Source organism: Gobio gobio (assembly GCF_949357685.1).
Source record: "Gobio gobio genome assembly, chromosome: 3".
Lineage (NCBI taxonomy): Eukaryota > Metazoa > Chordata > Actinopteri > Cypriniformes > Gobionidae > Gobio > Gobio gobio.
In genome coordinates, this window is record NC_137099.1 from 66998282 (window position 1) to 67067737 (window position 69456).

Here is a 69456-nt window from a genome sequence, read left to right on the forward strand (position 1 = left end):
ACATAAATTCCTTCTTGTGTATAACTGGCCTCTATGAGCCCAGTTTGCATGGGGATATATCAAGATGTGTCAATAACTCTTGTTTGGGGCCCTTTAAGTTAGTGCTCCAGCGTGAGGGAGTACATATCGTTGCGCTTATCATAGCACGGCAGGATTGTATAAGTTCCCCTAGCGTCTTCGACGCAGTATGACTGACCGTTCGAACGGGAACGTACTCGGTTACCATTGTAACCTCGGTTCCCTGAGATAAGGGAAGGAGTACTGTGTAGAAGGCCGTGCTATGATGCTAACGTCTGGCGATCGTCGCTTCAGTCGATTAAACTGAATTATATGGCAGATCGTGCATCTTTTAAAGGCAGATGCCTTCGCTGGTTCATGCAGTTCCCACTGGCCAGCCAATAGCGTGCGAGAGTGCTCTACATTGTTATGGCTGTGCAGTAGCACTGCGTGATTTGAATGAAAGGCTTCAGTATCTTGAGAAAAAGGAGTTTTCCAACATAGTACTTGTTCCCTTATCTCAGGGAAACAAGGTTACATTGGTAACCGAGTACGTTTTCCAATGTGGAATAACACAAAATAGGTATTATTTCAAAGCTTAGAAACTCTGCTTTTCATGCATCTAACCATTTTGATCAACTCTTAAGGAGTGCTTAGTAGTCCCTATAAACCGGAGTGTGCCAGCGCCACCTAGCAACGAAAACATTAATAATCATATTTTTCCAAACTACTGCCTTGAATAGGTGTCATTTGAAAGCTTTGAGTCTGAACTTTACAATGCATGTAGCCAATTCGATTAACCCCTCCAGATGCGATTAACTCCTTTGATCCAGATGCAGCTCACATGTTGGAGAACTTCATCAAAAAATAATTTTCCTCCTATCTTATTGTCTTCCTGAATTAGTGCATGTCAAATAAGAAAAATATGTAAAATTATAATAGAAAATGTAATATATTTGTTTGTTTTTTATCAGCAGTTTCTCAGGATGAGAACTTCCAATTGTAATATAATTTATATTTAATTTTTTTTTAAAGTGTACTATCAAAAGATACATACCTTTTGACTCTCCTTGCTATAGTTTTGGAGTTATGAGATTTTACTTTTGTGTGTGTCACTCCGGAAAAAAATGCCTTCAGGTCTTTAAAGGAGATTTTCTCAATATTTAAATTTTTTGCACCGCAGATTCTAGATTTTTCATATGGTTATATCTCAGCAAAAATGTATGTTATTGCTGAACGATTCACTGTATTTAAATACATTTTAAAGTAAAACTAATTTATTTCCATTTTGTTCCTTTCAGGTGAGAATAGTGATCCCTCTTCTGATGGAGATGGAGAAACGACCCTAACATCAAAAGATCAGCCGACGGATAAGAGATTTTCCTGCATCACCTGCGGGAACATATTGAGCTCACAGGGTCATTTAATGATACAAGAGCGAAAACACACAGAACAGGAGGATTTTTTCTCCCCTCCTTCTAATATGAGCGTTCACATGAAGACACACACAGGCGAAAAGTCTTTCCACTGCGGCGAATGTGACAAGTATTTCAGCACCAAAGGGAATCTTGTTGCTCATAAGCGAATCCACACGGGTGAAAGGCCGTTCAAGTGCCCTCACTGCGAGAGAACATTCAGGTACAGATCCGATCTGAAGAAACATGTGCGTGTTCACACCAATGAGAGGCCGTACCAGTGCAGCGAATGTGAGAAAACCTTTACAAACTCAAGTGCTCTAAAGTCACATCAAATAATACACTCTGAGGAGAAACCATATCAGTGCAAACACTGTGATAAACGATTCCGTCAAAAATGTAATTGGGCTAGTCATGAGAGGACACACACTGGAGAGAAACCGTACCTTTGCTCCATCTGCGGGAAGAGCTTTTATAATCCGACTCGATTTGGACTTCATCAGAGAGTTCACACTGGAGAAAGACCGTATCACTGTAGCGTTTGTGGGAAGAGTTTCAAGCAACACACTAAATTGGCCATGCACCAGAGGATTCATACAGGAGAAAGACCATACAAGTGTTCTCAGTGTGACAAGACATTTGTTCGATCAGACGGTCTGAAGATCCATGTGCGAGTTCATACAGGAGAGAAACCTTACCGCTGCTCCATCTGCGGCGAGAGATTCGCTTATTTTGGTAGTTTTCAGACCCACAAGAAGAAACACGCTAAAGAACAAACTGCTCCAGAATCATCATAATGTGTTTTCATCAGTAAATCTTGATAAAGGAATCATTGAGCTCATCCTGAAACTGTACATTGAGCTTGTAGTAAAGTTAGTTTGGGAAGAAGGAGGCGGGAACCGGCGAACGTTCAACAGGCTTTACTCAAATAATACACACAAAATGAAAGTAAAAGCGGCAGCCCCTCATGGACGACTGCCGCGCACACACATAACGAAAGTAAACAAAACACAATTTAAAATCCAGGTCTGGTCCTCTCTCGTCCTTCACTGTCGTCGCTCCTCCTTTATACTCCCGTCACTCCTCCGCTCTCACGGTCCCTCAGCCTCGCTGCTCGCCACAGCGCTCTTAACCGTAATTAAAGGGTTAGTTCACCCAAAAATGAAAATTCTGTCATTAATTCCTCACCCTCATGTCGTTGGACACCCGTAAGACCTCCGTTCATATTCGGAACACAAATGAAGATATTTTAGTTGAAAGCTGATGGCTGAGAAAGGCTTCACACAGGCCTCCATTGGCATTCAGTACATTGACACTTCCAAGATCCATGAAAGGCACTTAAAACGTCGTTACAAAGTCCATCTCACCACAGTGACTCTACAATAATTTTACGATGCGACGACAATAGTTTTTGTGCGCAAAAAAAAATCAAAATAACACCTTTAACCAACTTGTTCTCGACTTCCGTGTGTGCCTCCACGACGCATGCGTGAGAATATGACGTAGATAAATAAGATTTAATAAGAAAGTGTGGTTTTCCTTTCACTGTTTTTAATTTGACATGTCATCTGTGTTCTTCCAGAGCGCCATGATACACTGTAAAAACTAATTAGTTCAGTTTACTTAATTAAATTGTGCAAACTTGTTGCCTTAATTCAATTAAGTAAGCATTACTTAATTGCATTAAGTTGTTCTTACTTAAACCGTTTAAGTTTTGTCAACTGAATTCTATCTGGGATCTGAGGAAGTGTACTCCCAGAGTGCATTGTGGCATGAATAAATTAATTGCTTCGTTTTACTATTTTTGCCTTTATTTTACTATTTGTCTTTTGTCAGTATAACCCCAATAATGACAGCAAGTAAAATAGTAAAGGTTGTATTAATAATAAATAAAATAAATAAATAAATAAAAAATCCTTGTTACCATTGTTGTGTTTTGCATGCTGAATGTTGAAGTGTGTGTGTGACACACTCGAGCATGGTCAAATGATATTGTGACAAACATAGAGGGATTATATCAACTCAATAAAAGGTTATGCCATAAATATTGGCAAAAAAAATGTTAAAAGGTCATTATTTGACATGAAAAATAGTTATGTTCTATATCATTAATGGACAAATATTACACACACACATATATATATATATATATATATATATATACACATTTTAATAGACATACACATAGTTAATTACTATAATATGAATGAAGTTCCAAGTGTCCAACCAAAGGGAACACTAATCACAATTATGGTGAGAAGAAGTGGAGGAAATGAGTGATAAGTCTAGAAAAAATTGCCCCGCCTCAAAAACACTTTGCCCGTCCGCCCGTCCACCCGCTTGTTTTTTTTGCTTTGGCAAAATGGTACTCAAACCAGTCAAGTAATGTTTACTTGAGTTTTCTAAGTAACGAAGGCATAGCATGCAAATAGTTCAGATTACTTACTTGTTTTAAGTAAGGTCAACAAATTATTGGACATTAAGTAAAGTTTACTAAAAAAGTCTTAGTAAGAACAACTGTTGGATTTTACAGTGTAGGTAAGATATGGGTAGAAATGAATACTCTGGGTGGAAAAGTGTTAACTACTTTACCTTCACTGCATATTTACAGATGATTGAAGTCTGTGTTTATTTATTGATCTCACGTGAACACAAAACTCACAGCTTCTTTTACCAGTAACTGAAAAACTGTGGCAGTACGACATCATCAGGACAATAAATGACCGTTATTTCCCTCAGTTCACTGTTACTAGACCTGAACTGATTCAGACACAGAAATACAATGTACAACATGTATGGCAATGTTACAAAGGAGGTCAAGTATTTCCATCGCCATCATAATTTGATTGAATTAACATTCTATTGTACCCTACTATAGAAAAAAAACAACTTAAGATAAAAAAAAATAATAATATCGGGTGTGCAAGCAGACGTCTTAGCTGTATTTTCATGATTGACCCTTTTCACATCGACAACAGTGTTTTCACAACTTTCAAAAAGATAAGAAAAAAATAAAGAGAGATTGTGGCAGATGTGGATGTAACTGTGTCGCTCCCTCCTTACAGCAACGTTAACTATATTTTTGTAATTCGATGCAAAGGTAATTACTAATATAATACAACGTAGCCTACAATGTTATAAATGTAACAACATAAAAAAAAATGAAAATGTAAAAAAAAACTGCATGATTTACGATGCTGATGACAGTTAATACACGTCACCACGCAGTCTGAAAAGTGTTCGCGCCACTGGAATTCAAACGCATTTTTGGCGGAGAAAGTTTGCCGTGTAAATACGATTTCTGAACAGCGGGTGTTAACGGGAACCCGTAGGAGACGCTGTGACGCTCAGTCCGCCGGTAAAACCACTGAAGAAAGAGCGAATCCTGGCGCACTGAGACTCAGGTATAACTGTTTGTGTGATTTGTTGGTTTTCTGTGTTTTAACGTGTTAACGTGTTTTAATCACGACAGTTGTAGTAAACACGATATTACATTTTCAATGCTGGTCACTTTCAAAGGACGCTTAGAAATGAGTGCAAATATCACAATATCCTTATTAAAATCAGAAATGTACGTTTTTTTAATCCAACAGCTTAATAAAAGTGTTGGATGATAATATATTTGATATTCAACTAAACAAATGCTCCTAACGTACACACGTGCGTGTATTGCGTGTATCAATTCTGTGTAGTTCTGCTCATTCATCATCAATTTAATTCTCGTTCATTTGTATAGCTATCATCATGTATTCATGTAGGCAGAAACAATGATCTCATTAAAGTAATTATTATTAAGTTGGGGTCATAATAAATAGAAAACTTGCCATTGATGTATGTTGATTCAGAGTTGTAGTCGTCTCTTTACAGGTTGCTCTTCTGAAATCTTCTTAGAGGCTGGATCCAAAACGAGCTGACGGACTCTCTAAAAACCTCTGGATGGGCATCTTGAGGTAGTGACAGGAAAACAAACGGATAATATTAGCGTAGCTGCTGTACTTAACATTTCAAACAAAAGGTATAACTTGGGTGGACCTTTAGTGGACTTCGATTTTTTACCTTAAAGGGGTCATGAGAAATCAAATTTTCCTTGCTCTCTTGGTGTATAAGTTCTTTGTATCATTAATACATCTTGCAAATTGTCCTCTCCATCAAAAAACAACAACAACTAAACATTATAAGTAGCATGGTTTGGATACGAGGTGGTATGTGACGTCACATCGAACAGCCTACTTTTACATCATCGCATAGTTGTCCCTGCCAACTGGTATTCAGCCAATGAGAAGCGAGTGAATCTAAAATAGTTCTTTACGATAATAACAAGATCGCGATGCCACGCAGACGTTGTGCTGTTCCTGGCAGTGGAAAAACTGCCAAAAAACTTTTGCTCTGAGATCAGGTGGTGCCAACTGTTCTGGACCCAGCAAGGACCCCGCAATCTGTAAGTAACGCTGTAATTCCTAATAACTAATCCTAGTATTTTTACTTGGTTGACTTGGATATTGTTTTGCAGAGTCCACCGTGTTCAGGAACCGTGTTAAGAGATGTAGGCTGTTAAACTGACCGTCCCACTCGGATGTCCATGGGCACACAGCTGTCATTTTACACCATGAGGCCTAATTACCGTAGTAAAGGTATTTTATTTTCCAATCATATCTTGTTTCGTCAACACATAATCATAACTATACAGGTGCATTCATTAGAAGCTTTAAAGCTTCAAAGCTTAAAACGTCCTCAGATAAAAAAAGAGCATTTATGTATAGTCCATATTTGTTGAATTGTAATATGATTTTGAAAAACACTTAATAAATAACATTTTAAAATTGAGTGTTCATCGGAGCGGTCCAAGACCTTAGGACTTTTGTGGCACTTGAACCATGAATACACAAAATATTGACTGGATTCGAGGAGTTTATGTGGTTGTAATAAAAAAAAGTAGCAAATACTTTCCCTCGCAGGTCAATTTGACCCCCCTAAGGAATGAATGGAATGCTTCAGTATACATAGAAAATGTAACAAATGCTCAAACTAAAAATGCCAACAAAAAAAATAATGTATAGATGTGTATATGAAAGCATTCTGAAGCACAAAAGAACTGACTCTAGGACTCAGCGGAATAGAGCTATAAGGCCATCTAGAGTCATGAAATATCATTTTAGATTATTTTGTTTCTACAAGTGGTCGGCAGAGACACCCAAATTGACCCAATGTGAGATATTTTGAGCTGATTTGATTTTTGGTATCAGTTATTTTGAATTTAAGTTGAAATAATGTGCTTAAATTATATTATTTATTGAGAAAATCAAGTGATTTCAAGGTAAATAAAATGAAAACAACAATCTCTAAAAAACATTCAATTAAAAAATGTATGATAGCCTTCTGGACCCAAAAAAAGTATAATTTTAGGGCTTCGGGTCATTTTAACTCCTCAGGGAAGGATTTGTTACAGTTTGTGAAGGAAGTCCCGTTTGATGCAGGAGATTTTGTGAGATGTCCCATGTTCACAGGCGGGATTGTGTTGTTTGTGAATGAATCTGTAAGTGTGTGGTTAGTCTCAGCCTCAGAAGTCTACGAGACAAATGACTCGTAAAGGCGGTTCAGAGTCAATTTTTTTGGGAGACAATAACTTTATTTATCATGCACTTTCAACTTTACAACTTTGCTGAACATTTACATTCACAAACATCTTTATTACACACTGTAGAAAAGGAATATAAAAAAAAACTTTAAAGAATTAAATTTTCAATTTGGAGATATTACACCACAAAGCAGTACTTTCAGTTTAATGTATTAAGCTAATAATAATCCTGATGTAAATATTTGAACACAGCGTAATGAGGTTGGTGGTAGCTGCCATATGGAGAAGGAGGGATTGAAAAGAAGCCTGGAATGGTTGGAGGCTCATGGTGTAAGGCTGGACTGCATCGTAACCGACCGCCCTCCACAGATTAAAACATTCCTGACCGGACAAAACATCACACAGTACTATGATGTCTGCCGTTTGGAGAGAGGTAAGTTTGAGCTTTCTGGTGTTTGTAAACATGCACAGTGCAATTATCATGTTTTTTTTTTCATTATTTACTCAAATTGCTAATTTTTTAAAAATGATTAGGGTTGTCCAATTAGTAAGAGCAAATCGTCAGAGACAAGGACTGTCGGATAGTGAAAAAGTGGCATCACAGCATCAGAAATCATCTCTACTGGACTGCAGCATCCTCTACATCAGCTCAAGAGACGGCAGCAAAGTGGAAGTCCCTCATCAAGCACATCCATGATGACCAAGCATTCCCAGAAATGTCTAAGGACAACAGCAAATGGTTCAAACCTGTGGTGAGTGCATAATATTTTAGAGTATCGTAGGGATGGAACTAGGGCTGTAATCTCCCAGTCGATTAGTCGATTATTAGTCGATACGTTCTGGCTCGACCAAAATTCTGATTGGTCGATTTTTTGCCGCGTTCATTTCATTAGTTTTGCTGCGTTCATTTAATCAGTTATGCCGCGCCGCGTTCATTTCATCAGGTGGAAAGCACTAATTGCTAATGGGGGTGTTTTGAGAGCACCCCTGTTTCACAGGTAACAGTCTGCCTTCAGAACACCCCCTTGTTTTCACTTCTTTTGGATTAGCCCAACCCATTGCCGAAGAGAAGTCTCTCGCGGGTCCTTTGTTCATTCCCGCTGGCTCAAACGCACACCCATAGCAGTAAACTTTAGGAACGCCCATCAACACACACATGAGGGGAAGCGTCACAACACCGCACTAAGTGGATCTGTACTGTCAGTTTTGCCGCGTTCATTTAATCAGTTTTGCAGAGCCACGTTCATTTCATTAGTTTTGCTGCGTTCATTTCATCAGTTTTGCCGCGCCGCGTTCATTTCATCAGGTGGAAAGCACTAATTGCTAATGGGGGTGTTTTCAGAGCACCCGCATTGTTTCCACTTCTTTTGGATTAGCCCAACCCACTGGAGAAGAGAGACAGATTGAAGAAGGCTAGTTTTCTTGTATATTATTTATTTAATTGTGAGCGTTTTTTCTGCTCTTGATCTGGCTTGTTTAATAAATATTCCTTTTTTATTAAAGTGGACGTGCCTTTTGTGTTTAAGAGTAAAAGCTTTAAGTTAATAGTCTATTCGTGTCTCAGCCGCGAAGCTGAGCTGATCCTATGTTCACAGAGCGGCTGAAATGATACTGTCTGTCAGTTATTATAATACATATGACAAAAACAATTGTCTAAATTATGTTGCATATTCCTCAAAAGTTCTTGTGATGATATCTAGTTGACAACACATAGTACTATATTCTCGGAAATCATAGGCTATGATATTGCGCAGGTGCACGTGATGCAACGCTGTCAGAGGCGACAGACTTGTGTGTCAGACTCATTTCAGTGCAAAATAATCAGCTCAAAAACGATTTAATATTCTGCAAATAGCCTACTAGTTTATGTTTATTTATAATTAATTTAGGCAGACAACTAGGCTACCAAGTACTGCGCACAGTGCGCAGCTTATTCATTTAACGTTTTTTTTTTTCCTAACGTCAGTTTAGTCGATTTTTTGTCGAAAATTTCAGGACTTCAGTCGACCAAGATTTTCTTTGGTTGATTACAGCCCTAGATGGAACGATTACCGGTTTCATGATAAACCACGATAATATGTACTGACGGTTAGTAATATCGTTTAAAATGTAATTTTCATTAAAACCGCGTGTGATTATCACGATTTTGAAAACTCGTGTCCAGTCAGCGTCAGTCTGGTTCAACGCTGTTTTTTGAATGGGAATAAATGGCAGAAAGCAGTGACAGCACTCGGGGGATTGTTCAGCATCTAAAAGGACCAAATCTGAGGTGTGGTCATATTTTGGCTTTTACAAAAGTCCTGAGGGAAACTTAATCAAAGACGGTCACCCTGTCTGCAGAAAGTCGCTGTAATAGCGGAAACACTTCAAAACTACGAACGCAAGGCAAGTGGACTTTGACCTCAATACCAAAACCATTAAAACTATGATGTCTGGGAAAGCCAAAGACGAGTGAAAAAGTTCAGACAAGACTAGGGTGACATTTAAGGGATAATAATCAGGGCTTGACATCTGCGGGTGTATTTCGGCTGTGGCGTGTAACACAGTCACTCACACTAGCCCTTTTGGCGGTTGAACTTATTATAGTCTTCTCAAAAGCCATCTGTTATAATCCTGTTGCGCATTATAACCAATCACACGTGTTTCTAAAGAGTTTAGGAAGGCAATGTCTAATAATAATCAGAGGTGTTCAGTTTAGCCAGAGTTATGTTCAGAGCGGCTCTCACTCACTGAAATCTGCACTCAAAGCGGAGATGTGTGTGTGATGTTCGCAGGAGATTCATTCATCATACAGTGGTTGACTGTTTTTGTTCTGTTTCAGCAGCGAAAATAGTTTCAAACAAACACAGCAGAACCACAGCGCATCTGATATGACTGGCATAAAGTTGGCTTGACGTTCAAGATTCGCGAATTTAGGGACTGTCTCTTAAGATACAACATTGATATACACGTTTCTAACTTCAATAGCATTTGAAGAGAATCACGTGGTACCGCTGTTGGTGCTTTGGGCGGGGTCAGGGGTCAGCATGGGCACCCTGACCGGTCAGCGGCTATGCCGCCCCATACTCCACAAACTGAGATGCTCTGTGTATTCTGACACCTTTCTATCAGAACCAGCATTAACTTCTTGAGCAGTTTGAGCTCCAGTAGCTCGCCTGTTTGATCGGACCACACGGACCAGCCTTCGCTCCCCACGTGCATCAATGAGCCTTGGCCGCCCATGACCCTTTCGCCGGATCACCACTATTCCTTCATTGGAGCACTTTTGATAGAGACTGACCACTGCATACCGGGAACACCCCACAAGAGCTGCAGTTTTGGAGATGCTCTGACCCAGTCGTCTAGCGTCACAATTTGGCCCTTGTCAAACTCGCTCAAATCCTTACGCTTGCCCATTTTTCCTGCTTCTAACACATCAACTTTGAGGACAAAATGTTCACTTGCTGCCTAATATATCTAACAGTATATAACTAACAGTTGCCGTGATTGAAGAGATAATCAGTGTTATTCTCTTCATCTGTCATAATGTTATGCCTGATCGGTGTATATTGAAAATAACAGAGGGCCTAACACAGAGTCTTGCGGCACTCCATAATTTACTGATGTTATCTTCAGAGGTGGACAGTTGCTAAGTATATTTACTTGAGTTCTGTACTTAAGTACACTTCACTTGTATCTGTACTTTATTTAAGTATTGTTTTTTTAGGGAAACTTGGACTTTAATTTCACTACATTTTAAAGACAAATATCGTACTTTTTACTCCACTACATTTCTATCAAGGTCCTCAAAGTCGAAAGTAATTTCTTAAGCAGTTTTGAAAGTTAGTGAATGATTTTATTCTTCTTTAAAAGTTTTTTGTTGTTGTTTTTTCAGACAGCCTATCAGTAATCACTCTTGTATACGGTCATGTGAAGTTTCCCAACATTTTTTGAACACTGATCAGTTTATAGCGAAATGGAAGAAGGTGGTTCCTCTGCGCAGTGTGCACCCATGGCCATACTTAAAAAGTATGTTTCAGTTTTCTGAAAAGATTAAAGATTAGTTTAGTTGGCATACAATAGATCAAAAAAGTTAACGTTTGGGAGAAAGAGAAAAGTAAACAGTTGGGAGAACATCGGATGTGTATCAATGTATTGGATCCGTGCATTTGCCCGGAAAAGTTACAGCAGCTTTGTGAAGATCTGTGTAACTTTTATACAAGTATTGAAATGAGTTTAAGGTAGTCATATGTTAGCATGTCGGATGGAGCATCACTGACTGGCTTAAACCACCATGGTGGCTATACAACAATGCAACAATAATAAAATAATGCATTGACATAAAAAATTTAATTTACTTTTGATACTTAAGTACTTTTAAATACAAATACTTCTGTACTTTTACTCAAGTAATAGTTGTGTACTTTGTCCACCTCTGGTTATCTTGGATAATTCCAAGGTATTTTATGATCTATAGTATTGAGATAGAAGCAAAACAATTTTTTATTTTAATGCGCACAGTTTCAGTGCTATGTTAGGGCCTGAATCCTGACTAAAATTTTCATAATATTGTTTTTTTGCAGGAAGGAGCACAATTTTTTCTAGTATTTTAGACATTCGAAGATTTGAAATGGGTCTGTAATTTGCTAATTCATTTGGATCTAGTCGTGGGTGGTTTCTTAATGAGAGGGTTAATAACTGCCAGCTTCAATGGTGTTGGGACATGACCTAGAGATAAAGAGTTTAGTGGGTATTGGATCTAATAAACATGTTGTTGGTTTAGATGTAATGATAAGTTTATTTACCTCTTCATGTCCTATAGTTGTAAAGCACTGCAATTGTTTTTGAGGATTGATATTTGAGGCTGAATCATTAAACGCTGTCAAAGGTTTTACGTTTAGTTCAGGTGACATCAGTTTTTTTGTTAATCTAGCCACTGTACTCAATAAAAACCTAGAATTGTTTTGGTTATTGTTATGCTCAGCCCTGCCTGCTTTTAGAGGCTTTTCATAATGGGATTCTAGAGACTTTAAATGAGTTTGTTTCCATTTGCGCTCTAGATTACAAGTTTCTCTCTTAATCATCATGTGAAAAGAATCATTTTGAGTTTGATCAGTCCTTTAAAATTTGTCTTTATAGTAATGATGATGTGTTTGTCTTCAGATGTTGACCATGAAAGCGCAGATGGATGTGATCTGCTGTAAATCAGTAGGAACTGATCTGTCCATGCTGGATATTGAGGATTTCATCAGTGAAATCTGTCAGCTGAAGAAAGAGGTGGCGTCACTGGAGGCAAAGCTGAGAGAAAGAGGAGACAAACCCAACAGAGAGGTTTGTATATGATTCCTTGGAATCATCTGTCGGTTTGTCCAATGAAATGGGGCGTCTTTTTAACTAATTACGTTTCCAAGTAAAATTCATGAGCCCAATGTCAGAGTCAGAGTCATATCTTGTGTTTTGCATTGTCAGGATTCGGACTGGAGTGTCAGAGATCAGAGATCCAGAGACACACAGGACTCAGAGCTCAGCCTCACTTTACTCTGTTATAACGCTCAGGATCATGGATCCGCTGATCAAACCTCTGACTGTAACGCTGGAGAACAGCAGATGCCACTGAAGCTGTGCTCTGTCAAACTGGAGGACTGCAGGAACCTGATAGACGAAACCACAGCAGACGAACAACAGCAGAGCAATAAGGAGGTGGAGGATGATTGGATTAATGACGATTGGAACAATAGGATGGAAGCTCAGGATCATGGATCCGCTGATCAAACCTCTGACTGTAACGCTGGAGAACAGCAGATGCTGCAGACGCCACTGAAGATGTGTTTCGTCAAACTGGAGGACTGCAGAGGAGACGAAACCACAGCAGACGAACAACAGCAGAGCCTTAAGGAGGTGGAGGATGATTGGATTTATGACAATTGGAACAATAGGATGGAAGCTCAGGATCATGGATCCGCTGATCAAACCTTTGACTGTAATGCTGGAGAACATCAGATGCTGCAGATGCCGCTGAAGATGCGTTTCGTCAAACTGGAGGACTGCAGGAACCTGATAGAGAGCAGAGGACACGAAACCACAGCAGACGAACAACAACAGAGCTTTAAGGAGGAGGAGGATGGGAATGGGAATGATGAGGTCTTCATTCCTGTAGGTGTGTTTCTCTCATGATGTTTTGTTGTTTCTCATGACTCTTGAACGTCATTCATTGGCCATTCAGCAGAGACTCTATAGGATCAGGTTCATATTGGCTGTTGGTCTCTGATGCTCCTGATCAGGTTCAACATCAGATCATCTGAGATATTTGGGAATATCCCACATAGGAGGGGACGTTCTCGCGATGTTCCCTAAAAGTTCTCTAAAGGTGACGAAAATCCTTTACAGAACATTAGGGACGTTCCTAAAACGTCCTTATGAAAGTGCTACAGTCGAAGGTTCCTTGACTTTAGGGGGACGTTCCATATTGGACGTTCCACATTTAGTCATTTAGCAGACGCTTTTATCCAAAGCGACTTACAAATGAGGGCAATAGAAGCAGCTAGAGCAGTCAAGGGCAACAATATCAACAATATGCAAGTGCTGTAACAAGTCTCAGTTAATCTAGCACCGAACTGAGTTTTTTTTTATTTAAATAAATTAGACAGACAGACAGTGAATAGAATGATAAGTGCTATTGTAACAAACTAAACTCACATAGTAACAAAGAGAACATTACAAAGAGGACATTTGGGACATTAACAGAATGTTCCCATAACGTGCCCTGTTAGTCAATTGGGGACGTTTCATTCGGGACTGCACTGCAACATATATTCCTGACCCCAGGAGCCATATCACCCTGTACCCCAAGACCCACTGAAGCTAAGCAGGGTTGAGCCTGGTCAGTACCTGGATGGGAGACCTCTGAAAAACTAGGTAGCTGCTGGTTGTTAGTGTTCACACCCTGTGGTCTGTGTAGGTCCTAACACCCCTGTGTAGTGATGGGGACACTATACTGTCAATAAGTACCGTCCTTCGGATGAGATGTTAAACCAAGGTCCAGACTCTCTGTGGTCATTAAAAATCCCAGGATGTCCTTCGGAAAAAGAGTAGGGGTGTAACCCCGGCATCCTGGCTAGGGCTGGGCGAAATGGCTGAAAACTGTATCACGATATAAGTGTTTCATATTGGTCGATATCGATAATTATTGATATTTTTATGACCTATTTAAAATAAGGACCAGGAGAAAAATATATTACATTTAAACATTTTTATTTTAAACTTAACCTTCCTCTGATTATAATCCCCTCAGTTATAAAGGCAGAAATGTCAACACAACCATGGAAAACACTCAAATAATTAAAATGTAAACTTGACGCGTCCGCGCGTGACACAAATTACATCAACACTGTGTTGTGGGTGGTCATGCCCCCTAAAACCTCATTCTCTATTCCCTACGTTAGTCCACTAATACAGTTCCCTTGAAAGAGTGAATGAAAACGAGTGCGTGAAGTCGGACAGCCGTTGAGTGCACATTGGCTGTACACATTGTGGTGCAACGTGTGCAATGTGGGATTGAATGAGTGCACTCAATAACGACCACTATGGTTTCAAACACCACTACAAATGGCCGTCTCCTCAAATAATGCCCTATTTGAGGGTATAGGGGACGATTTCGGATTCAGCCCCCATTTCGCTTGGTGGTGAACTTTCCGTGCGGCTCCGCAACCGAAGATACACGAGTTTGAGGCGAATCTGGCCAACATGACATCTCATCACACCGGCACCTAGTTTGGGCGTCTAAATCAGTTGCTTATATTTACAAAATTAGCCAACAATAGCGCTTTTAATGAAAATAAAGATCCATGTTTAACAAAAATGTTTAAGAGATGGTTAATTTAGTTGTATACATGTTCTCCCATCCATATATTCTGTTCTAATGTCACAAGTAATACTGGGTTTACTGGGTTTTACACAATTCTTTCGTAGTGTGGTTTTGGTAAAGTTTACTAAAGTAAACATTGTCACGTGTGTACCTTACTTCTTCTCACCGCTGTTTCCTAATGGTTTATAGAACAATTACTCCTCTGACGTTTCAAAGAATATTACAACGGCAAGCGCGGCGAGTATAAACACCTCCCCAAACTGAGTGCACAGTCAGTGGAGGCTCGCGCTGCGGAGCCAGACGAAAGTATAAACAAGGCTTAAAACAATTTTGTGGTATTACCTCTTGGTGGGGACAACGGTCTTGCATAATTTGCAGACGACATTGGTCTGACTACATCCAAAAACCTGCCATACTGGTGAGCTGACTTGTTTTCCTGTTTTATCAACAATTTCCTCGCTCGCTTCTGTCACAGGGTGACTATTTTCGTACAGGGAGGAACTAGAAACGGAGCTCGAGTTTCCGTGGGGAGTGTTTTCGGTGAGGAACTGAGGAAGCATCCGGTTCCGGGTGTATGGATGAATGACGGGACTGATGACAGGAATTGCAATTAGGTGTGTGAGCAGGAAGAACAGAGCGGTGATTGGGGCGTGTGTTGCAGTAAGAGAGTACAAAAGGGCCTTGTGATTGAGTTTAAAACAGGAGGCAGATGGAAGGAGAAGATGGAGGGGGGAGAGGGAGAACAAAAAGGAGTGGAGGAGAAGGAGGAGGAAGGAGAAGAGATGTTTGGACCCGGGCAAGGAAAAAGGACCGACTGAAGGAGGAAGTGAGGAACTGGAGTGAGGATGATAGGAATCTGTTGTGGAGGACTGTAACTGCATCGAGTGGTTTGCGCTTCACAGCCGTTGTCTATATCATGACCATGCCTGCGCTTTCTCTGTGAGTTGTGAGATTTGCAGTGCTTTATGTATACATGTGCATGTGTGATTACTTGTGTGGGTTGCGGTGAAACACGAGTGTGGGATTGAATTACGGAAGTCATCGGTGGTTCCTGTGAAAGCCCGTGAATGTAATTGCAAATACTCATCTCTCTCTTCGTTGAATCCAGCTGTGGGAAAAATGCTAAAAGCTGTGAAAGCCCGTTGATTTGGTCGAAAATACCCCCCTCTCTCCCTGTTTTGCATCAAGTTGCAGGAAGTGTTAAGCGCTGTGAAAGCCCGTTGATGTGGTTGAAAATACTCATCTTCTCTCTGTTTGAACCCAGTTGCAGGACATACTAAAAGCTGTAAAAGCCCGTTGGTGTGGTTGAAAATGCTCACCTCTCTCCCTGTTGAGTCCAGTGGCAGGAAATGCTAAAAGCCGTGAAGTATTCGTATCTTCTTCCTGTCTGAGTCCAGTGAAGGGCCTGCTACAAGCTGTGAGTGAAGAGCCTGCTAAAGGCAGCGAAGTGTGCGTGCCTTCCTTTCTGTCGGAGTTCAGTGAGGGGCCTGCTACAAGCTGTGAGTAAAGAGCCTGCTAAAAGCTGTGAAGTATAGACACCTCTTTCTGCTTGAGTCCAGTGATGAACCGTTAAAGCCGTGAACGAGTCCAGTGAAGAGCCTGCTAAAAGCTGTGAAGTATACGTGTCTTCTCTCTGCCTGAGTCCAGTGAAGAGCCTGCTAAAGTTTGAAGAGCCTGCTAAAGCTGTGAGTAAAGAACCGCTAAAGCCGTGAAGTATCCATGTTCCTCCTCTCTGCCCGAGTCCAGTGAAGAGCCTGCTAAAGCTTGAAGAGCCTGCTAAAGCTGTGAGTAAAGAACCGCTAAAGCCGTGAAGTATCCATGTTCCTCCTCTCTGCCCGAGTCCAGTGAAGAGCCTGCTAAAGCTTGAAGAGCCTGCTAAAGCTGTGAGTAAAGAACCGCTAAAGCCGTGAAGTATCCATGTTCCTCCTCTCTACCCGAGTCCAGTGAAGAGCCTGCTAAAGCTGTGAGTAAAGAGCTGGTCAAGCCGTTAAGTATCCATACCTTTTTCACTGTCTGAGTCTAGTAGAGAGCCTGCTAAAGCTGTGAAGTAAACGTCTTTCTCTGCCTGAGTCTAGTAAAGAACCTGTCAACGCTGTGAAATAAACGTCTCTCCTTGCCCGAGCCCAGCGACAAGCCTGCTAAAGCTGTGAACCGAAAGCTGGCCAAAGCCGTGAAGTATACGTACTCTGATCCCTGTCTGAGTCCAGTGAAGAGCCGGTAACGACACCCCAGAAGTTTTCTTAAAGAGACGTTTTTAAGTGTTGGGGTATCTAAATAAAGAATTTGTATCACTTGCCCTCGTTGTCTCGACCATTTGTGTCCTACGGTGCAGCTCCTCACAGTGGTGTGCAAGGCGAGAGTTGGGGGGGGTGACGGCCGGGGGTCATGCGAGGGCCCGCCCCGACCCCCCCGTGACACTTCCTTCCTCAATCCCTCCATGCCGGTTCTGTTACTGAAGAATCCAACACGAGACAACGATATGGCGTGTCACTCCCTACGTTGCTTGGTTACCAGAGAGTGAGGTCCTTTGTTCATGCAAACAAACTTGCTCAACAAACTCGTTTCTTCAGACGAAGAAAATATTTTTTTCGGATGTTTTATCGAACGCATTTTTATTGATATTGTGTACGTGTCTATCGCGATACATATCGTTATCGTTTTATCGCCCAGCCCTAATCCTGGCCAAATTTGCGCATTGGCCTCTGTCCATCATGGCCTCCTAATCATCCCCATAACCATATACTGATTGGTTTCATCACTCTGTCTCCTCTCCACCATAAGCTGGTGTGTGATGGGCGTTCTGGCACAATATGGCTGTCGTCACATCATCCAGGTGGTGCTGCACATCGGTGGTGGTTGAGGAGATAAATGAATGATAAATGAATGATCTGTTGCAATAGCCACTTTTGGTCAGTGATAAGATTAGTGAATTATTCTCTTTTATGATGATGAAAATCAGGTTATTTTGTTATCTTTGTTTCTGGCTTCCTTTGTAACAAATGATGTGTTTTGGTAAACACTGTTACAAAGACTACAAACTCACACAAGAATCAAACTGCCCAACTAAAGCCAACATTGATCACCATAATGGTGACCAAACATTTTCAATAAAAGATCTAAACCTCTGTTAATTCTCAATAAGAGCTTCTGTAGACGTCTGACAGAAATCAAGTCAGTCTGGTTAGTAATGTGTGAAGCTGGTAATGCTGTTTGTGGAGTTGTTTAATTCTCCTCTGCTGAGATCTTCAGAGATTTAATGTCTTCTTTTATCTTCATTTGATTTCATCTAAGGCGGTGTCTGAAGTCAGTTGTTCTTGTGTTTCTCTTTTCTTCAGTGATTCTGTTCATCACTAATGTTCAATCATCGCTTAATTATCTCAACTTTAACACTGATTCAGAGTAACTTTAACACTCTGTAGAGTGGGACCATATGTACTCTGAGCACAGTTCATTTAACTCTGGAGATTTTGCTGTGTGAATGTTCTCTGAAGGTCTGCCAAATAACGTCCCCCAAAGCTTTAAAGAACTCCACATCATGTCTGTCTCAGAACGCTCTGGGAACATCCTTGACACCAGCGGCGACGTTCGGGGAACATAACATTTCTAGCAAAGATAGTGGCAAATGTAGTAGCAAGTATATTAAAATGGTAAGGCAGGAAAATTTAGTGGGAAAAATCTAATCACAAAATTATTTTCCAAATGCATTTTTGGCATGAGTTTTTTTAATTAACTTACAGCCTTTGCAAATTGATAACCACACCACACCATATTGCAATTTTAATTGTATTAATCATTCATCCCTAGAAGTTTGCCTAATAAGACAGATATTACAGAATCTATGTATGATACATGAATTGTACACCATTACAACACATTTTTAAATTTCAAACTTTTATTACTATTTTGTTCCTTTCAGATGAGAGTAGACATTCATCTTCTGATGGAGAGGGTGAAACGACCTCAACATCTAAAGATCAGCCGACGGACAAGAGATTTTCCTGCGTCACCTGCGGGAAAACATTGAGCTCAAAGAGAAACTTAGCGAGACATGAGAGAAGACACATAGAACAGAAAGACTTCACCTGCAAGATATGCGACATCAGCTTTCCTAACTCAGAAGAGAGGAAACTTCATTCAAAAGAGCACAGCTTGAAGAAGCAGTTTCACTGCGAACAGTGCGGTAAGGATTTTTTCATCACTCCTTCTAATATGAGAGCTCACATGAAGATGCACACGGGAGAAAAGTCTTTCCACTGCGGCGAGTGTGACAAGTATTTCAGCACCAAAGGGAATCTTGATATTCATAAGCGAATCCACATGGGCGAAAAGTCTTTCCACTGCGGCGAGTGCGACAAGTATTTCCGGACCAAAGGGAATCTTGATATTCATAAGCGAATCCACATGGGCGAAAAGTCTTTCCACTGCGGCGAGTGTGACAAGTGTTTCCGGACCAAAGGGAATCTGGATATTCATGCACGAATCCACACGGGCGAAAAGTCTTTCCACTGCGGCGAGTGTGATAAGTGTTTCCGGACCAAAGGGAATCTTGATATTCATAAGCGAATCCACATGGGCGAAAAGTCTTTCCACTGCGGCGAGTGTGACAAGTGTTTCCGGACCAAAGGGAATCTTGATATTCATGCACGAATCCACACGGGCGAAAAGTCTTTCTACTGCGGCGAGTGTGACAAGTATTTCCGGACCAAAGGGAATTTTGATGCTCATAAGAAAATCCACACGGGCGAAAAGTCTTTCCACTGCGGCGAGTGTGACAAGTATTTCCGCACCAAATGGAATCTTGATATTCATGCACGAATCCACACGGGCGAAAGGCCGTTCAAGTGCCCTCACTGTGAGAAAAGCTTCAATCGCAAATCCCATCTGAAGAGTCATGTGTGTGTTCATACCAATGAGAGACCGTACCAGTGCAGGGAATGTGGGAAAACATTTAAGGATTTACGTTCTCTAAGGCGACACCAAAAATTGCACTCTTGAGAAGAAACCATATCGGTGTGAACACTGTGATAAAGGATTCCATAGTTCCCTGTTATTCCATGAGAGGATTCACACCGGAGAGAAACTGTACCTGTGCTCAGACTGCTATTTGTTCAAAGTTCATCTGAGAGTTCACATGAGAGATCAAACGTCCTGAAGACTCATGAAAGAGTTCATACAGGAGAGAAACCTTACCGCTGCTCCATCTGCGGTGGGAGATTCGCTTAGAATGTGTTTTCAGACCCACAAGAAGAAACACGCAAAAGAAATCATTGCCTTGAAATCATCATAGTGTTTTTCATCCTGAAACATTCTTAACATTGAGCTCTTTCTGCCAGTAGGGGGCAGTGTCACATTGAGCTTGGATGGAGTCAATGCTGTGATGGCAGTGTCTGACAGAGCAGGACAATGATTGGTTGACAACTAGTTCTATTAAAAATAATATAGTATTGCATGACGTTGTTAAACGTGCACAGCAAAAACTCAAGAGATAAATGAACTCTCCTGGGAGTATATGTGAGACCACACTCAAGAGTGTTAAAGTGTTAAAATAAGAGTGTTAAAGTAACACTGAAGCAGTGTTAAAGTTAATGAGATAATTAACTGATTCATTGAGTGATGATTGGTCATTATTGAAGATACCTGATGATAAAAAGCAGAATCACCAAATGAGAAAAATAAAAATTTTCAGTCACCATTGTGGTGAATAGTGTTTGCTTTATTTTGATCTTGACCCTTGACTTTTTAATATTATATTTTGTTTGGTGCTGTAACAGCCAGACAAGCAATGACAAACGCTGATTACTTGGTGTTGGTTATGTTTTGACATCGTCATTACTTGACCTGAATCTCTATCTTCATTTAGAGCCTAGTCTCTGAGTTGGGTTTATCTTGTTGATTACGACATAAAATTCAGCATTTTCAATATAATTTTAAGGAGTTCTTAGAAGTTGTTCTGCTAAAATAAATTTAGCACACGGAAATCAAGAATCAGTGTAGGAATCTCAACAATGATGACATACAGCTCGTAAAGCTCAAAATTTATTCATGCAGCAAAAAATGATGGGAGCCATGGAAGAATTTTGATTGATGGCTCCCAGAATGCACTGCAACATGCTTTTTGATGGTCACCACTGTTGAGATTCTCAGGCTGATTCTTGATGTCTATGAAAATGTTTTTTTTATTTTATCAGAACTACTTCAGAGAAAACATTTGGATTGAATTGAACACGCTTGATTTTATCACTTGGAATCACAAGGCTGGTGTAATTGAAACTCAGATATAATATTATAATCAATGACAAATGTCAAAATCTAACCAACACCACCTGATCATCTTTTACTCTTTGCTTGCCAGGCTGTTAAAGCAATCAAAACAAATTCTAATGTGTTATATGTCAAGGATCAAGATCCAAACTAAATCAAACACTAATCACCTTAATGGTGACTTAAGGATTGTGGTGTTCTCCTTTGGTGATTCTGCTTGTTATCATCTGGTGTTCGTCATTAATGGCCAATCATCACTCAATTAATCACTTAATTATCTCATTAACTTTAACACTGCTTCAGTGTTACTTTAACACTCTTATTTTAACACTTTAACACTCTTGAGTGTGGTCTCACATGTACTCCCAGGAGAGTTAATTTAACACTGGAATTTTTGCTGTGTGTTTATGTTCTTAAGGATGCACGAAAGAGAGAAAAGTGAGACACACTTGGTTCGTTTTCGTTTTTTATTGTTGGATGTTTTCTTTGGGACAAGTTTCAGAGCCTTGGTTGTTCTTTCACAGAATGTAATTGTTATACATATGATCTCCTCCCAGAGCATTTTTGCCACTAATATGTAAGGCAAGATATTTACTGGATAGAAATAAATCCTTTGGATGGAAACAAGAAATAAATCCTTTGGATGGAAACAATGTAGGTTTTTTTTTTGTGGCAGTTACAAACTTCACTTTAATGTGCAGAGTGTCTGATATAGTTTTAAAGTATATATTAATGGTGTTATTGATCTCATGTAAACATGCAAAACTCTTCCGGTCCATCCAGCTCCAGAACAGCTCAAGTCCCTTCTGTTGTGCCTGGACAAGGGCATGAAAACAACGCTCCTGGCGGCCCTTCTTCCTTCCCGTGTTTCGGCTTTACTGAGGCTCATGGTTTTTATTGATCTTTGCACAGTTCCAAACTAAGTCACGCACAAAGCACTTTAAACCAGGGGTTTTCAAACTTTATGATGCCAAGGACCCCCCAAATACGATTCATATTTTATGAATTTTATGTCCTAAATTCCATCTATTTATATGAAGAAGAAAAAAATCAACAACATTTAAACTGTTAGATAAATTGTGTGATATTATATGTAGTGTATCGTGTTGGAGACAAAAACAAAACCAGCAGAACTACTGCAACACGTCTTTACTTTCTTAATTCTGTGAACAGACTCCAACTACAGTTGCCGCATTGGCTCAATCATAGTTTGCCAAACAATACTTAAAGGGTTAGTTCACCCAAAAATGAAAATTCTGTCATTAATTACTCACCCTCACGTCGTTCGAGACCCGTAAGACCTCCGTTCATATTCGGAACACAAATGAAGATATTTTTGTTGAAAGCTGATGGCTGAGAAAGGCTTCATATAGGCTTCTATTGGCATTCAGTACACTTACACTCCCAAGACGGATAAAAGGCACTCAGAACATCGTTACAAAGTCCATCTCACCACAGTGTCTCTACAATAATCTTACAATGCGACGACAATAGTTTTTGTGCGCAAACAAAATCAAAATAACACCTTTTTCCAACTTGTTACTGCCTTCCGTGTGTGCCTCCACGACGCATGCGCGAGAATATGACGCAGATCCGGCGTTCGGACAGATGACCCAGAAGTGATTTGTTTACAATCAGAGGAAGACGCGCGTATCTCAGCTGTTGGATTCTACATTGATCGTGCTTTAGGTCTCGGCGTAGTGCTCAAAATGGGGTTAGATTGCGCATTTCATGGATTCTCGAACCCCGGCGCTACGTCATATTCTCGCGCATGCGTCGTGGAGGCACACACGGAAGGCAATAACAAGCTGGATAAAGGTGTTATTTTGATTTTGTTTTGCGCACAAAAACTATTGTCGTCGCATCGTAAGATTATTGTCGAGTCACTGTGGTGAGATGGACTTTGTAACGATGTTTTGAGAGCCTTTTATCCGTCTTGGGAGTGTAAGTGTACTGAATGCCAATGGAGGCCTATATGAAGCCTTTCTCAGCCATCAGCTTTCAACAAAAATATCTTCATTTGTGTTCCGAATATGAACGGAGGTCTTACGGGTCTCGAACGACATAAGGGTGAGTAATTAATGACAGAATTTTCATTTTTGGGTGAACTAACCCTTTAACACAAACTCTTTCATTACAATAATGACCCACAAGGTGGCAGCCTAAACCTGTCAATACACAAATCTATTACATTATAAATACAAAATATTGTTTCCAAACTTAATAAATTGACTATACTTGTTGTATGTATACGGCAAGAAAGGAGAGAAACATTTAGAAATGAAACTTCATCCATATTTGCTTCGTCTTTTTATTCTCTTAAATTTCCTGGGGACCCCTTAGGACCTACTGGAGGACCAGTTTGAAAACCCCTGCTTTAAACAAACTCATTCTGCACTTGACCTACTTACTCATCTCAACTTACAGCACTTTTGAGCTTCTGCAAGAACCAATCAGTTGCACCATTCTTTTCATTGTTGGATGGATTTTATTTAATCAAGAGCGAGCCATGGCTTTCCTTTCACACATTATTATTATAAACCCATTTCATCACGGTTCTTCCAGAGCATTTGTGTCACCATGTAGGGTAAGATATTAACTGGGTAGAAATGACACCTCTAGGTGTAAAAGTGTGGGGGTTGTACTGTGGCAAACACTTACACTTTGATTTTATATCACACACTGATCTGCACATTACAGTGAATGATTATGGGATATTTGTCATATTGACATCATGTGAACACAAGACTCAGCCATAGCTTCTTTTAGCGATTATTAAATATTTACTTTAAAAAATGGCAGTACCACATTAGGGAATGAAGTTGCCCCTTAATTCCCTCAGATTGTTACAAATCCGAACAGATTCAGACACAGAAATGCAATACACGACACGTACAGAAATGTTACAATATGAAATCAAGTGGATTGATTGTGACAAATCAACTTAAAAAAATAACAGGTAAAAACTTTTTTTTCAAATGATACAAAATATCCGTTGTGGAAAATGTAAAATAAAACATTTGTTTCTATGAAATATCATTACACATGTACAATATATAGCTTACAAAAACAAACAACATTTGTGTTGCACAAGCAAGAGGTTTAAAACTTTAGAGGCATTAGCTCGATCTTCTTAAAATGGGAACACTAAAACCCAAAGTATACTTTCGTTTTGACACAAACACAGTCTCAAATTATGCTAATCTTGATGGCATGCACAAACACTGACGGTCAATGCATGTGTCATGTTTTCTGTCTCCACTATTTTTATCCAGATGTTATAACCCATTAAAAAGTCTTTAGGAGTTGGGGGAATCCCCTAACACCCTCACAGAAACGCTCATCAACGCTAGCGTCTCTTCTGTTTATCTTTCAAATGTGAAACAACAGCCTGAGCTAGTGCTTGTGGACCAACTAATTTAAGGCACATGCATGCTTAAATCTCTATGGTCTTCATAATATTATAGTTTCGGGACTAGTATTTGATTTTGAAGAGGATGAGTCTTTGCTCTGTGCAATGCAGCATCGGCTCGGTTAGCTTCATGAATCTAAAAGTACCTCACCTGTTTCCCACATAAATAGAGGTCAAATTTCCCAACAGCTTAAAGACGTAAAGTGGCGTGCAAGTGCAGATCACATAAACCTGCATCTGTGATTAATAATAGATTAAGGCTTCAGAGGTGTTTTAGAGAAAATTACCTCTTGATTGGAAACTAGCTCTTCAAATATGTTCACAAACAACCTTTCTTATATAAGCAAATGAAAGCTGCCTTTTGCATGTAACATGAGACGTTACCACTGAAGGCACGACAAAGAACAGCTGAAGTGTTTCAAATCCGCCTCCAGTGGGATGAGCCCACACCTGAAATATTCTTGCTTAACAGACAGAAAGAAAGCAGTCCAAGAGCTGTCCCATGTGCTTCCAAGTGCCTTTAAAGGTCAAACATTTAGAAAGATCCTCCTGGACACGACAGCCGCTCTATATCTTTGACTCTCCTGTGGACTGATCGCTCCGCAGAGGTCGCTGTAAAGGTCAGAGGACACATTTAGAAGCAGAACCACAATCACACAACATATACTGATAAAATGCCCCTCTCTAGAGTTATTTGTTCTAACTGCTTAACGAGTTCATGAACATTGAATTGTTACGTGACACTTGTCTACAAGCTGTTTTATTGACGTCTTCCCACGGTTGAAAAACTGATTGAGCGATTACATGAGATATTAATTTTGGTTAGTTGTGCTGTATCTTTCAACATCCCTTCTGATGTTCATTCATGTTTATTTGATGCTATAACTAGTAGTAAAAAGGAAGAGACGATCAGATCATGTGCCATCACAGCCATCGGTCACCACACATCAACATGCGCCAAAATTACATTTATTATTTGAATGTCATGATAAAATTGAAAGAATTCGAAAGCTGAGATGTTCGCGCTACAGATAAACGTTTAGGGATGCACGATATATACCATATCAGTATCAGCCGATATATGTTTATTAGGGGTTCAAGAGCATAGCGCTGAAACTCTATTGTAATTGTTAAATTTCCAAAAAGGATCAGCATTCTCCTCTAATGCTGTGTTCACACCAAACGCGAATAGAGTGTCAGTAGCGAGTGATTTCAATGTTAAGTCAATGAATAGACATGTTTCGCACGGCGCGATGGAAGTTATTCCGCCTCATTCGCAAGTCCAGTTCGCCCGAATTACGCGAATTTGACGCAAATTGAGCGTTTTGCGTGATACGCGCGATTGGTGCTTTTGGTGCATTCATGCGTTTGAAGCGAATTCGCGTCTGACGCCCGAGTTGAAAAATGTGAACTTTGCTGTCAATTTGCGCCGCATTAACCAATCAGGAGCCTGCTCGCTGTGGTCACGTGGTAAAGTGACGTGATGAGAAACCCTGCATAATTTAAAAATACCACTATTGTGTCACAAAATGTAGTTTTAAGACTTTTTCAGGTGAGAATGTAGTTGTTTAAAGCACAAATTTGTGGTTTATTTATAAAGAGAGCGCCTATTTCAAAAAAATTGTGGTTTATTTATAAAGAGAGCGCCTATTTCAAAAAAATTATCTTGCATTTGTGGAGTTCAGGGTATCTGCAGGTTTCACCAAGTCAAATTGAAGACTTTTTAAGACCTTTTCAAGACCATTATGAATTAAATTTAAGACCTATATCACGCAATTAAAAAAAAAAAACGTACAAAAAGGAAATGCAGAATCACAAAATTACTTGCAAAGCAAATTAATTTATTCAAATTGAACAAAGTATTAGTAAACTTGCACTTCCTCATAGCTCAATCCCATCAGGATTAATATACAAACACACTACCGGTCAAAAGTTTGAGAACGGTAAGATTTTTAAATGTTTTTACAGAAGTCTCTTCTGCTCACCAAGGCTGCATTTATGTTATTAAAAATACAAAAAAGCTGTAATATTGTGACAGTTGTGTTGTGACTGTTCTCTATGTGAATATATAGTAAAGTGTCATTTATTCCTGTGATCAAAGCTGAATTTATCATCATTACTCCAGTCTTCAGTGTCACATGATCCTTCACTACTCATTCTGAAATGAGGATCTGATGATCAACAAACATTTATGATTATTATCAGTGTTGAACACAGTTGTGTAAAACATTTTTTTTTTAGGATTCTTTGATGGATAGAAAGTTCTAAAGAACAGCATTTATCTGAAATAGACAGTAAAAAAAAAAAGATTTCTGAAGGATTATGTGACTCTAAAGTCTGGAGTAATGATGCTGAAATACAGAAATAAATTGCATTTTAAAATATATTGAAATGTAAAATAGTTCTTTAAAATTGTAAAAAAAAAAAAAATCACAACAATACTGTTTTTGCTGTATTTTGGATCAAATAAATGCAGCCTTGGTGAGCAGAAGAGACTTCTTTAAAAACATTTGAAAAATCTTACCGTTCTCAAACTTTTGACCGGTAGTGTGTGTGTGTGTGTGTGTGTGTGTGTATATATACATCTTTGTGAGATCAAAAAGACTGATTTTGTGGTGGTCATTTTCAGAAATGTGCGTTTTTTTTTTTTTTTTCATAATTAGGATGCCACATTTACCATATCATTATGTTAGATGCACAATAGTCATACATGGCAATGAAACAAACAAAATTCATGAATCTTGTTTGACAATAGGACAAATAAATACAACTTAAATATACAGATACAAACAGTGCTTTAAGTTTAGGGAGGCTACTGTTTGTTTTCCCCGTTGTTGTTTGATTAATATTAACGACACAGGCACACAGTAAAATCCCCAGTGTTAAATTAACACTGCTCAGAGCACATATGGTCCCACTCTACAGAGTGTTAAAGTAACACTGAATCAGTGTTAAAGTTAATGAGATAATTGAGAGATTAATTAAGTGATGATTGGCCATTAGTGATGAACACCTGATGATAATGAGTAGAATCACTGAAGGAAAGAGAAAAAGAAAAACACAAGAACTACGACTGACTATTAAAAAGACATTAAATCTCTGAAGATCTCAGCAGAGGAGGATTAAACAACTCCACAAACAGCATTACCAGCTTCACACATTACTAACCAAATTTACTTGATTTCTGTCAGAAGTCTACAGAAGCTCTTATTGAGGTTTAGATGTTGATGTTTTATTGAAAATAAAAGTTGTTTGAAGTTACCATTATAGTGATCAGTGTTTGCTTTAGTTGGGCTCTTGACCCTTGACTTGTTAACATAAGTTTTTCTCTGGCTCCTGTAACTGTTCCTTACGGTGAGAACGGCAAGAGAAACTTGATTCTTGTTGTTGATGATACAGTTGTTATCATCATATAATGGCCTTATTTGCTGATCTCCTAAGAGTCATTGATTATAATAGCCTTGTTACTCTAAGGCAGAAGATCCAGCAATGTTTTCATCAGATAAACTAAACGATTATCAAAAAATGTTTACATAAGTTTTGTACTGCGGTTTAATAACACATCACACAATAAGCACTTCTCACTCCTGCGAGTTTTACTCACACATAGACATCAAGAATTAGCCTATGAAACTCAACAATGGTGACATGCCGCAATGCATTCTGGGTGCATCACGCAAAACTCATCTATGGCTCCCAGAATGCATTGTGGCATGAAGCATGTCACCATTGTTGAGATTCATAGGCAGATTCTTGATGTATGCGTGTGAGTTAATCTCGAAGGAGTTAGAAGTGACAATCTATTTCAAAACTTATTCAGCTTTTCTGATTAAAAACCGTGTTGGATCTTTTCTAGAATCACAATAAAAAAAAGTTAATAGTATATTGCTCATACTCAGTAATAAAATCGATGAATTAAATCACTATACAATGATCATATTCTCATCATCGTGCAGCAAACAGTATCTGATTGTGTTTACTCTTGCTTTTCTTGCCATAACAAACTCTGTTACAGCAGCCAGAGAAACACTAATGTTAAAAAGTCATCAAACTGCCCAACTAAAGAAAACACTGATCACCATGATGGTCAAATTAAAAACAATTTTCAAAACAAAATCAAACAAAAAATCTGTTAATTCTCAATAAGAGACGTCTGACAGAAATAAAGTCAGTCTGGTTAGTAATGTGTGAAGCTGGTAATGCTGTTTGTGGAGTTGTTTAATCCTCCTCTGCTGAGATCTTCAGAGATTTAATGTCTTTTTAATAGTCAGTCGTAGTTCTTGTGTTTTTCTTTTTCTCTTTCCTTCAGTGATTCTACTCATTATCATCAGGTGTTCATCACTAATGGCCAATCATCACTTAATTAATCTCTTAATTATCTCATTAACTTTAACACTGATTCAGTGTTACTTTAACACTCTGTAGAATGGGACCATATGTTCTCTGAGCAGTGTTAATTTAACACTGGGGATTTTACTGTGCAGGAGGGGGTATAGGCTAGGCTATATTGGGTGGCTTTCACTTTAAGACCTACAGTAATGCGCCTAGATTCGATAGTACACTTGCGCGAGCGCTGAAAGGCGGCAAACGCGTGTACAGAATCCGCGGCCAGTCTGAGATCGGTCTGTGTGTCAGTAGCGAATGAGTTCAGGGTTTACATCGCTTTTTAAACTCTTTTTTTTGTGCTATCGGGCATATCATACTTTTATTTGGTCATTATGCGAGATGGCAGGTAAGAAAGATTCGCCTTCGCTTTCATGATCGCGGAACTGGAAGAAATGGAGAACTGAAGCTGAAGAATAAAATCCGTTCGATGTGTCTGTGGTACAATCCGAAAGAGACCCGTGCCAATAACACGAAAGCTGATTGGCTGCAATATAAGATGCATGTTGGTCTCTCATTAGCGAAAAAACAAACTACAACACACACACACACACTCTCCCTAAAACACTGCGGGAGCATTTCAATGAGCAAGAGGTAGCGTTACATGGACGTAGGAAAATTAAGACCCGTTTAAAATTATTTAAGACCTAGAACTCAATACTTCAGCGAACCAAACCAGTGTCGCTAGATTCTCTGGAGTCTGATTGTCAATAGTTATTCGAAATTTCCGTTAACGGTGCCTAAGGGCCGCCAAAACGTTTGAAATGGGAGGAGTTACTTTCACTAAAATGGCTGTAACTCATGACTCTCTAGATCAATATTTATCAAAAAAAAATTTGATAGCTGTAGCTGGGTCATTTAGAAAATCCCAGAATCATTCCAGAACGAAAACTCGAAAAACTTATGTGAGAACACGCGACACATGATTCTAAACAAGCATGCAAACTTTCATGGAGATCGGACCATAGGTAGGGCTATAATTGTAAATCCATATATTTCCTATGTAAACTTGCCTGTATTGGCTGTAAATGGTAATTTCCATCTATTTGAGATGGTAACAGGCTTGCTAAATAAAACATAATATCGTTTTATGGCTGTGCTTAAAGGCCTTAAACCGCTTGAACCCCGATAAATGCTGCTCGCAGCTATAGTTTTTAATGTTATTGATATTGGCCCGATAAGTAAATTTAGCCAAATTGCTTGAAATATGATTGAAATCACTTCAAAAAAAGGGAAAATATGGCTCAGTGCAACATGTGCAGCAAGTCTGTCATATGGGCTACATAAAATTATAATGAGAACATAATGATTGTGTGTTTGGGACATGGCTTTTAATGGTGAGGTTTAATCGGCCAATATATCGGTTATCGCCTTTCAAATATAAAGAGTTATCGGTATTGGATATAAGATTGATTGTGAGATTTAAGAATCTATATTAGTATCGATTAAAAACGATAAATCAATATTGTTAATCCAGCACTAGCATCCAGACAACTGTTGTAGTTTATCCACGTTGCGTGTGTGAAATAGACACTGACACAGTCAAAACATGCCATCAGAGAAGCGATAATTAAACGCCACCATTTCAGCCGAAATTATGGTGCATCAGCAAACATTCGAGAATGTTTTATCTTAACATTTTCCTAACCTTTACAAAGTGTCTAATTCAACGATGATGCAAATTTACCTGACTGTTGCTGGACTGATTGGTGCTGAACTCTGAATATTTCTTCTCCTTGTGTGAGCAGATCCTACTAATCAGCTTGCGGTACTCCTCTCTGACCTGAAGGGGGCGACACAAAACACGTTAAAACACACTGATGGCCAGAATACAGTCAAAGTCTGTTTGACTCAAATTTAGTTTGAATCCAGACCGTACTGTGTTTTTTTCTTTTTGGTGCATGTGCGTGGTTTGTGTGTGTGTGTATAAGTACCGCTTTGGACAACAGGCAGTGCATGAAGAAGATGAGCGCCCCCTGGAGGCTGTTGAGGATGGTGAAGAGGTACAACATGACTTCAGTCCCGTTCTCCTGGAAGAGGAAGCAGCCGAAAACCCACATCCCTCCAAGAACACACAACTGAGCCATAGCAGTCACCGTGAAACCCCTGAAAGTCACCAGGAATGGATCAGAACCAAATCTTTTTTGGGCTTAAAGGGGACATATTATGGCCCTTTTCACAAGATATAAATCTCTGGTGTCCCCAGAATGTGTGTGTGAAGTTTCAGCTCAAAATACCCCACAGATCATTTACTAAAGCTTGTCAAATTTGCCCCTATTTGGGTGTGTCCCTTTAAATGCAGCTGCTGCTCCCCGATCCTTTACACGAGCTTTGAATACTCCATCAACAACAAAACAGGCCAATCTCACTCAGACAAAATGTCAGAAATAAGCAGTTGTGGGGCAGCCGTACATGTTTGAGCCGGAGTCGACACAGATGAGCGACTCAGGATGAGCTCGACACTTTCACACTGAATGCTTAGTGGATCATTTATGTAACGTTCGTTACCTGACGTACATAGTTAATAGGGGTATGCATAATAAATGTACGTTTATGATGAGGTGAGCGTTTTCAGGATAAAACTAACGACACAGTCTCTGAGTATTCACAGAGACTAGAGCTATGGTAACTTTAGCCATATTAGCACAGCGTTCAGGTCACTCAGAAAGGAAATGTACAAAAACATTCCTGCGCCCTCACTTGTTCTGGATATGAAGTTAGGGCATGAAGTGTTGGTATTGACCCATCCTTCAGAAACAACTTTTTCGCAACGTTGTACTGACCCTCGTTGCTGAACCAGTCATGTGTAAATGATTTGCGCAAATATATAACATTTTATTGTCATTCTTCGACACATTTCCTTTAAAAATGAACTCTGGCTCTCAGTGGCTCTGATGCCGGGAGTCTATGGAGACTCGTATGTTCATTTTTACATCAACAACAGAACATTTGTAATGTTCTTGGCGCACACATTGTAATACTCGAGCGCTGATACAGCGAGTGAACAGAAATGGCGTCTCTGTGTTTCTCACTCAGGGGTGTGTCTATGATAAAAGAGCCAATCATCAACAGTCATGGGCGGGGCTTCACGTATGATGTTTGAAACGGCGCGTTATGAGAGATTGATAATGATTGATGGGAATTATAAAAAAGTATTGGGTGGATTTTTACCATTATAGGCTGGTTGTTTACACACACTGAGGACACACATCTGTGTTCAAGTGGATTTTGCATAATAGGTCCCCCTTTAAAGAGATCGTCCACCCAAAAGTTAAAATTCTGTCATCATTTACTCACCCTCATGTCTTTCCAAACCCATAAGAGTTTTACCTCTGATCTCTTTATGAATGTTTTGAGCCTTGGGTGAATAGTCGTCCATTGTCGTTTGGAACGACATGAGGGTGAGTAAATCCCTTTAAGAAAAAAACTCACAGACCTGAGGTTGCGGAGTTGTGAGAGGTCCGGGTTGAGGCTGGATAACTTTTCGGCCAGTTTCCACACGGTGATGATGAAAACAAAGCTGTTGAGGACGACGATGATGCAGACGGGCGCGAAGAAGCTCCACACAAATTCAAGAGAGAGCCAACAGCTGGAGCACAAACACATAAAATAACCATCAAAACAGCTGGAAAGCAATCGCTCACATGAATGCTATAAATGCACAAACAGCGCTCACTGGCGATCGGTGCCGTATCCCTGCGAATAAGAGATGGCAGAGATGATGACGATGACGAGAGGGACTCCGTATCCCACCGCATACATGTAGAGATGTTTTAATGTGGTGTGAAACACCAGCACAACCATCCGGTAGAGCTGAACGCCCTCCAGCAACATCCAGCAGAACGCAGACAAGAAGAAGAAGTGAAGCAGCCCGGCCACGATCCCACATGCCACCTGAGACGAACCCACAGAAAACACACGTAATTGCTCGTGATTCTCGACCTTTTAGACTTCAAAGCTCCCATGTACAGAAGATATAAGACACACACCTTGTTGTGAGTGCTGGAGATCCCACAGAGGAAGACGAGGTCTGCGATGAAGAGGCACACGCTCAGATGAAGATGAATGCTGTTTCGGGTTCCTTGGATTGAGCGGCAGAACTGGAACGTCAGGATACAGAGGAATAAACAGACCAGAGACAGAACTAAACCCACACGCGTGATCAACACCAACTCAAACGAGTCCTGAAGGAGAGGAAGAGGGAAAAAATCAGCATCAATTAATCTAAAATCTGAATTAAATAGGTGAAATCTCAGTTTTTTTTGGTTCACATATGTACCTTTATGGGATAAAGGGCCATGAGCACAGCGAAACTACTGAGATGAGAGCAGGAACACTCTGTATGAGTGCTGTTAGACCACACCCTCTTACAGCCACGCCCAGACCACGCCCCCTCAGCATCATTCCAGAACACACACGTGTAAGCCATGTCCTCAGACTCCGCCCTCTCCTGAAGAAGTGAGAAGAAGAGAATGATTGACGGTTCAGAAAAGGAAAAAAAGACATGAACGTCTGATTATCCGCATGAGCAGCTGATGGGATGATGGTGTTCCTATCTTTATAACTAGCTCAAACAGAAACAAAGACCATGATAATCAATTGCTAGTCTATTTAAACCCATTACATTTTTTGATCTACTGACCGTTTTTAGAAACATCTGTCTCTAACATCTCCCTCTGTCTGCGTGTTTGTGTTTATTTACAAGTGTGACAAGACATCCAAACATTTAGTCTTGTTCATTCAGAAAAGCATCCAGTGCATCAATGAGCCTCGGCCGCCCATGAACCTGTGGCCGGTTCTCCACTGGTCCTCCATGACCCTGTGGCCGGTTCTCCACTGGTCCTCCATGACCCTGTGGCCGGTTCTCCACTGGTCCTCCATGACCCTGTGGCCGGTTCTCCACTGGTCCTCCATGACCCTGTGGCCGGTTCTCCACTGGTCCTTCATGACCCTGTGGCCGGTTCTCCACTGGTCCTTCATGACCCTGTGGCCGGTTCTCCACTGGTCCTCCATAACCCTGTGGCCGGTTCTCCACTGGTCCTTCATGACCCTGTGGCCGGTTCTCCACTGGTCCTCCATGACCCTGTGGCCGGTTCTCCACTGGTCCTTCATGACCCTGTGGCCGGTTCTCTACTGGTCCTTCATGACCCTGTGGCCGGTTCTCTACTGGTCCTTCATGACCCTGTGGCCGGTTCTCCATGACCCTGTGGCCGGTTCTCCACTGGTCCTTCATGACCCTGTGGCCGGTTCTCCACTGGTCCTTCATGACCCTGTGGCCGGTTCTCTACTGGTCCTCCATGACCCTGTGGCCGGTTCTCTACTGGTCCTTCATGACCCTGTGGCCGGTTCTCCACTGGTACTTCATGACCCTGTGGCCGATTCTCCACTGGTCCTTCATGACCCTGTGGCCGGTTCTCCATGACCCTGTGGCCGGTTCTCCACTGGTCCTTCATGACCCTGTGGCCGGTTCTCCACTGGTCCTCCATGACCCTGTGGCCGGTTCTCCACTGGTCCTTCATGACCCTGTGGACGGTTCTCCACTGGTCCTTCATGACCCTGTGGCCGGTTCTCCACTGGTCCTTCATGACCCTGTGGCCGGTTCTCCACTGGTCCTTCCTCTGAGCACTTTTGATAGAGACTGACCACTGCAGATCGGGAACACCCCACAAGAGCTGCAGTTTTGGAGATGCTCTGACCCATCACAATCTGGCCCTTGTCAAACTCGCTCAAATCCTTACACTTGCCCATTTTTCCTGCTTCTAACACATCAACTCTGAGGACAAAATGTTCACTTGCTGTCTAATATATCCCACCCACTAACAGAGATCATCAGTGTTACTCACTTCACCGTTCAGTGGTCATAATGGTATGCCTGATCTGTGTACATTATCCTTACAAAAATAACCCAGATGGCTTGAAGAACAGATACACCATATACTGTCACAATTGTGTGTTAATTCTCTTCATGTTTAATCACTCAAATGTCTCCATCTGCATCTTATTCTGCTGTAACGATCACTGGACGTTTTGTTAATATTAGGGATTTCCTGGAATGTCAAACGTTTAATAATTCTATGGGTCTCACTCTGTTGTCGTGTATGAATGGAACAAATTACATGTGAGAGTTTAGCTTTCCATAATGCTCACATTGCCCTATTTTGGATAAAAACACAACAGAAATATTACTCTCTAAAGATATTTGAAGTTATGGTCAATACCGGAATATCACGACAGGCCTACTTCCTAATGATATCTCCCAAAACTAGCATGTACAGGGTGAAAAGTAACGGTCCTAGTCCTGAGCCTTGGGGTACTCCATACTGAACTTTTCAGTATTTTCAAGTCTATTCAAAAGAATGTTGTTGTCAGTCGTAAAAAATTCAGCACTAAGATCCAGCCTAACACCCATGCAACAACCACATAGCAATGCCCTAGTAATCACCCAGAACACACCCTAAATTAAACCATTTAGGTTGTATGTGTGTCTCCAGTAAGATCTTGTGCTGGTCGGTGTTTGTGAGTGAGTAGATATGTCAGCATCTTCACCTCCTCATGTGTAAAGATGAGCGTCACCCGCTCAGAAAGCTGTTTGGTTTCTGTATTACTGACGACGGCCGTCACCACCTTCGAGTTGAGCTGATATGTGGCGTTTCTCTGGTTTCCATCTGATCTCTCTCTGCTCTCCTGCTCCTGAGATGTTCGGCTCATCTTGTGCATCAGATCGCTGGATGAGTTCAGATCTTTATAACTGACCAGCGCCACAAACGCAAAACCTAAAGGACAACGACATTCACATCTGGTCATGAATGCACTGATGCTTTCATAAGTACATATATGTGGATGTGTGTTTGTACCTGGATATGATTCCCCTACTACCGTTTTCCAGCTGGTGTTGAAGAGGGCGGAGTCTGTGCTCAGAGAGACATTCCCACTGGGCGGAGTCTGATTCCGTGTGACCGCAACCTCAGCGTCTGTGATTCACATGAGCACACAGAACAACTGCTTTCAGTATCTCTTTCATTTCAGCAGTATTTCCATTCAGTAACACAGTGAGATGATGTTTGTGTCTCACAGGTGTTGTACGTCTCCATCCTGGTCACCGGCTCTTTAAGCTGAGGTCCGATCAGGCGCATGCTGTTCTCCACCGCGTCCAGAAACTGACTCAACGCCTCGCCGTCAGCAAAGTTTCCATCCGACAGCAGATCATCGGTGGAGGTGAACAGGTTCTGGAGTCAAACACAATGAGATTGAAAGGCATATTCCAGCTCTATCATCAAGTTACCATGGTTTCAACACAAGAAATGCAGAAGAAACAAGAGGAAGCTGCGGTTTCACCTCCAGTAACTGTTCTCCGGTTTGACGTCGTCCGTCTGGATCACTCAGAGACTCACAGCTGTTCTTCAAAAGCGTCAGTAAACTCTTCAACTAGATAAACACACACACACAGTTAATCTCCATTTGATAAAATACTAACGATAATCACTAGGAGACAGACGTTTTACCTTTTCAGGCATTTCCTCCTTATTAGACTCTACTATAAACTCGTCACAGTTCATCTCTGCACACAAAAACACAACACAATTAATATTTTACCCAATGTAACCCCTCCAGTTTGAACCACCCCACTCCAAGCGGGACTCGAACCCGGATCCGCCGGCATGAGAGTCGGATGCTCTAACAAGGAGGCTAAAGGCTGCAACCCCTAGTGTCAGTCGCTAGAGCGTCTCTTGAGATCAGAGGAGTGAGGTTTACTCGCACAGCAACTTCTAGCTGGCCTCCGTTACACTAGCAAATATATTTGTTTAACAGTGCACATGCTACTTGATCACTCACCGATGCATTTTGACTTGTTGTTGCCGTAGTTACTGTAACCCTGGTTACATTTGCAGCTGTAGCCGCCTGGATGATTGTCGCATTCAGCATTTGTGCCGCAAACATATGGATCTGAACACTCATCGATGTCTGTGAGAGAGAGAGAGAGTGAGAGAGAAGACTGTTAGTCGCTTGAACACAGATTCCTTTGATAACATCGTTTTGATGTCATGACAGCAGACACACACACACGTTAGCAGCAATGTTATGATGTTGACGTGATCAGCACTCAAACACACCGGTGTCAGTATTATTAGTATCATTAGTAGCACAGTGACGCTCACCTGCACAAATTCCGTTCTCACGCTTATCAAACCCTGGAGAACAGGTGCAGAAGAAACTGCCAAGTGTGTTAGTGCAACTGCTGTGAACTCCACACACTGAGGACAAACACTCATCCACATCTGCTGCACACACACAGAGAGAAGGAGACGAGGGTTTCATTTAGACACAAACACAAGTTCACAGATAAAGAAGTGAGATGATAGAGGTTAGAGACGCAATGACAGCTGCTGTATCAGCTTGAAACCCCTCAAAATAACGTATCAATCCTAGTCAACTGCTGTACCATTATAAATAGCAACTTATACAAGTAGCATATACTGCGCACAGAATCCAAAGTCTCTTTTTTGCACAGAAAACCCAGATAAATGTGTAAAGATGCGGCAAAATCATCAGAGCACACGGCAAGAGACACTTTATGTCACACTGCAACTCGACTAAACCCATTTCCGATGTGACAAATAACCCAGACGTGACGTCAACCTTTCTATCATGCAATTTCCGTGTTGTGCAAATGCCAATGTAATGTTTCCTAGATGATAAATGAACCGTACCTACATGCAAAGTCATAGTGAAATCATGTGGGAAGGCCTCATACTACACTGTAAAATCGAATTAGTTAGACTTGCTTAAAAACACAACCAAGTAAAGTGAAATAGGAATAGTATGTTGTGCTGACAAATGCTTAATTACTTAGAGTACGTGATACTTTACTTTAGATTTACTCTTGACTAGTATAGCTACCATTGTTGTGTTTTGATGCTGAATGTTGAAGGGTGTGTGTGTGTGTGTGAAGCATGATCAACTGCAAGAAATTGTTACAAATATAGAGGGATTATATCAACTAAATTAAGTCTCACAAGGTGTTTATGACGCAAGTGTGAGCAATAAAATTGTAAATGATTATACGACATGAACGGAAGTATTACATAGATTGCTTTTTAAAGGTGATCTAATTTCTGACTAAATCATTAACTATAGTTAATGATTCAGTCAGAAGCAACCTATTTATTACGTCTCTTCCTTTGAAACCAAATAAATGTGATTTCTTGTTATATCAATGCATCAATAGGAAGATAATTACAATAATATGAATGTTCCAAGTGCTCAACCAAAGAGAACACTGATCTCCATAATGGTGGTCATATTTTTTGCTTGACAAAATGGCACTCAAACCAGTCAGTTAATCTTAACTTGGGTTTTCTAAGTAAACAAGATATAGTATGTGAATAGTACAGATTTCACGATTTTTACAATTAAGTTAAGAAATTAAGTAAAGTAAACTAAAAAGTGTTAGTTAGAATCACTGTTGGATGTTACAGTTTCACAGCGTCCAGTATGCTAATATTTAATTCCACACAAACATCTTTTCTGTGAACCTCCTCATATGTTTCATGTTTCATTAAATTATATGCTTAAAAATTATAAATGCATCACATGGACCTTGTATGGTTATAATCAGGGTCAGAAAGGGCTTGAACTAACGTTACAAAAATTCCTGTTTTTATTCGTAATCTAATAATGATCTACAACCCCAAATCAGAAAAAGTTGGGACAGTATGGAAAACGCAAATAAAAAAAAAAGAAGTGATTTCTAAATTTAATTTGACTTGTATTTCATTGCAGACAATATGAACACAAAATATTTAATGTTTTGTCTGGTCAACTTCATGTCATTTGTAAATATGCATCCTTTCCTGTCATTCAGACCTGCAACACATTTCAAAAAAAGTTGGGACAGGAGCAATTTAGGGCTAGTAATGAGGTAAAATGGTTAAATAATGATGTGATTTGAAACAGGTGATGTCAACAGGTGATTGTAATTATGATTTGGTACAAAAGCAGCATCCAAGAAAGGTCTAATCCTTTAGGAGCAAAGATGGGCCGAGGATCGCCAGTTTGCCAACAAATACGTGAGAAAATTATTGAAATGTTTAAAAACAATGTTCCTCAAAGAAAGATAGGAAGAGATTTGGATATTTCACATTCAACAGTGCATAACATAATTAAAAGATTCAAGGAATCTGGAGGAATTTCAGTGCGTAAAGGACAAGGGCGCAAGCCTAAGCTGAACAACCATGATCTCCGATCCCTCAGGCGGCACTGCATCAAGAATCGTCATTCATCTAGAAGCCATATCACCACATGGGCTCAGGACTACTTTGGCAAACCTTTGTCAAGTACCACAATATGTAGTTATGCGTTACTTTTTAATGTTCTTTAACTGCTACAGGTATAATAGTTCTGTGAACTAATGTTTTGAGAACATTAGAATAGATAACTTTGAATTAATGTTGGTCATAATGTTTCAACATTTTTCAAATTTCATTCAAAAATCAATGGTAATGGCATTGAACCAATGTTATAATGTGATGATGGTTCAGAAAATGAAACACTACAACTAAAGCCACACAGCATGAAATCACCTGAAGATAAAAGAAGACATTAAATCTCTCAAGATCTCAGCAGAACCTCTCATTGAGAATTAACAGAGGTTTAGATGATGATGTCAAACTGCCCAACTAAAGCAAACACTGATCACCATAATGATGATTGTCAATACAATATAGGGCTGAACGATTTTGGAAAAAAATCTAATTACGATTTTTTTTAACCAATATTGCGATTGCGATTTAATATGCAATTCTTTTTTTTAACTCTTTATCTTCTGTATTATTCAACAATACATCATTGTATAGTAATGGTGGAAATCACGATCCGATTCCGATTCTGGGAGTCACGTTCCGATTCCAAAACAATTCTTGAACTTTTTCCTCATTAATTATTAATATTAATATTAATCTTATTAATTTATTTAAAACTTAAAATGTTTTTTATTATGATTATAATTATAAGCTTTTTAAAATAACTACACATTATAACATTTTAATTAAAACAATTGCATGTTAATCATTTTAAATATATAAACTAATATAGCTGCAAAACATAAGCTAGTAAATCATAAAGAGGAACAAAAAAACATATTACAAGCAATGAACAAAGAGTGCTTTCAGTATTTAAGAGTGTCTGAACTGTGAGTGATTTTTCTCTTTCTCAGCTTTACTGTTGTTTGATTATTAATGATGACATCATCATAGACAGCGGGAGACCTGCATTCACACTAATGCACAATCTCTTTTGAAATATAAGATGTTTTTGCCCTGTCTGTTTAATTCTTTAAGACATTACTGATGGTGTTTACATTAATTTTGCGTCATAAAAGCATTTTGAGACGCACACAGACGCGTGCTCGCGAGCACTCTTCACAAAGCGCCGCGTGAGCATTTGAAATGGAAAACCTTCTGTCAGTGAGTTTCTTATTTTTAATATACAAGCACACTGCATTCCTAACGACATGAATGAAGCCTTCGTTGAGCGTTTGTAAGGAAAATATCGGCGGGCGAGAACACACTCTGTAAGCGTGACATCAAGCAAAGTTTCTCACAGCGCATATCCTGTGCAAAGAAGCCAATAGGTTACTGTCGTAACCCCGGTTCTCTGAAACATCGAGTGGAGAGATCCACCTATGGGAAGGGCATCCGTACCTGACCTCTGCAGAAGCATCCAATTGCACCAAGTCTGGCAAGACAGACAGGAGCGCGCAGCCAATGCCCGGTAAGGCCCCGCCCCTTACCTGCGGGCATATATAGAGCCTGCACGCGCTACTGTACTCCAGTAAGAATATTCGCTTCTCGTGCGGCAAGCGGGGCAAGGCTGGTGGATCTCTCCACTCGATGTTTCAGAGAACCGGGGTTACGACAGTAACCTATTGTTCTCTTTCATCATCTCGTGTTCGAGATCCACCTATGGGAGAGACATGGACAGCTCCCCGATTGCCCAATATACTCACAGTGAGGTTCTGTTAGCCAGAAAAAGACGGTCACCCCCAAGGGGGCGGTGCTTGACACGTCTCATAATCATGAACCCGCCACACCGACGCACACACGTAACTGCGGTGTGCAAGCAGGACATGAAATGTGTGTGGCACACACAAGAGAAGGCAGGGTTAGGATGACCCCACCTCCAAAACCGAATGTGCTACCGGAGTTTTGGTAACATCCAGCCTATAGTAACGCACAAACGTATGGGGAGAAGCCCAACTGGCAGCAGAGCAGATATCCTGCAGTGATACTCCCCTGAACAGAGCCCAAGAGGCGGCTAAGCCCCTTGTGGAATGAGCTCTGATGTCCCCTGGAGGTTGCACTCCCTTTGATTCGTACGCCAAAATGATAGCGTCCACAAGCCAATGCGAAAGGCGTTGTTTAGACAGGGGATCCCCTTTGTGGGGAGGGGCCCATGAAACAAAAAGTTGATCACTCTTCCGGAATGCACTGGTCCTAGCCACATACGTCTGTAACGCACGGACCGGACACAGAGCATTTAACCTTTGATCCTCCGCGGAGGAAAAGGGCGGAGGGTGAAAAGCGGACAGCTCCAATACCCCCTATGTGAACGCAGGAAAACATTTCGGCATGAAGGCTGGATTAGGTTTAAGGAAAACCTTATTTCCGCCCAGAGAGAATTTAATGCACGAGGGGTGAACCGAGAGTGCATGTAACTCACTGACACGTTTGGCTGACGCCAAGGCCAAGAGCAAAGCTGTCTTAAAAGACAGCAACTTTAGGGAAATATCCCCCAGTGGCTCAAAAGGGAATTGAGACAGGGCTTCCAGCACCAAGGAGAGGTCCCATTCAGGGATCGTTCCCTTAACGACTGGCAACAAGCGGCGGGCACCCTTCATAAATCTGCGGATTAGAAGATGCTGCCCAACCGATGAGCCCTCAAAGCCCACATGACAAGCAGAGATAGCTGCCAGATAGACCTTAATAGTGGAAAAAGACCTTCCTTTATCCATAAGGTCTTGGAGGAAACACAAAACATCAGAGACTGAGCACTGATATGACGTGAGACCCCGCCCATCACACCACTCATCGAACACTTGCCACTTACAGCCATATAAGGACCGTGTAGAAACGGCCCTGGCATTCTGTATAGTAGCCACCACGCGCGGGGGAAGCCCTAACGCGCTCAGGTTCGTCCTTTCACGGGCCAGGCCCAGAGAGCTACCCTGTCCGGGTGTGGGTGATAAATCTCCCCGTTCGCTTGAGACAATAGGTCTGTGCGGAGGGGGAGGCGCCACGGCTGAGCATGTAACAGAGGGATTATCTCCGCCAGCCAGGGCGCTTTGGGCCACCTGGGAGCTATCAGGATGAGAGACAGCCCCCCCTCTCTCACCCTGGCCAGTGTAGGAGTTATCAAGCACAGGGGAGGAAAGGCATACAGCAGCACTTTGGGCCACGGGTGGGCCAGTGCATCCACCCCGAGGGGCGCGTCCAAGTCCTTTAGCGAGAAGAACATAGGACAATGGCTGTTTTCGCGCGAGGCGAATAGATCTACGGACGCCTGTCCGAATCTCATCCATATCATGCTCACTATCTGAGGGTGAATGCGCCAATCTCCGAAGAGCGGGTTCCCCCTCGATAGAAGATCCGCGCCTCTGTTCAGGATTCCCGGAACAGCGCGTAACGACAGGAAAAAACGTCTGCTCCATACCAGCAGCTTGTAAGCTAGGGCATGAAGTTTCGACGAGCGCACGCCGCCTTGACGATTGATATAAGCCACTGCCGTGGTATTGTCGCAGCGTACGAGCACATGATGTCCCTGCAGACGAGGCAGAAAATGATTCAGAGCCTTCCAAATGGTCAGAAGCTCTAAATAATTGATGTGCTCTGAACGTAGTTTGTTCGGCCACAAACCGTTCACAGTTCTGCCCTCTTGGGTGGCACCCCAGCCTGTTAAGGACGCATCCGTCGTCACAACTTTCCGCAACAATACCGTCCCCAGGAAAGTCTGTGCTCCTCCAGTGGCGCAGAGCTGCGGCGCAGGTGCGCGTCACTGTTACCGAGCGACAGAGATCGTGTAACGGGCTGAAATGTAGTGACGAAACCCATTTCATGAACGCCCTCATCCTCAAGAGTCCTAGTGGCAAAACCTGGATAGATGAAGCCATAAGACCCTGTAGTCTGAGGCATGTGCGATATTGCACCTTCGCCCCCTCCCTGAACTGCGATAGGCAGTTCATCAGAGAGAGAACGCGCTCCTGAGAGAGACGCGCTCGCATGGAGACTGAGTTCAGCTCCAGGCCCAAGAAGATCACATTCTGGCTGGGTGCAAAATTGCTTTTGTTCACATTCACCCTGAAGCCCAGGGATGTGATGTGCGCGAGCACACGGCAGGTGTCCTGCAACACCTTTTCCTTCGAGTCGGCTATGATGAGCCAATCGTCTATGTATGTCAAAATCCGTAGACCAGACATTCTCAGGGGAGTCAAGCCCGCTTCCGCGCACAGACTGAAGGACCGTGGACTTAGACTCAAACCAAATGCAGGACCATGAATTCGTAACAAACGCCTTGATAGGCGAAACGAAGAAACTTCCTGTGTGGTGGATAAATGCTTATGTGGAAAAAAGCATCTTTCAGGTCGACCGATGTGAACCAGTCGTTCTGTTTTATGGCGCGGGCGAGCGAACCATGAGTTAACATTCTGAAATTGTATTTCCTTAAATGTTTGTTCAACACTCTGAGGTCCAGAATGGGACGGAGAGAACCGTCCTTCTTTGGGACCAGGAAATAACGAGAATAAAAACCCTGGTTTATCAGATTGGGGGGAACCACCTGAATCGCACCTTTGCTCAGAAGGGAGGAGATTTCCTCCTTCAGAACGTGGGCAGTGCTCTCTTCTGTGTGTGAAAAGAGAACACTGCTGAACCGCGGGGGTTTCATAGCAAACTGCAGACGATAGCCCTGCACTATTGTGCGCATCACCCACTCTGGTGCCGCTGCAGCTCGCCAAACTGCCGCACGGCTTGCGAGCGTACCCACCCGAGCGATGCCGGCTTCGTGTGTGCCCAGCTGGCTTATTTGTGATGCAATGGCGTCCTCTAGTGGGGAAACTAGGGACTGCATGCGTGGGTTCAGAGAGCTGTCCGCCCTTTGCAGAGAAAAGTGATTTGCCTGCAGAGGGAGGACATCCCTCTGTAACGAATTCATTTGATTCGTTTGATTTAATGTGTTTGAGTTTTTTTGTGTGTTTTGTTTTCGGGGAAACAATGGGGCCGAAGCCTTTATTAGCTGAGTGAGGGGAACACAACATGTGCGGTGTGGTGACACTGTTTTTGAACACATCCTCACAACAGACCCCTTGAACGGGGGAGAACACACAACGTCCACTGAACACATGGGCTGGGCAGCCATGGGAGGGGGGGACCCTCCAGAAGTGGCCCGTCGTCTTTTGGACGGGGGCTCTAGTGCGGGAAGCGAGTCCAGAGAGCTTGTCGCTCGAGAACATGAACCCCAAACCCTCATCGGCCAAACATCAGGCAGGCCGCTTGCGTTTGGAGTCGCTGGGGGTAGAGCTTGGGGGTTTTCCCGCGGCGGCAGCAGCATTAGGTTTCCCCCAGGGCTTGGTCGAGGGTGGGTTTTGCTGCCTTTGCGGGCCGGGCTTGTTGCGGGGCCTTTCCTTGCCCTGATGAAAGTGACGCGCCGGGGCCGGCGGGTTAGGCAAACGCACAGGGGGCGCCTGGCGTGGAGCCGCCTTCCTAGGAAGACATAATTTGAAAGCCTCGTCCTCCTTCTTTTTGTCGTCGCACCGCTGTTGCATTAGTGCGACGGCGGGCCCAAAGAGAGCCCGGCCGGGCTCTACCGGGGCGCCTGCGATGCGTCTCTTCTCACTGTCCGGGAGGCCTGACAGATTGAGCCAGAGCGCGCGCTCCCCTACAACAGAAAGCGCCATGGAGCGCCCACAGGCTTGGACGGCCTGACGAGCGTTGCGGAGGACGAGATCGTTCACCGTAATGATCTCCTTCCATAGTGAAGGGGAGGGAGATCCCTTGTCGAGCTGTTGGCCCAGGTCCTCTAGGATTTCCGCCTGGTAGGCAGAAAGGAGCGAAGAGACGTTAAGTGCTCTAACAGCCAAGGCCGATGATTTGTAGGCGGCCTGGTGCACCGAGGCAGAAAAACGGTCCATCTTGCTAGGAAGAACCGGTTTAGGGGGGGCGAGCAGCCCTCCCTGGGCTGGAATGAGGTGCCTGGCGATAGAGGGCTCTACAGGGAGTGCAGAATTATTAGGCACGTTGATTTTCTGATCACATTTTTTTTCCAGGCACATTTGACCAATTTCAAACCACAGTAATCCTAATAACTACTATTGATTTAGTATTTAATAATGTATAAGTGATATATAATTGTTCATGAAGGCTGGAAATGAAAATCACCTTATATTCAGGTGTGCAGAATTATTAGGCATGTTTTCTTTTACAGATAAATTGAGCCAAAAAAGAGATTTAACTCAGACTGAAAAGTCAAAAAGTATTAAATGCCCATGAGAAGGATGCAATACTAATGCAATACTAGACATTGCAGTTAAGGCATGACCATTGGACAGTGAAATGCTCGTTGGGTCAGCAGGATCTGACAAAAACAGGTGGTGAAGAAAAGACACCTGTTAACTGCAAAAGAATTAAGAATTAAGGTGAAGAATTAAGGGTGAAACCATCAGGAACCCTTTAGTCTCCAGCGCCACCATTTTCCAGAGATGCAACCTACCTGGAGTCTCCAGAAGTGCAAGGTGTCAGGATCTCAGAGACTTCAGTTTGGTAAAGAATCCTAAAAAATGACCCCCACTAGATAAGAATCACAAGCTGAAGTGTTGTAAAATACATGAAGAAGGTTTTTTTATAGGCTTTATGGACAGATAGGTTGAGAATGACTCTTGAAGGACCAGCACCACATCCTCTAGTACCACTGTTTGAAGAATTCATCTGCCAGAATCTGGCAGTACGTTTTGGGAGTTCATTTTTAGTCCATCTCTGCAAAACGGACTTCAGGATGGACTAAAATGAACTCCCAAAACGTACTGGCAGATGAATTCTTCAAACAGTGGTACTAGAGGATGAGGAGCTGGTCCTTCAAGAGTCATTCTCAACCTATAAAACCTATAAAGCCTATAAAAAAGCAGGCTTCATGTATTTTACAACACTTCAGCTTATGATTCTTATTTAGTGGGGGTCATTTTTTAGGATTCTTTACCTAACTGAAGTCTCTGAGATCCTGACACCTTGCACTTCTGGAGACTTCCTGATGGTTTCACCCTTAATTCTTCACCTTAATTCTTAATTCTTTTGCAGTTAACAGGTGTCTTTTCTTCACCACCTGTTTTTGTCAGATCCTGCTGACCCAACGAGCATTTCACTGTCCAATGGTCACGCCTTAACTGCAATGTCTAGTATTGCATTAGTATTGCATCCTTCTCATGGGCATTTAATACTTTTTGACTTTTCAGTCTGAGTTAAATCTCTTTTTTGGCTCAATTTATCTGTAAAAGAAAACATGCCTAATAATTCCGCACACCTGAATATAAGGTGATTTTCATTTCCAGCCTTCATGAACAATTATATATCACTTATACATTATTAAATACTAAATCAATAGTAGTTATTAGGATTACTGTGGTTTGAAATTGGTCAAATGTGCCTGGAAAAAAAATATGATCAGAAAATCAACGTGCCTAATAATTCTGCACTCCCTGTATAGCGGGCGGCTCACCCATGCCAAGAGCCGCCATGTCTTTTACCTCCAGGCCCGCGAGACCGTGTTTGAAGTCGAGCGGGTCCTGCCAGTAGTGTTTCATGTGCTTAGCACATGCTGGAACGGCGGGAAAGAGTTGCTTCCTTGGGCCAGGAGGAGCTCCCAACACTTTCCCATCATAAATGTCTCTCTCCTGGTAGGTGGCGCTCTGTGGAGCCGGCCACTCAATATTGAGACGAGCGGCCGCTCGTTCACAAACATCCAGGAGAATAGACTGGGAGGCCGCGGGGACGCTGGCCTGGGGAATACCAGAGGGCGGGATGGCATCCTCGTCCTCGGAGACCCCGAGAAGGCCCGCGTCGTCGTCGTCACCGGACCCGGCCGGTTCGTCGACGAGCGGGAGGTTGCCCACGAAGATGTCCTCTTCGGGGAACTCAGAGTTAGGCTGGTCAGCCCAAACAAGAGCGGTCGCGTCCCGGGAGGCCCCCGGTGGCGCGCTGTCGTCACCGTGTCCCACGTCTGAATCCGAAAAGTCGAGCTCGCCGCACTGGGTAGCAGCAACTTTAAGGCGGCGTCGCAGGAGTTTCCTAGGCAGCACGAGGCAGTGGCTGCAGTTCTCCGGATTCTCCAGGGCCTCTTCCGCGTGCTTGAGGCCCAAGCAAACCACGCAGAACGAGTGAAGGTCCTTAGCGGCGATAAGCGCACCACACGCGGCGAAAAACGTAGAGAAATCCGTGGCGGGCAGCCGTGGGACAGGAAAACGTGAGAGAGCGTGGGCGGCTCCGAAAGCAGACACAGACAATCTGGCGGAATAGAAACTGTCACGTCTGGCGGAGGCTGATCGAAGGATATTTCCTCCTGCAGACATTTTAGTGAGCAGCGTCAATTCAACCGAGCTGTGTACACGCAGAGATCGCGAGAAGCGAATGTCAACTGGAGTACAGTAGCGCGTGCAGGCTCTATATATGCCCGCAGGTAAGGGGCGGGGCCTTACCGGGCATTGGCTGCGCGCTCCTGTCTGTCTTGCCAGACTTGGTGCAATTGGATGCTTCTGCAGAGGTCAGGTACGGATGCCCTTCCCATAGGTGGATCTCGAACACGAGATGATGAAAGAGAACTGCGAATGTCATTGCAATTCGCGCCGTCAACCTTTCCGAACGTTATGAAATATTATTTTATGGTTCGTGTGTGATTGTGTGAGTATGTGTGTGTGTGAGAGAGAGAGAGAGAGAGAGAGAGAGAGAGAGCACCTGCAGTTAAAATCTAAGCTCAGAATCGACCCAGAATCATTGGAGAGAGAATCTTTTCTCCCACCTCTATTGTAGCCTATAGTATGTATATATATATATATATATATATATAGTAACACAATATTAGATAGATTAAACACAAATAGTTTTTTTTTCCCTTTTAGGCCAGGCATATGATATGTGTAACGTGCCAAGTTGATGCTTCTTCTGCAGACTTTACTCTTGCGTGTCACGTGACCAGACTGTAATTGCAGCCTTTGCGGTTAGGAAATCGTGTTTTGTCATATTGCGATATTATCAATAGCCCTAATACAATATCAATATCTTAACATCAATCTAAAAAGTGCAAGAATGATGTTGAACCATCATCACATTATAACATTGATTTAATGCCATTACCATTGATTTTTGGATGAAATTTAAAAAAAATGTCATCACTTGCGGGTGCAAACGTGATGTTGATTCAGTGCAGTTAACATTTACACATTAACATTGATTTAACATTATTTTGATGTTGGCTTGCTATCTGGGAACCTTCCCAGAACATTCTCTGTTAGCTGGGATATTAGCCATTTCAATTAAATTAATTGAATTCCCATAAAGGGAAAACAATAATAAAAGCCAAAGATTTGTTCTGGAAGGCACATATTGACTCTTAATAAAAAAGGTGATTTCTGACACTGAATGAATGAAAAGCAATACGAGTGAGGTTGCTCACCTTCACATGGTGAGTCTAGTCTTGATTCACGATATCCTTCAGGACACAAGCATCTGAAGGAGCCAGGGGCGTTCACACACTTCTTTTCACTTGAGCATGGAAATGTCTTCTCTAAACACTCATTGATATCTGTTGGAGGAAACAGTTGGTATTAATTATAGTATTTTAATCAAAGTAGTGGATTGTTTTATCCCATAATAAATCCTTTTTCGTACCCACACACACTCCTGTTGTTGCTGTGAAATTGGCTGGATTTGATTTAAATCCTTTTTTACAGATGCAGTAGTAACTTCCATGTGTATTGAAACAATGAGCGTTTTCACCACACTCATTCTTTGGCACACACTCATCTTCATCTGTAAAGGAGGCAGGAATCAAGAAGGAAACATCATTACAAATTTCAAAAACTACAGTTACACAAATTCCCTCTGTTAAGTGACAAAACAGTGCTCATTACCAACACAGGTCTGGTTTTCTTTTTTGAATCCAACTTCACATTCACGAGACTCACTAGACCGCAGGAAAAGACCTGATGAAGATAAAGAAAAACAAGATCTGTAGAATTATCTTTGTACTTTCATAAATATATTCATAAATACATCTGAAAAACTATTCTGTCAGGTGAAATTAAACTTAATGAAGTTGTATGAATGAATATTATCATCAATCTTGTAATTTTCTGGATGTTACTTTATCATATCCCATCATAATGTGCAAATTCAACAATACAGAAACCCCCCAGTGAGACTCTGTGCTGCAAAAAACGTTCGGTAACAGCGTTCATTCAGTGACAGATCCACCAGTCTGAGTCAAACCGATGCCTTGTATGATGCCTCATCTGAATCGATCTACACTGGTTGCATAGTAAGTTTTGCTTCACCAAAAATAACCTACACATTAAAGTCATTTGTTCGTGAATCGGAGTGGGACTAGTCATGCTGTATTAGTTTATGTGTTGTTGCATGCAGCCTGCAAGAAAAAAAGTCATTTTCTTACAATTGTTAAATTCATCATTAGTTAAATTCAGACCGCAAGCTCCGTAAAACGAGTTTATTTCGCAGTGTAGATTCAAGTGGAACAGGACTTGAGTGATGCACATGTGCATGAACGTTTATCGCCCTAATTTAAAGGGTTAGTTCACCCAAAAATTAAAATTCTGTCATTAATTACTTACCCTCATGTCGTTCGACACCCGTCAGACCTCCGTTCATCTTCAGAACACAAATTAAGATATTTTAGTTGAAATCCGATCGCTCTGAAAGGCCTCCATTGGCTCAATGCACGGTTCACTCTCAAGACCCTTAAAAGGTACTAAAGACGTCGTTACAAAGTCCATCTTACTACAGTGGTTCTAAAATAACTTTAATTTACGAATCAGCAGTTTGGATCGCCAAATTTCAGCAGTTTGGCGGTTTGACACGCAATCCGATTCATGAGTCGACTCACTGATTCATAACGCTTTGAAGCTTCATGAGGCCGTGTTTTGAAATCGTCATCACTATATAAGTCGTAATTTAGGGTTTTTTTGCGCACAAAAACTATTCTCGCCGATTCATAAAGTTATTTTAGAACCACTGTAGTGAGATGGACTTTGTAACGACGTCTTTAGTACCTTTTAAGGGTCTTGAGAGTGAACCGTGCATTGTGCCAATGGAGGCCTTTCAGAGCCATTAGATTTTAACTAAAATACCTTCACTTTTGGGTGAACTAACCCTTGAATGCCTCGTGATTAAACAAAGGGTGCAAATGTGAGTGTGCTCACCGCACACTGCTGAAGTTACAGTAAAACACCACTTGGTGGCGCTCAAGCAGAAAGCGGTCTTGCTGAGCACACATTGATACAACGAAGAGGAAGTAGGAAGACAAAAAAGAAGATGAGCTGCTAATGCTGCTTGCCAGTTAGAAAAAGTGTGTGAATGGTTTTGGCAAGCACGTAAATACTGTCTCTCTTCTTCTTCTGTGTGACAAGCGAGTGTCAGAGGCGTAAAGTGCCGCAGCACCACCTTGTGTACCGGGAGCACCATCTACTGAATGTGCAGTAGATGGCGATAGAATTATCAGCCGATGCCGAGTACTGATCCGATACCTGGGTTTGTATCTGTATATAATACTAGCCCTGTATGATTTGCTAGAATAATTTTATGGTGTGCTTCAGACTCATCCCTTAATAAAACATGAACAAATACATGGTGAACTACTGTATTCATCACAGTATTTTTATTATCTGACATGCATTTGACAGTAATATTATTTATTTTTCTTAAGCAAAAAAGAACTTCAAATGCAGCCACAAATCTAAAACTGCAAACTGAAAAAGGTATTTTAGCTTTACAATATAACTGTATAAAAAAACAGTGCAACAAAAAAGTCTAGGAATATAAATCTCTTTACAACCTTCTAGGCATAATTATTATTATTAGTAGAGACGTATTATTATTACATAGAGACGTAGCTAAATCTACTGTAGGCTACAAAAGTAGCTTAATATATTCTGAAAATGTATTCACGTTAAACCAAACTTTTATTTTGACGGGTAGCCATGAACACCTTTGAGTGCCTGTGTTCATTATATGACAGTAAATTCTCATGAAGTGACGGTTTATGCGTTCGTGTCCTCATATAGTGACCATAGACTGTAAAAATGCACGTAGAGGTAGAGAAACTGGGGGAGGACAAAGACAGCGAGCGAGTGTCACGCAGAGACGAAATACAGCTAAACACATGCCTAAACAGCGGACATACTGCTAACGCTTTCTCATTTCTTCTTCGCTGCCCTAAACAGTGGTTGCTTGTGGCAACACAGCACAACTTCCTGTGTTTGCAATGCATTCTGAGCAGCGAAGAAGAACCGCGCAGTGATTAGGCAAAGCTTGCGGTCATAATAACTAGATCTTGTTTAAGAAAATGGTATCGGATCGTACATGGGTTCAAGTACCCGCTAATACCGATGCCAGAATTTGTAATACTAGTATCAAAATCGGAAAAATTCTAGGTTTGAACACAAAGACCGAAAAACATCTCGAAAAACGCTGGCGATCAGCGCACGCGATAATCGTCCCGGTGTGTACAGGCCTTTATTTTGTGCTCAATACGAGGACGGTAAAGTATTCTAACAAAATTCTTTAAAGTAATTGGAATCTGAATAGGGGTACTTTGAATTGACACAACAAGAGCAGCTGAATACAGTTTTTGGATCCTGCATACCCAGCAGGTACAGTGTGTCAATGTGATGTCAGGAAGACGTTGGACTCAAATTTTGGTTGAAAATGAAAGTCAGGTTGACGTCTAAACCTAACTATTCTTTGACGTCAAGCTACAATGTCAGATAGACGTCAAATTTTGGTTGGAATAAGCGCAGCACTGTAAAGAAAGACGGTGAAATGACAGCATATTAATCACTATTTTAATCATTATACTGCTACATTAATTTACTAATAAAGTCCACTTGAGCGATTGAATGAAAAAAATGAGTGAATTTAGACACTGATGAACACCTGCTGTCAACAATAATTCCAGAATCACTGAAGGAAAGAGAAACACAAGAACTACAATTGACTTCAGTCATAGCTTTAGATGAAATCAACTGAAGATAAAAGAAGACATTAAATCTCTGAATCTCTCAGCAGAGGAGGATTAAACAACTCCACAAACAGCATCACCAGCTTCACACATTACTAACCAGACTGACTTTATTTCTGTCAGACATCTACAGAAGCTCTTATTGAGAATTGGGGGGCAGTCGGGGCCTATTGGTTAGAGAGTCAGACTTGTAACCCAAAGGTTGCGGGTTCGAGTCTCAGGTCCGGCAGGAATTGTTGGTGGGGGGAGTGAATAACCAGCACCCTCCTCCACCCTTAATACCACGACTGAGGTGAGACCCTTGAGCAAGGCACCAAACCCCCAACTGCCCCCAGGGCGCCGCAGCAATATGGCTGCCCACTGCTCCGGGTGTGTGTGTGTGTGTTCACTACTGTGTGTGTTTTACTTGGATGGGTTAAATGCAGAGCACAAATTCCAAGTATGGGTCACCATACTTGGCCACACGTCACTTCACTTCACTTCCCTTTAATTAACAGAGGTTTAGATGTTGATGTTTTATTGAAAATGTTTGGTCATTATTATGGTGATCTGTGTTTTATTTCAGTGTTTTTTGTGCAGTTTGACTCTTGACGTTTTAACAATATTTTTTCTCTGGCTGCTGTAACTGTGTTTGTTATGGCAAGAAAAGCAAGAGGAGATGTGATCAATTGTTGGCTACTTGCTGATGATAAAGATATGATCACATATACTGGTTTGAATCAAAATCTCTCTGTTTTTTGTCAAATAAAAAGAGGAGAAAATATATACTGTTTTTAATAAGCTTCTATCAGCTTTCTATCAGCATAATACATTGTTTACTTAATATTTGCAATGAGGCAACCATGCGCACGCTCTCTCTATCATGTGCTATGGATGATCTGAAAACACTGATAAACGTGTAAGCTGGAGTTCATCGAATTAAATTAAAGTGTCATTCAGTTAGTCTGTGGTCCGGAACGAGCAGCTTGTGCTGTTTCTGCGACTAAATCGGTGATCAAACTTTCAGTGGCTATTGTTTGCGTTTTATTTGTCTTTTTTGCTGTTTTAATATAAAATATTAAAAATTTCATGAAAATTATTGGTATTACTACTATTAGGAATTTCATTTTTTAGAGAGGTTTAATGTTTTACATAATATAGAGAGTATAATTTATATGATAAATAGCCTATAATAAATCAGAAAACTAGATGAGGTGAAATAGGCCATGCGTTGACGCTCTCTTGATTTGTGCTTTGGTAAAAGTGCAATAATTCTGAGGAAATGTACAAATAAATATCTCAAATCACAACAATAGTTGTGATTATAATTGAGGAAAATAATCATTATCAGTTTTACCATTATGCAGTCTTCATTGCCCAGACAAAACAGAACAAGCTTGAATAATTTGATACAAACTAAAACGTACATTTGACACAGGACTAAGACTAACAGCTGACAAAATGAACACTACCCGCAAACAAACAGAACACACACAGAACACTTTCACACATACAAACACGACACTCATCTCACACATAGAAACGACCCTAAACAAATGTCAGTGTGTTCAGGAAACCACAGATGTGTCAAAGATGTCCTTGATCTGCTGTGAGCGCTGTGGCTGATGTGTCGAGCGTTTCTACGAATCAAAACTCTCAGAATAATCTGTGCATCTGCAGGACGAGAGAGCATGCACTTCACACCATTTTCAGTTCTGCTGGGTTTTTTTTGGGTGAACACGAAAATTGCAACGCACAACTTTCCACCCAGCACTCACACTCAAGTCATGCATTTTTTTATTTTTTGGGTAATACAATATTTATGTGAACTTTATGAGTCAAATCAAATGTCTAAATCTACTAAACTAAAATCAAAAAAAACATTGAAACCCTAATGACTTTATGACCCTATAAAGCAGAGCATCACAGAGCGGTTTTCTGTCTTCACTTTTACATGTGGGTTTCAGTTTGACTGTTGGTGCCTTGGTGGTGATGTATTTACATATGGTGGTGTACCTTTGAGTTGTGTGCTTGCAATGAGTCTGTGGACTTTTTCCAGTAGGGATGTACGGTTTCATATATAAAAGTAATGACATGCTCAAGTCATCAAATGTTCCTTCAGCTGTCAGATGTGTTACCGTCATGTGTGTGTGGGTCTATAACCAAAACATGTAGTGAAAAACTAAGCTGGCATTTGAGAAACTAATTCAGCTAATCAGGCAGGACCTCCAGGATGTTGTGGAGGGGTGAGGTGTCTGAGGGGGACTAAATCATGGGCTAATTTTCATTTTTGAGCGAACCATCCCTTTAAAGGGGTAGTTCACCCAAAAATGAAAATTCTGTCAGTGACTCTACAATAATATTACAATGCGATGACAATAGTTTTTGTGCGCAAAAAAAATCAAAATAACACCTTTATCCAGCTTGTTCTTGTCTTCCGTGTGTGCCTCCACGACGCATGCGCGAGAATATGACGTAGTGCCGGGGTTCAGGAATCCATGAAATGCACACTTTAGCCCCATTTTGAGAACTACGCCGAGACCTAAAGCACGATCAATGTAGAATCCAACAGCTTAGACACGCGCGTCTTCCTCTGCTTGTAAACAAATCTCTTCTGGGTCATGTGTCCGAACGCCGGATCTGCGTCATATTGTCGCGCATGCGTCGTGGAGGCGCACACGGAAGACAAGAACAAGTTGGATAAAGGTGTTATTTTGATTTTTTTTTGCGCACAAAAACTATTGTCGTCGCATTGTAAAATTATTGTAGAGTCACTGTGGTGAGATGGACTTTGTAACGACGTTTTTAGTGTCTTTTATGGGTCTTGTGAGTGTAAATGTACTGAATGCCAATGGAGGCCTATCTGAAGCCTTTCTCAGCCATCAGCTTTACACAAAAATATCTTAATTTGTGTTCTGAAGATGAACAGAGGTTTTACGGGTGTTGAACGACATGAGGGTGAGGAATTAATGACAGAATTTTCATTTTTGGGTGAACTAACCCTTTAACTCAAAACAAGTCAGCCATGTCAGGCTAATTACACCAAGCTCTATACTTATGGCAATTCAATTAAGGTTATCATAGGGCTACTTTACAAGATTCTAACATTAATGGTGTGTTCACACCAGACACGAATGAAGCGTTAAGTCGTGAGTGTTTACATGTTAAGTCAATGCAAAGATGCGAAAAGACATTCTGCGGCGCGATTCGTGCGAATGAGGTGGTGCGAATGACACGTCGTGAATTGAGAAAGTTGACAAATCTGAACTTTGGCAGATATTCGCGCCACGTTAACCAATCAGGAGCTTTCTCTAGTAGTGACAACAATGAGGACAAAATCATATGTGGATACCCGGAGTTGTACGATACATCTTCATACTTTATAGAAACAGGAATAAAAAGGATCTTGCTTGGAAGAGTGAGTGAGGAGGTCGGTCGGACGGACAGTAAGTTGTAAAAAGCGCCCTTTACTCAATTTGAGCTATATATTTGTGCATTCACTCTTTCCAGGAGCGTATGCAAAGCCAGGAGCAGGGTTATTTATTTATTTATATTTGGATAACTGAGAAGGCATAATTCTCATGATTTCATTCACCATGACCCTGTCCAAAGACTGTCCTCCCAAGCCCACCCACCCTTCCAAAACACTTTCTAATCGGATCTAAATCTCGTAGGTGACCTATTTATTCTCAAAAAGGTGAATTCTCACTGAAAGGTGAGTTTGCAGCTATGAGGTCTGTCAACTATGACTCCATACAGGACAGCCGGGAACCTTGGAGTTGTGATTGATGATCAGTTAAACTTCACACATTGTGAAGTTTTACAACATCAGGAGGATCAGGCCCTTCCTTCAAGAATTTCAAAAATATTTTGCTACAATTGTCTATTAATCTTAGTCTGCCTTTACATTGCTTCAATTCGTTACTAGTATTGTAACAAGTCATCTTCCTTAGAAACGGAAAAAAAGTGAATTTAGATTTATTTATTGTTTGAAGCATAAAAAAAACGTATTTTTTATTCCTATGTTATAGGCTATGCTATATCCTCTGCTCTGTAGAGGACACCATAACCCCTTTATTGAGAACATTAAAAGACATGAATAGACAAACAATGGGATTTTTTTTTGTTATCCACCAAACAATTTTTATGCTTCAAGTTTTTATCCAAACTTTGATGACAAACAAAGATGATTCTCAATGTTATGAAAGATACAGAATCATTTGATTTACCATTTTACTTTATGCAATATAAACATGGCCAGAAATGCCATTCCCATTCTAGGCAATGCATTTATACACTGTCTAATTTGCATATTAATGTGTTGTAATGTAAAAAGACGTGTAATAATATTTTCATAAGAATGTCTTGTATTTCGTAAGAATATCCAGACTTAAAACTGTGTATGTTGTCAGAGAAATTCTTTAAATAATGTCCTCTACAGAAGCAAAACCTCTATTCTGGGTCTCAGGAGGATATTTCTGTCTCGTGCAGAGTGGCATTTATATTTAGATGTCACTTCCGTCACTTTGTAGCAAGCATTTGGCCATCAGTCCTCTTAGCAATAAAAGTTTATTCAATGAATGACTGTTGCCTCGAAACCGAGCCAAGATCGCTATACGATGACTAAAATGCTGTTGCTTTGTCAGTTCATCGCAATCTCACAAAGTTCCGTTATAAAAATTAAGTCGTCAACAATAAATCCCTTACTTACATCGTGTCTTGACTTTGTTTGTAAGAGAGGTTTCGCGAGCCTGCATAAACTCAGCACTGAATAAAAAAACCTCTTTTTTTTTCAGATTCTGATCGCGTTCGAGAGATCAACGACTATATCAGTGATTGGCTGCATTACTCACCGCTGCAAAAACACGCTGTAAATAGATGCATTTGACGCTCTCCAGAACTCGGACACAAATGTTCAAATATGCCAAATCTGTTTCGCCAATATTATTAAAGTGAGGGTGCTTTTGCTTGCGTTTGGGGGTGCTTAACACCCTTTAGCACCCCCGTAGAACCGGGCCTGCCCTTCCTATCGGAGCTACACAACTCCTCGCCCGAGCTCCTGTTCTATCCAGACTTGGCTGTTGTAATGCTCTCTTGGCAGGCCTTCCAGCATGCACTGTCAAACCTCTGCAACTGATCCAGAACCCAGAAAAGTGGTCTTTATCGAGCCGAAGAGAGCGCACATCGCACCTCTCTTCATTAACTTCTCGCATCAAATTCAAGGCACTGATGTTTGCCAACAGAACGACCACTGAATCTACACCCCTGTACCTAAACTCATTACTCCAGACCTACGTGCCCTCCAGAAGCTTGCGTTCTGCAAGTGAAGGCGCCTTGTGGGGTCATCATCCCAAAGAGGCATGAAATCACTTTTGAATGGATCTTTATCTGGACTGTTCCCTACTGGTGGAATGACCAGCCGAACACATCCCAAGAGTCTTTAGTCATTTCCAAGAAACAGACGAAGACGACAGATAAAGATAATGAAAGTGATGGCGCCTACGCAAGGTTTTACACTGCGTCAGAGAGCACTTCTGTGCAATGGTGGAGAAGAAAAAAAAACACAAGGGCTTGTGAAACTATTGATCCCTCATGGGACCAAAGATTGAGAAAGCATTAACTGTTGCTGTACCACATTCTGAAGAAATAGACACTGGATATAGTATCTGTTAAATGTACATTTAGAATATAGCCTAGAATAGTCTAATCAAAAGTGTATTACACGGACCTTCACCTGACTGTTTCCCTGCTGGTGGAATGGCCTATCTCAAGTCTTTAGCCATCTTTTTCGTCAACACTTGACCCATTAATACTAACCCTTGCTTCGTGTACTGTGCTTGACTAACTGGGACTAGTCCTCATTTGTAAGTCTTTGGATAAAAGTGTTTGCTAAATGATTACATCAATATAAGGCAGGGGACTTTTGCACCATGTGTGTAGAAGACTTTTATCTCAACCATCTGTGGTTATGCTATCTATGCTGCTTTCAATTCACAGTACTATTTGGCAAGCCTCTTGGTTAATACATTTAGGTCACTTCTAGGGACTATTCTAGTCTTATTATTTCCAATAATACATTATTTAGTATATTTTTAAAGTGGTTTTCCTGTTAATTTCATTTGTGTGGGGATGTTTTGGTTACATACATACACTCTTGAAAATTAATTTTAAAAAACGTGCTTTCATGACAATGCCATCGAGGAAAGAAACTTTCAGTGAATCTTAAAAGAACCATTATTTTCTTAGTGTAAAGTACCTTTTTTCCACTATAAAGAGTGGATGTTAAAGGTCATTCATGGAACCATCAATGCCAATAGGGAACCTATATGTACACAAACCCTGACCCACACACAAGTGATGGCACATACGCAAGGTTTTACACTGCGTCAGAGAGCACTTCTGTGGGATGTTGAAGAAAAAAGCCACAAGAACTTGTGAAACTGAGGCCCCGTCATGGGACCAAACATTGAGAAAGCATTTCACGTTACCCAGCCAGCTCTTTCCAAACCCTCATGCATTTATATTTTTTTATTCATTTTTTTTTTAAATTAAAAATACAAAAAATGTTTAAATAAACATAGCTAATAAGAAATAGACGATGGTATAAGATGCTATAGATTTAGTTAAATTGCAACATTGTGCCTTAACCCATCGGTGAATGTATAATGTACACTGGAAATAGTATCTGCTAATTTAGTATTTGAATATTCTACATTTAGAAGACTAAATAATCTAATTTCTATGTAAAATTGGACATATTTCTCTCAAATTTAATTATGGAGAAAGAGTCAAAGAGATACATCTGAAAGGTAAACATATTCTTGAAATAATATTAGGGCTGTCAAAAGATTAATCGCGATTAATCGCATCCAAAATAAAAGTTTGTGTTTACATAATATATGTGTGTGTACTCTGTTAATTATTATTTATATATAAATACACACACATTCATGTATATATTTAAGAAATATTTGCATGTATATACTGTATATACATTTATATAATCTATAATATAAATAAATATAAATGTTTTATAATAATATTTTTTTCTTAAATATATACATGCTTGATCGTGATTGATTAATCGTGATTAATCTTTTGACAGCCCTAAATAATATGTTTTATATATGTGAACCTGAACCACAAAACCAGTCATAAGTCGCACGGGTAAATAAATATTTGTGGCAATAGCCAAAAATACATTGTACAGGTCAAAATTATCAATTTTTATGCCAAAAATCATTAGGTTAAGTAAAGATCATGTTCCATACATTTCCTACCATAAATATATAGGCTATATATAAAAAAATATTAGTAGTAGTAATATGCGTTGCTAAGGACTTCATTTGGACAACTTTAAAGGAGATTTTCTCAATATATTTAGATTTTTTTTTTTTGCACCCTCAGATTCCAGATTTGCAAATAGTTGTATCTCAGCCAAATATTGTCCTATCCTAACAAACCATACATCAATGAAAATCTTATTTATTCAACTCGGTCGTGAATATCAATTTTAAAATAATTGACCCTTATGACTGGTTTCATGGCCACATGTGTCACATATAGCCTATATAAATAAAGAAAATGGATGTCAATAGATTTTGCTCAACCTTTGAATGTAAATTTAATTGAATGGCATTGTTTAAATATTTGTAAATGAACCACGAGAGCAATATTTTTTATTCTACAAATTTAAATGAATGACTTCGATGAAATCCCACATTTCACTACGGATCCATTGACAAACTTTTTTTCACACACACGCACACGCACACGCACACAGACAGAGAGTTTTGATGTAGATTCTTATCAGTCTTATTGTCTGTGTTGTGTCTACGAAAGAGACTCTTCATTATGATTCAGTGCCGTGAAGAATACGCGTGTCTGGTTTCACGGAGAACAGAACAGAAACCCTCCAGTCTAAAGAATAGAGTCCTTGTTTAAAACACACACCCGTGTCTGTCTACTCTTAAAATGACCAGTCCGCCTTCAACACACACACACACACACACACACAAACATCTACTCACCCAAAAGAAGAAGTGCCCACTTCAGGTCCATGTTAGGAAACGTGCTGTCAGACGCTGGTCTGTGTATGATAAACAATTCCCAAAAGAAATCTGTATATTCGTCGGAGATTCCCGTCACATTCCCTTTCACTTGAGATCGGGAGGCGGTTTGAAATCTCTCTCCTCTAGTGAATGTGTCTCTGTCTGATAAGAAGCTCTTTTTTCTTCAAAAGTTTCCAGTCAGTTTTCCAGATGATTCCTCCTCGGGTTCGTCTCGTCTTTCACTTCGGCTCTATTTGTCTTAATCCACGCGGTCGGAAAGTTTCCACTATTTTCTCTTCTTTTTTCCCCCCACTGGCCTCGTCCGTTATATTACCCCTTCACTCTGCTACTGTGCGAGAGAAGTCAGCAGCTATTCATAGAGAGAGAGAGAGAGAGAGAGAGAGAGAGAGAGAGAGAGAGAGAGAGAGAGAGAGAGAGAGAGAGAGAGAGAGAGAGAGTAACCGTAACCGAAGGCGGCAAGACGCGCGCATTTTTTTGCAGCGGTTCCCATTTTCACTCAGCAAAATAAAATAAAAAACTTTCTTTCAAATGTGTAGTTTTCGATTTGTTTTTCAGTTAAAATCATATAAAAGTGCTAAGAACACGATAAACTAGCACTATAACAAGACTTAATATCAGTGGTTGTGTCTGTAATTTCACTGTTTTTTTTGTTTAATGATTATTATTTTTATCTTAACCTCACCGACAGATATTCTGATATTCTCGGTGGTCGGTCTGACTCAGAGCAAACGGGGGTTTTTTTACACTCATTTCACACACAATGGTGGCCGCTGTTGACACTCGCGCCGATGACGTCATGTCCTGAGTTGCACAACAGCGATTGTAACAATGCAAACACAAATTGGCATTCTTAACTGGTATATTTAAGTATACAGTATGTAGGCCTACTTTGAAATATAAGGCCTATTATCTGAACACTGAATGTATGGTTTGATACCCTTACGAAAAGCAAAATGGATATTGTAGTTAAACATGGTAACCACAAATTAACAATGGCTTTGCCACTCTAACCATAGTTTAAAGGTGGTATGTGTGGTAAAACTGTGGTTATAGAAACAGTGGCGGTTACTATAATAAAACCATGGTTAATTTCCGTAAGGGAAGGGCAATATTTGGCTGAGATACAACTATTTGAAAATATAAAGGTGCAACAAAATGTAAATATTGAGAAAATCTCCTTTAAAGTTGTCCAAATGAAGTCCTTAGCAATGCATATTACTAATAATAATGCATTTATGATATATTTACGGTAGGACATTTACAAAATATCGTCATGGAACATGATCTTTAATATCCTAATGATTTTTGGCATAAAAGAAAAATTTATAATTTTGACCCATACAATGTATTGTTGGCTATTGCCAAATAAGTGAGACACACGACTGCGGTTGAGCTCCAGGGGCAAATATTGACATATAAATATGAGTATTCAAAAAAAAAAAAAACATTTAAAAAGCATTTAAGTATTCAAATCTTAGATGTTTTCTAAGATCCTTCTATTATCTATTGAATCTCACAATAATATTTAAAATATAAAAAGCTTGATACATATAAAATCATAATTTATTGGTTACTTTAAATTTAAATTTGTCCCCCAAAATTATAGTTAAGTACACACACATTCTCTCTGTCTCCTGATGTCGTGGACTGAGGGGAATTTAAGTTGTATTTCCTCCACACACACACACACACAGTTCGCTGGGTCATGGGAAAGGTCAGGAAAAGAGACTCAGGATTTCAACTTATTTAAAATAATTATTAAATCACTTACTTGACTTGATGGCCTCTGTCTGTGTGTGTGTGTGTGTGTGTGTGTGTGTGTGTGTATGCGAGACTAAACGCACTCAGGAAATGGAAGATTTAAGCATTCAGCTGGAGTTTTGTTGATTTTTAGTGGATGATGCTCCGTCCCAATTTGCCTACTTATACTACGCCCTAAAAGTATGTTCTCTTTTTGTGTAGCAGAAGAGTAGGCAAGCTTTGGGACATCCAACATACTTTCATAAAACTGAGTCGAATTAGTTTCACTAACTGACCACACACACACACACACACACACACACACTACTGACTGTCTTCATCTTCAACACTGCATCTGTTGATTAAGCATTTACAAACAGAGACATGATTGTTTCACTTTTATTTATTTACTCGTTTCATAATTTGTCCTCATCTGTTCGCGATTTATTGAAAACATTGCAAATAATGGATCCCATCTAAACCACACGGAGATGCCAGACGTCTTCTTCGACAAATGAGACTCTCACTGACAGAAATGCTCCATCTCTGTGCACAGAAACAAAATATAATTAACTAATACTTATTTTTACACTGCACATTAGCAGATACATCAGCGCACGCACAACTCATAATGCAGGTGGACACTATCGCTCACCGATGCATTTTGACTGGTTGTTGCCGTAGTTACTGTAACCCTGGTGACATCTGCAGCTGTAGCCGCCTGGATGATTGTAGCAGTCGGCGTTTGTGCCGCAAACATCTGGATCTGAACACTCATCGATGTCTGAGAGAGAGAGAGAGAGAGAGAGAGAGAGAGAGAGAGAGAGAGAGAGCAAGAGACTGTCAATCACAAAAATTAGGTACTTGACAACTGGATTATATTACGTTTTAAAATTACAGTTACTTTTTTATTGATTACATGTTTTATTGACTGTCCCCAAATCTTCCTTTATATCTTTTGAATGATCTTTTCTAAAAAAAGCCCATCGCTTATATATGTTCATTGAGTCTTCTCGATTGGTGAACACACACCAGCCACTAGTCACTGTAGTACGTGAGGAAATCCTTTGGCTTAAAATTATTAAGCAAATAAACTTAAAAAATTAAGTTATGTGGAATTGTCACTTTTTTAAGTTAAGTCCACTGACAGGCCCGGTTCTACGGGGGTAAGCACCCCCAAATGCAAGCAAAAGCACCCTCAGTTGATACTGTAATAATATCGGCGAAACAGATTGGGCAGATTTGCACATTTGTGTCCGAGCTCTGGAGAGCGTCAAATGCAGGTATTTACAGATGTAGCTGTTGATCTCTCCAACGCGATCAGAATTGCAATAAAACTATTGCTGCTTAGAGGACCGACTGCAAAGTCACTCTGAAATATCCTCCTGAGGTTATGCCTCTGTAGAGGTGTCACGATCACCACTTACCACCAGAGGGCACTCCACCGCGGACTGTCACTCCATCACAAACTACATTTCCCATAACTCCTTGCTCCTCATCATCCCTGATTACATGCACCTGTGTCTCATTACCCTGCTTACCTCATCCTATATAAACCTGGTTATCGCAGTCATTCAATGCGAAGACTTGGTTGTTGTATTACTGAATGGTTGCCCTGGTTTCTTGGCTCTTGGTTTTGGATAACTTGCCTGTTCCGTGGATTACCTTTTTGCCTGTTTGGGACTGCTTGCTAGTGATGGGCAGACCGAGGCTTCGTGAAGCACTGCAGTTAAAGCAAATGTGCCATATTGTTTCGAAGCTTCGAATCAATCCGACACCCGTCTCTACGGCGGCATCTAGTGGTCACTTGCATGTGTTGATCTAAAATACCTTGACAATGATCCATGTGTAAAAAAACCCCAAAAAAACATCTGACATCTGTCTGACCACTACATGATCTTGGTTTTGTAACCTGTAGCCTCCTCATTGTGAATAACTAGTTTTTTTTGTGGTCATGAAAAATGAACATTAATAAAACAAAAAAAGCCACAATGTGTCACATTTGTTACATAACATTTTTGTTCAAAAATATTATTTGCTCTGCTGTTGAAGGAGTTAGCTGACTTCTTTTTTTACATATAATTTCTCCAGCCTTTGAAACAATCCTCTCACATGGGACACTTGTCCTCTGCACCCTCCAGAATGCCAGGATGAGCTCCTCAAATGGTGCATCAAGGCTAGCTGCACAACACAATACACACATCTCACTTTATTTGGTGTTTCCAAATGGAAATGCTCCCACACCACAGATGTACGGCATCTCTTGTAATAACAAAGTTAACTTCCTGATTAACAACAACATCCTCATGCTGGGGAAATTTTAAAGACACAAGTTCGTAAAGGTGAAACCAAGATTTTATTAATTTCATAATGAGTTTAACTCTTATACAAAAGCCCTCAAAGTTCTGAAAATGCAATCAGTCTTTTTTCCATTATAGAAGAATATGATCTTCAAACAAAACCCTAGCCCCTTTAATGTTTTTTGATTCTTTTATTATGATTTGCCTGATATATTTTTCTACTGTACTTTCAAGCACCTGATCTGTATTCTGTAATACAAAAATGTTTTGTTATTGCCATGCTGTTTGTAAATGACTATTTGTTCAGCAATAAAAAAAATGTACAGCATCTCTCTTGTGGAGCCTCCATTTTTATCTATTCTATTAATATATCTATCTATATATCACCTATGAATCTATATAATTCTATATGTCTAACTTATGCTGTGCTATCTGTCAATATCTAACTTAGCCTATATGAATGTGTCACTATATCTATCCTATCGGTCACTGTCTATACCTATCAGTCAATATATCTCATTTAAATCTAGCCTAAATATAACTAACCAAAGCGCACTATAAATCTCACTTATATCACAAAATCACTGCTATCACAAAATCTCTCTCCTCTCACAAAAACCGACGAGGTGAAGATGGATTTACTTCACTTTTAAACTGTGGTGAATTAGGTTCATACAGATTTGTGACTGTGTGGTTTGTTCCCGCCCCCTTTAATCAACCTAGTTTCGACAGGCGCCACCTGATGAAACACTTCGAAGCTTCATTTAGCCGTAGTCACGTGACATGGGTGTTTCGAATCACAGTTCGGAGCAGTGTTTTGAAAAATCTGTGCTTCGGGATCTCGGCAAAGCGCCGAAACGTCAGTTTCGCATCAGCCATCCCTAGTATGACCTTTTGCCAGTTTTTTGATTGTGGATTATCCTTTAATAAAGCTGCGTTTGTATTCTCAATCCTCTGTCTCAGAGCAATTCGTGACAGAAGACTTCGCCAATATGGATCCGGCAGATGAACTAGTCCGTATGGGCCAAGGTAACCTCTCACTTGAAGAACCCAGGCAAGAACAAACAGGCAAGTAATCCAAAACCAAGAGACAAGAAACCAGGGAAAACGCTCAGAAATGCAGTAATACAACAAACAAGACTTCGCATTGAATGATCGCCATCTACTGGCCTGGCCTACAGTGCTTTTAGTAGTTTTCACGTATCCGTGTGAGGGAATGTTTTGACAACGTTGTCGTCTGTACATAAACTTTTCAAAAACGTAATAAAAAACATTTCCCTTTTAGCATGTTCATCGTGCATGTAAACGCACCCTTAGAGGATAAATTAACCGTACCTGCATGCAACGAAGTTCTATAGAAACGCACTGTTAAATTACACACAAAATTTATCAGGATCTTGGATGGTATAATCAGGCTCAGAAAGCAGCCAGGCCTTGGGGCAAAAATGCAGACAAAAGTTACAAAAACGCCCCCAAAATGTAAAATTAAGGGTATTTTATCTAAACACCGTTTGTCTTTCAATTACATTAAAATGCACAGATTCATGTTGTTTCATATTTGCATGTTTTTCTCAAAACATTTTGACCTAATATATTTAATAACTAAGTCAATAATTTACTAACACATTCGTATATTCACGGTTCTCTGGTGTTGATTAATGGTCACATGACACGCAGGTAAACATCTGAAATGTTATCTTTTTTAGTATGTGTTGATTTGTTTTTACCTTTGTTTTAAATTTGACATTTTGTATGATTTATCTAATTATTAGCTTTTCATGAACCAGTTTGGGAAACAAACCCTGACATAATGTAACATTTAATCAACATTTCTCTTTGTATTTTCATATCAAAATGGCATCAATGAGATTGTCCTGTTTAAATCATTTTGATAAATGAGTTAGGTCAAAAGTAATCAGAATACATTACCTAAAATGTGTACTGCAACAAATGACTTTAATAACTGCAATTTAGCACTGTATGTGTGTGTGCTGGTGATCATGACAGTGGGCATGTTACGATGTCGATGTGATCAGCGCTTAAACACACTTAAACACAGTTTTCCTGCAGAATTGGGCTACTTTTAAAAAGTTGCCGCGGTTTGTTTTTTTTATTTGTTTTGCTTTGTTTTGTATTGTTGAATTTGTGAAAACGGTGATGTCATGTGCATGTGTGTGTATTACGTGTTCAGTCTGTAGTGTTTCTTTACAAAGTGACATCGCCATCCACTGGCCTGGCCTACAGTGTTTTTAGTAGTTTTCACGTATCCGTGTGAACAGGGAACGTTTTGACAACGTTGTTGTCCAAAAAATTTAAAATGAAGGGCATTTTATCTATTTAATAATGAATATATTTTATAATATTCTATAGGCCTGTTTATTTATGGGTTTAAACACTATAAATGTCAGTATAAATATAAAAATCCAAAATATTTTCTTGAAAACAAATATGGACCTTTAATGAAAAAAGGTAATTTCTTGATGTTCTTCAGTTTAATCAACAATCAAATGAATGAAAAGCAATATGAGTGAGGCGGCTCACCTTCACATGCTGAGTCTGGTCTTGATTCACGATATCCTTCAGGACACAAGCATCTGTAGGAGCCAATGGTGTTCACACCCTTCTTTTCACTTGAGCATGGAAATGTCTTCTCTAAACACTCATTGATATCTGTTGGAGGAAACAGTTGGTATTAATTATAATGTTTGAATCATATCATATCATAGTAGTGGATTGTTTTATCCCATAATATTTCATATATTTTTCCATCAATGTATTATTATGCTTTAAATATATTGAAAAATATATGTAATATATTACAACATATTGAATAATTCATAAGGAATTTCCACTTTTCATATATAATGTGAAATATGTAAAATATGTGAATATATTTACTATATTATTCTAATGTGTATTCACGTGAGTTACTTTCACTCAATTGAGTTATGTTTCTGCTGCACAAAGTATTTGAGTTGTGTTGGGATTACTCAAAGATGCATGTTGAAAACATGTAAAGTCTAATTGGTCAAATAGTTTGGCAAATAGTTCCCTCAATTATTTTTGAGTTAAACCAAAGCAATGTTTTTACATTGAAACTGTGCCTTAAATTTCTCAAGCATGTTTTACTCAAAGTTGTAAGTTACAAAGAAGTGTTGGGACAATAATGGGCCATTTCGTTTTAAGTCACCATTATGGTGATTAGTGTGTGATCTTCAGTTGGGCACTTGACTTTTAATGTCAGTTTTTCTCTGGCTGCTGCTGCTGCTGTGTGTGTGTATAGGGTACATTTGCTATGGCATTGAATAGTTTTATTTATTGCTACGGTAATTTCTTGATGTTCTTTGGTTTACTCAGGAGAGTAAGTGCTGAACTGAAGTGTTATTTTGTGTGTTTTTGCACATAGTGATAGTGGAGTTTTGAAGGTCACCATTGTCCTGAAGAGTAGAGCCTGTACTTTTATTTTAAGAAGCATTCTTTTTTTGTGGACTCAAATTAAATGAGTTAACTCAGCGAGTTTTAATTCAGTGCATTTAATTCAGTATTATTACAGTAACATACTGTACAGATTACAATAAAAACTGCAGCTCGTGTTTTGATGTTTTTACAGTTGTGATGTATTTTAAGTTTAACTTGATGATTTACAGTACTCTTGTTCATTTGAAGGTTACTGTAAATGTTTCAGTATTTTTTTAGTGTTGTAGTGGACTATTTTATCCCATAATAATCCCCCCTCGTACCCACACACTGTCCTGTTGTTGCTATGAATTGGCTTGATTTGATTGAAATCCTTCATTACAGATGCAGTAGTAACTTCCATGTGTATTGAAACACTGACCGTTTTCACCACACAGACTCTGCGTCACACACTCATCTTCATCTGTGAGAGAGGCAGACATACGAGTGTAATCAGGAAGGAAACGTCATTGCAAAGTTAAAAGACCTGATGAAGATAAAGAAAAACAAGATCTGTAGAGTCATCTGTCCTTGTGTACACATTTGTACATTTAAAAAAATATTGAATAAAATGTAGACATTTATATTGTTACAAAATATTTCTATTTCTGATAAATGCTGTTCTTTTTAACTTTCCATTCATCAAAGAATCCTGAAAAATAAAATGCATCACGGTTTACACAGAAATTTCTGCTTCCAACATTGATAATAATCATAAAAAAGAAATCAACACGATTTCTGAAGGTATCTACACTATCTACTGACGTGAACTAACTAAACAACACTGCATGTGAACTACAAAGAAGACTCATGAATCAGACTTAAACACGCACTACTCTTCTGGTTTGCTACAGCATTATAGTATTTTGGAATGTTTGAATCTGATTGGTCATCATCAGGGAAACGTACAGCTAAAGTAGTTCCAGTCTTGACCGCATTACAGTTTCATATCCCTTCGCCAAATGATTTCAGTTATTTCAAAGGTCCTTACAGCCGACAACAGCAAAAGAACCAAACACTGACCAAGTAGGAATATTACAGGAATACAATGTCTATCACAGCAGCACACATATAAGCTCCTTCAGTATTATCAGCTGCTATCGCGTTTCTCCGGAACTCATGTACCCTCCTCCATCCCCAGCTCCTCCTCTCGTCCAGTCAGGATTTGGCATTCTGATTCCCCTTGAATGAGCTCCTGAATTATTTTGTACATTTAATATCGACATATGACGATAGTGGTCCTGAGAGAACTGTCTTTAACGTAAAGATATTCACCACACACATGTGAACACTGTAAAGCAACTCACCAAAAAGAACAAGTGTGCACTTCAGCTCCATGTTAGGAAACACTGCGATCCCTGTCTGTTTATGCTTTGGTTTGTGATATATGAAGTTCCAAAAAGAAGATAATATTCTAGTAAGTCTCTTGTTGACTCTCACTTCTTGTCCCTCGAATTTCAGTTTACTGGGCTCGATAGACGTGGCTCAGATGAGTGCAAACATTTACACTGAAGATTTCACAACCTGAGTTGCAAAATGTTTTAACCTTACTTCCGCTGATGGGTCACAGTGAGAATTTGAGCACATATTATTCCATATTATTCACTCACATCAGAGAGCTTGTCTCATCATTTGCTTTTCTACCAGACCTCTGACCCCTAAACTCAGAAACATAATTCGATTTATAGGCAAACATTTCGTCACTATATTAGTGAGGACAGGGATTAAGACGTTAAA

At 40.4% G+C, this 69456-nt stretch overlaps 3 protein-coding genes across 4 annotated transcripts in view; 1 reads left to right on the forward strand and 2 right to left on the reverse strand.

Moving 5' to 3' along the window:
- The window catches only part of LOC307123815 (uncharacterized protein), a 17278-nt gene extending 13979 nt beyond the window's left edge, over positions 1–3299 (forward strand). Inside the window, exon 4 of the mRNA XM_079812533.1 lies at positions 1299–3299. Within this exon, the coding sequence (XP_079668659.1) occupies positions 1299–2209 (911 nt within the window). The 3' untranslated portion in view covers positions 2210–3299. The remainder of the gene's footprint in view (positions 1–1298) is intronic.
- Positions 3300–21566: 18267 nt separating this feature from the next.
- Positions 21567–60567, reverse strand: LOC307123816 (adhesion G protein-coupled receptor E5-like). Of its 2 annotated transcripts, XM_079812534.1 has the most exons (19): positions 60182–60550; positions 49051–49122; positions 48809–48949; positions 48594–48722; positions 37043–37165; positions 36720–36848; positions 36389–36444; positions 36222–36311; positions 35959–36112; positions 35741–35857; positions 35433–35659; positions 33166–33336; positions 32876–33070; positions 32563–32780; positions 32323–32475; positions 30821–30992; positions 30574–30669; positions 23205–25115; positions 21567–22314 (listed from the first exon to the last, which is right to left on the reverse strand). In XM_079812534.1, exons 1-18 carry the CDS (start codon positions 60210–60212, stop codon positions 25071–25073), a joined length of 2319 nt encoding a protein of 772 aa, XP_079668660.1. In that variant the 5' UTR covers positions 60213–60550; the 3' UTR covers positions 21567–22314; positions 23205–25070. The 2 variants fall into 2 exon arrangements, with proteins under 2 accessions (XP_079668660.1, XP_079668661.1); XM_079812535.1 differs by lacking the exon at positions 37043–37165 and having other exon boundaries at positions 60182–60567.
- A 1819-nt stretch (positions 60568–62386) lies between these two features.
- Positions 62387–68162, reverse strand: LOC307123817 (fibulin-7-like; the record flags this gene model as incomplete). The annotated part of the gene is made up of 4 exons (XM_079812536.1): positions 62387–62509; positions 62619–62747; positions 66805–66933; positions 68102–68162. 4 exons carry the CDS (start codon positions 68160–68162, stop codon positions 62487–62489), a joined length of 342 nt encoding a protein of 113 aa, XP_079668662.1. The 3' UTR covers positions 62387–62486.
- Positions 68163–69456: the final 1294 nt, after the last annotated feature.

Bases quoted from the DNA above. Each gene is read 5' to 3' on its own strand.
- LOC307123816 (XM_079812534.1), bottom strand. From the start codon at position 60,212: ATGGACCTGAAGTGGGCACTTCTTCTTTTGG. The intron at 32,781-32,875 runs GTGTGTGTCTTA...GGTTCGTCTCAG, and splicing joins TCTCCAGCACTCACAACAAG to GTGGCATGTGGGATCGTGGC. The intron at 30,993-32,322 runs GTCTGTGAGTTT...GGTGACTTTCAG, and splicing joins TCACAACTCCGCAACCTCAG to GGGTTTCACGGTGACTGCTA.